The sequence below is a fragment of the Rutidosis leptorrhynchoides genome, chromosome 5 (genome assembly GCF_046630445.1).
Source record: "Rutidosis leptorrhynchoides isolate AG116_Rl617_1_P2 chromosome 5, CSIRO_AGI_Rlap_v1, whole genome shotgun sequence".
NCBI lineage: Eukaryota > Viridiplantae > Streptophyta > Magnoliopsida > Asterales > Asteraceae > Rutidosis > Rutidosis leptorrhynchoides.
In genome coordinates, this window is record NC_092337.1 from 113,079,413 (window position 1) to 113,151,501 (window position 72,089).

Genomic DNA, 72,089 nt, shown 5'->3' on the forward strand with positions numbered 1-72,089 from the left:
AATGGATGAAGCATATTGACAAATACTTTAAAATATGAGTTGAGGGAGAAAGAATAGAAGGTGTGAGTTGTAAGGAAACGAAGGAGGTGGATTTATAGTGAAATACCCGACAGAGAAATCAAGATGGAATATCGTATTAATTCGAAGAGAATCATAATCTCCTTAATCACCGAAGCATCAAATCCAACATAGATTACAAAGATTTTCTTTAAATTCAGAGATCAATTGTGATGATGTCAAAAGATATGACGAATCACTATAATCTTATTTCCTTCATTTACGATAACTTCCCTCATACGCTTATAGTAATCGAATTATTTTATCCATACTTCTTAGACATGATAAAACTTCATAATCGTTACGTCATAATAACATTCTCATTGTTAGCCATAACCACCTCTATCAAATTTCGGGGTCGAAATTTCTTTAACGGGTAGGTACTGTGACGACCCGGAAATTTTTGACTAAATTTAAACTTTATCTTTATATTATTCTGACACGATAAGCAATGTTTGTTAAGTTAAATCTCAAGGATTTTAAACTATGTTTATACATTCATTTAAACCTCGACCAAATTCCAATGATTCACGAACCATTAAATGAACATATATGAATATGTATGTATATGTATATATGTTATAAATTGAAAATGTCAACAAAGTATTTAAACATATAATTCTTTATATGAACGTATTTGTTTCAATATGATTATCGATGAAATTAAATAAAATATATTAAATGATTGAATTAACAGAAACATTGAATTATGATTACAAGTCTCTGTTGAGAGGTCCACTATGATTTGAGAAAATCTATTCCTCTTAACGATATTCGGAATAATTTGTAAAGCTATTTATAAATAAAAATAGAAAGTGTCATTTACAAAAGTTAGACAAAAGCTAGTGGAGAATTGGTTTCCATAATATTCTATTAATCTATTTTCAAACTTACAAAAACGCTTTCAGTTTAAAAATAACTTTATTATTAAAACGTATATAACTTTTATAAATATCTAGAATCACTTTTGACAACTCATTACTTAACCAGTATAATAAATATAACGATATTTATATTTTATTTCATTAAATAAATATAACGATTTAAATTAATATTATATATATTTATATGCGTATTATACATACATAGTTTTTATACCTTTACTATACTTTAACTTTACCTTTACTTTACTTTTACTTTAACTTTAATAATTCACTTTAATAATTAATTCTTTAATAATTCACTTTAATAATTCATACCTTAATAATTCATACTTTAATAATTCACTTTAATAATTCATACTTTAATAATTCACTTTAATAATTGATACTTTAATAATTCACTTTAATAATTCATACTTTAATAATTCACTTTAATAATTCAAAAATCTATTATAAATAGAATTCAATAGGTTTTATTATTTCATAGAAACTTGAAAATATATTTCTCTAAACTCTCTCAATCGAATTACATATATATATTTTCTTTGTATTATTTCAAGATATTATTAGTATACATAAAATACTACGACGGAGTTATACTCAGACGATTTCAAAATAAGTTTTCAAACGAGATAGAGCTAAGGAAATTATGGGTTATAGCTGTGGAGGTTATGGGTATTGATCGAGGGTATTGCTCGTGAGGTCAACCTAACGTTTATCATTTTCGTTGCGTCTACGTACTTTCCTGCAATATTGAATCACAATATTGATACGTTCGTGAATTCGAGACAAACCCTGCACTTGTTCAGTGCCGTCATATACATAATTGCTACGAAATACAATATTGTGAGTTTCATTACTCCCTTTTTATATATATTTTTGGGCTGAGAATACATGCGCTGTTTTATAAATGTTTTACGAAATAGGCACAAGAACTAAAACTAATTCTATATGGGTTTAAACCAGAAATATACCCTTAGCTTGGTAACATTAAACTACTTGTCTATGTACGGTAGGCGCGAATCCTAAAGATAGATCTATTGGGCCTGACAAACCCCATCCTGACTATGGGATGCTTTAGTACTTTGAGGTTATTTTAAACATACCTGATCTGGTGTACTTCAGAGGGTAAAACATGAACGTTAAGGCTTGTTACCGGGTTCCTACAACTTATAGAATACTTTTATACACTTGCGAGTGTACATATATTTATAAACGGAAATCTTGTGGTCTATTAATATATTGAAATGGTTGTTATGATAAACCTATGAACTCACCAACCTTTTGGTTGATACTTTAAAGCATGTTTATTCTCAGGTATTAAAGAAATCTTTCGCTGTGCATTAGCTCATTTTAAGGATATTACTTGGAGTCATTCATGGCATATTTTGAAAGACGTTGCATTCGAGTCATTGAGTTCATCAAGATTATTATTTTGTCAATTATAGTTGGATGTATTATCAAATGGTGTGCATGCCGTCAACTTTCATTGTAAAGAAAGTTTGTCTTTTAAAAACGAATGCAATGTTTGTAAAATGTATCATATAGAGGTCAAATACCTCGCGATGTAATCAACTATTATGAATCATTTATAATGTATATGAACGGGTCCTTTCACAACCAATCGACTAAGAGTCATCTAATTGATCTTATCATTGGTGATGCATCTGCTCCAGTTTCAACTCGAAGGGCTACTCGTCATATGTGTTTATATACTGCCTTTCTTAGTAAGATTGAACCAAGTTCGGTTGATGTAATGACCCGCACTTTTTCGATCATTCTATATTTATAAGATTAATATTTACATAAATTAAACCTTACCAACATGACAAGCAATCCAAATTGTTGAGACTTATGTCTTCGAAAAGAGTTTTACACAACGTTTGACCGTTCAATTTGACCGATGATATCACAAACTATATAACATACGATAATTATACGTTTATGTATATTGATAGTGCTCCAAATGAACATATATTTAGTAGCAATATCCTCCCAATATGTAAATTATTTAGTTGTAATTGTCCTATTTTAAGTTGTAATCGTTTATATTAAATAAGTGCGAAGATAAAAGGCGAAAACGACGATTTGAAGACGCAAATGACCAAAAAGCTCAAATGTACAAGATACAATCCAAGTGGTTCAAATTATTGATGAAGAACGTCTAAAAAAGATAAGAGTACAAGTTACAAAACGCAAAGTACAAGATATTAAATTGTACGCAAGGACGTTCGAAAATCCGGAACCAGGACATGAGTCAACTATCAACGCTCGACGCAACGGAAAAAAAATTACGAGTCTACTATGTATATAAATATAATATAATATATAAATAATTATAAAAATTATTTATATATTATATATATTTAAATAAAAACCGTCGGCAGCCTTGGATCTTGAACTTGTGGGCTGGTTTAGGAACCTCCGCGACTTGCGGAGCTGGAAGGCCAAAATGGCCGCGACTCGCGGAGCAGTGAATTTCAGTTCTGGCTATAAAAGCTCTCGAGTTCTGCATGTAAAATATATAATAAAAATAATAATAATAATACTCCATAAGATAATAAATAAATAAATATATATATATAGTATAGATTAGTGTTATATTAGATTAGTTCGGGTTATGTAAAGGTTATTTTACGGGTTTTTGAAGTCGAAATTCTGTCCGTGTAACGCTACGGTATTTTTAATCATTGTAAGTTATGTTCAACTTTTTTACATTAATGTCTCGTAGCTAAGTTATTATTATGCTTATTTAAAACGAAGTAATCATGATGTTGGGCTAATTACTAAAATTGGGTAATTGGGCTTTGTACCATAATTGGGGTTTGGACAAAAGAACGACACTTGTGGAAATTAGACTATGGGCTATTAATGGGCTTTATATTTGTTTAACTAAATGATAGTTTGTTAATGTTAATATAAAGATTTACAATTGGGCGTCCCTATAATTTACCATATACACTCGATCGGACACGATGGGTGGGGTATTTATACGTACGAATAATCGTTCATTTAACCGGACACGGGAATGGATTAATAGCCACTAGAATAATTAAAACAGGGGTGAAATTATGTACAAAGGACACTTGGTATAATTGATAACAAAATATTAAAACCTTGGGTTACACTCAGTCGACATCCTGGTGTAATTATTAAACAAAGTATTAAAATCTTGTTACAGTTTAAATCCCCAATTAGTTGGAATATTTAACTTCGGGTATAAGGATAATTTGACGAAGGCACTCGCATTTTATATTTATGACCGATGGACTGTTATGGACAAAAACCAGACGGACATATTAAATAATCCAGGACAAAGGACAATTAACCCATGGGCATAAAACTAAAATCAACACGTCAACCATCATGGTTACGGAAGTTTAATTAAGCATAATATATTTTATTTCATTTTTTCTCGTACTTTTATTTATTGTCATTTTAATTATTGTTATTTATTTTATTGTTATTTAAATATCATCATTTACTATACGCATCGCTTAAAATATAAATCGACAAACCGGTCATTAAACGGTAAACCCCCTTTTATATATTATTATATATAATTATATATATTTTGTACAAATATAGTTGTTTAAAAATATAGTGTGCAATAAGCCCGCTCCCTGTGGAACGAACCGGACTTACTAAAAACTATACTACTCTACGATTAGGTACACTGCCTATAGTGTTGTAGCAAGGTTTAGGTATATCCATTCTCTAAATAAATAATTAAAACTTGTGTAATTTGTAACTTATTTCGTAGTAAAATATAGTACTATCACGTACCCCTCCGCTACCACATCAAGTTTTTGGCGCCGCTGCCGGGGAACTTGGCGAAACGCTATATTTGTAATATATATTTGTGTAAATATATTTTTAGAAAAACAATATCAAATTTAAAAAAAAAAAAAAATAAAAAATAAAAAATATATATAAATCTAGTTTTACGATTTTTATTTATAAAATTATAAAGTAGTTCTATTTTTATTTTAATTTTTAAATATAAGTTTTTATTATATAAATATTTAGATTTTAAAACAGAAAAATATAAAAAAAATTAAAAAAAAAGAAAAAAAACGCGTAAATTTCCTGTTCCAGAGTTGAAAACTGGAACCCCGCGACTCGCGGGGTTTGCAGCTTTGAGAACCGCGACTCGCGGAGTTTCTCTGACACCGACAGAAACCCTAAAATGCATTTATTACGGATTATTATTAATTATTATTATTATTATTAACCCTAATTATTATTAATATTATAATTAAGTTTTATTTTAATTTAAGTTTTATTTAATTTATATTTTAGTTAAATTAGTTTAATTAAATTGTAAAATTAATAGTTTAATTAAATAAATAATAAAAAAATAATATTTTTATAAAAATTGTATTTTTTACAACTTTTTTGTATATTTTTATATTTTTTCCCTTTTTATTTGTTTTTAGCGTAATATTTGTATGTTTTTCGCTCGTATTTAGTTTTAAGACATAGTTTTTGCCGTAGCTTATTTTTATTTCTAGATTTTTAGGCTTTGCCGTAAAATCCCTTAAGTGCTTTTTCTTTAGACTAGAATTTAGGTGCTTTAGAATTTTGCGACGCCGTTTTTATATTTTAGTACCTTTTTAAGTTATTACCATTTGGGATATAGTTTTTCTTTTAAGCTTTAATATTTTTAGACGCAACTTTTAATTCTTAGTTTTTAATTCCTTTTTAAGTTACGACGCGCTATTTTCTTATTTTTATTTTTCGACATTTTTCGACGCGCATTCTTTTTCTTTCTTATTTCTCGACGCTTTATTTTTAGGACTTAGAAATTTTCTCTATTTCTTATCTAATATCTCAAACGGAAAGAAAAATTATTTAAGTGGTTAAATTAATGGACGTTGACAATTTTCTGCTTCGTAGTAATAGTTGGATTTGTTAGTGGCTGAGTTGTGAGCTTCCGATTTAAAGGGTTCTGGCTCCCTGCTGCATCTTTTGGCTATTCGAAACGTGGGCAAAAGCAGAAAAGTCTATTAATTGGACAACTTATATAAGTTTTTCTATTTTTATAACTAATAGGATATTTAGTAAATGCACCACATTGTAGCTAAAATTTGGCCATCGCAATAAAATGGAAAATTTTGAAAACAAGGCTATGGAAACTCTTTTTGATATCCAAAATCAATTAAATCAATACTCTCAAACGGGTGTTGATGACAATTCGTTCGGTCAATCTTGGATCACGAATGACGAAACAATAACTGGTTGTGAAATCTGTGGAGATTATCACTCAACATGGGAATGTTATTATTACGTTCCTATGAAAAATTACGCACCCACAGAACCTGAATGGAATGATTATGAAGAATACAATTCAAATTGGGATTATTCCCAAGAATATTTCCAAACTCAACAACCAGTAGACGAGGAAAATTACGTGTCTGAAAATTTATTAGACAATATGAAAATCAAACTCGAAGAACTCAATGCTCAAAATGAACAAATGAGAGAGTTTGTAAATAGGCAAGCTGAAACTCTATCAGATTACACACCTGTTGATCTGAGGAGTCGTGTGCAAGAAAATCTCATATCATCGAATTTTGATGAATTCGAGAGCTCCGAAATCACCAACTATCCTGATGATACTTTTTATTCAGTTTTACCAATTTCACAACATATCGACACATTAGCCTCTATGGATGAAGAAGAAGTAAGGGAGACAAATTGGTACTCATGGGAAAACGATAACGTTGAAAATTTTACCCCCGAGACCAAAATGGAGGGACTGATAAGGACCGTTAATGAAGAAAAATTTACTTCGATCCTGAAATTCACTATTCAACAACCTTCCAACCCAATATTCTCAATAGACGAGTCATCTACCGAAGATGAACTACGAGCTGTAATAGATAATGACACCTCGGATTTCACCCAATCGGGTAATAGAGGTGAAAACTTTGATCACGAGAATAAAAGGAAGGAAATATTAGGAATTGTCCACCCTATAGAAATAAGTATGACGGTGTATATCGATCCATTTGACCAAGAACCAGAAAAGAGACATATCCATTTACTAAAAGCTACAATTAAAAAAGAATTAAGTAGTGGCGATTGGGTGGTTCTAAACTTTAAAACCGTTGATATATTATATACCACTCGAGATGTAAATAACTGGCTCACTATTTTAATTCTTGGAACTTATTCTACTGACTTCACATGTCGTCAGCTAAGTGTGGGGAAGTTTAACCCCACTTAACGTTAAATTAGGGGTTCGGGTTAGTGCATAACTCGTTAATAAACATGCATAATAAATTAGGGCAAAAGACGTATTTTTAAAGATTAGCAAACAGTTCAGAAAAGCAACCGTTTTTGAAGAAAAATATGTGTGATAAAACATGAAGGAATGAACGATGAGGCGCGCCATCTATCATTCGACGAGCTTTGTAATTACAAACTGGGTATTTTCAATCATTTTTCTACACTAATCACCCTCATGAATTTATAATTAGAGTCTGATTTCATGCAAATGAGGGCATTGCATGATCTCAAGTGTGGGGAAGGGTTATAAATTCTCTCGGATTTGCACTTAGTTTATTTGCCAAATTTTGTGAAAATAAAAAAAAAAAAAATTTCAAATAAATGAATTCAAAATCATGTTTATACATATTTATGAATGATGAAAACTAGGTGTTAATACCGAAATTATCGTTACCTCGAAAAGGACATAAATTGAGAAACACCCTAAAACGATTGAATTCATTTAAAATAGAATAAAGGAGAATAAAAAGGCAAAGAAAGAAACTAAGTGTGGGGAGAATGTACCAAGTTATTCAATTAAAAAACTATCTATCACATGTTTCTGTAAAGTTTATTGCAAGTGCTTTTGTTTTGGACTAAATTAACTGTTTTACCCGATTTACTGTAATGAAAGATGGATCTACACGATGAATCAATTCCATCATTTAAAGGAAGTAAAGTCTTCCGAAAAAGAAACGCGCTTCTTGATTTAGGTCAAGAAGTTGTCGTTCAGACCAGCTGTAGGTTGACGAAAAATCTAGAAAAGTCAACACTAAAATCAGCATGAAATCCACGGACCTCAGCATAAAACAGGGTCGCCAGGTGGTCAAATTTATCCTAACCATGAGAAGTATTTATCTCGTACAATGGGGGGGCACCGTGCAAATTAGCTTGATAAGACTAATGAATCAGATCCCCAGAAAGGATAATCTCCTTAAAGATTAAAAATCAGCTCTTAAGCCTGATATTACTCAATCCTTGAGATTGACCTTAAAGATTGAGAATTACAAACTCATGGAATTCAATGATATCTAAACTCGAGCTTGAACGAGAAAATATTTTGATCAAATTATAAACCGATTTGTTTTCTGAAAACCCATTCTCAATGCGTTCATTACCATTGAACGTAAAATCCTAGGAATTCACCTGGAATTCATTAGGTCACCTGAACCAAATCAGGTGTCAACCGTAAGAACGGTGGTTGCATAGCATGGTCGAAGACAGGACCTTGTGCCAGACCGAAAAATTCCTAGGGTTAGCTTTACTATTGCTCCTACAAAGGATAGTAATTGCGTCCAACACGTTATAGACCATAATTAAAAGCATGTCAGGGGACATTGCCTTAACAGTTGCTTGTTCAACGCTTTCCTTTACAACCGGACGGTAGTTTACCGAAAGGTAATATACGGAGCAAGTAAACTGGACGTGTTGCTTTCCTAATACAAGGTTAGCAAGTGGGTGACACAAAACCATAAGTTTTGAGCTAAAATTTTCAAATCTGAAACCCACAAAACCCACAAAAATATTTTGCAAACACCGGTGAAGGGTTATTCCGGAAAACTTATCTAGGGTAAAAGCTAGATTGAATTTTCAAAAGATCAAATGTTTTCATAAAGATCCAATTTCCTTAAGGATCTACATTTTCATAGTCATGTGGGACTGTAAACCGCCTTTCAAATGTGCACTTTGCTTTGGGAACCGAAAGTAAATCGGCTATTTGATTGCAAGTGTCGTTGACCTAAACCCAAGGCAACTGTGGATGACACACCCACCTTTAACCATGGTTCTATCGTTACTATCATTGTTTATACCACCATATCAAAATCACTAATGTACAAAGTGTGATGAATAAAAAAAAATAATTCATGTATGTTTTTATTTCGAGTTCTGTATTGCTTGAGGACAAGCAACGTTCAAGTGTGGGGATATTTGATAGTGCTCCAAATGAACATATATTTAGTAGCAATATCCTCCCAATATGTAAATTATTTAGTTGTAATTGTCCTATTTTAAGTTGTAATCGTTTATATTAAATAAGTGCGAAGATAAAAGGCGAAAACGACGATTTGAAGACGCAAATGACCAAAAAGCTCAAATGTACAAGATACAATCCAAGTGGTTCAAATTATTGATGAAGAACGTCTAAAAAAGATAAGAGTACAAGTTACAAAACGCAAAGTACAAGATATTAAATTGTACGCAAGGACGTTCGAAAATCCGGAACCAGGACATGAGTCAACTATCAACGCTCGACGCAACGGAAAAAAAATTACGAGTCTACTATGTATATAAATATAATATAATATATAAATAATTATAAAAATTATCTATATATTATATATATTTAAATAAAAACCGTCGGCAGCCTTGGATCTTGAACTTGTGGGCTGGTTTAGGAACCTCCGCGACTTGCGGAGCTGGAAGGCCAAAATGGCCGCGACTCGCGGAGCAGTGAATTTCAGTTCTGGCTATAAAAGCTCTCGAGTTCTGCATGTAAAATATATAATAAAAATAATAATAATAATACTCCATAAGATAATAAATAAATAAATATATATATATAGTATAGATTAGTGTTATATTAGATTAGTTCGGGTTATGTAAAGGTTATTTTACGGGTTTTTGAAGTCGAAATTCTGTCCGTGTAACGCTACGCTATTTTTAATCATTGTAAGTTATGTTCAACCTTTTTACATTAATGTCTAGTAGCTAAGTTATTATTATGCTTATTTAAAACGAAGTAATCATGATGTTGGGATAATTACTAAAATTGGGTAATTGGGCTTTGTACTATAATTGGGATTTGGACAAAAGAACGACACTTGTGGAAATTAGACTATGGGCTATTAATGGGCTTTATATTTGTTTAACTAAATGATAGTTTGTTAATGTTAATATAAAGATTTACAATTGGGCGTCCCTATAATTTACCATATACACTCGATCGGACACGATGGGCGGGGTATTTATACGTACGAATAATCGTTCATTTAACCGGACATGGGAATGGATTAATAGCCACTAGAATAATTAAAACAGGGGTGAAATTATGTACAAAGGACACTTGGTATAATTGATAACAAAATATTAAAACCTTGGGTTACACTCAGTCGACATCCTGGTGTAATTATTAAACAAAGTATTAAAATCTTGTTACAGTTTAAATCCCCAATTAGTTGGAATATTTAACTTCGGGTATAAGGATAATTTGACGAAGGCACTCGCATTTTATATTTATGACCGATGGACTGTTATGGACAAAAACCAGACGGACATATTAAATAATCCAGGACAAAGGACAATTAACCCATGGGAATAAAACTAAAATCAACACGTCAACCATCATGGTTACGGAAGTTTAATTAAGCATAATATATTTTATTTCATTTTTTCTCGTACTTTTATTTATTGTCATTTTAATTATTGTTATTTATTTTATTGTTATTTAAATATCATCATTTACTATACGCTTCGCTTAAAATATAAATCGACAAACCGGTCATTAAACGGTAAACCCCCTTTTATATATTATTATATATAATTATATATATTTTGTACAAATATAGTTGTTTAAAAATATAGTGTGCAATAAGCCCGCTCCCTGTGGAACGAACCGGACTTACTAAAAACTATACTACTCTACGATTAGGTACACTGCCTATAGTGTTGTAGCAAGGTTTAGGTATATCCATTCTCTAAATAAATAATTAAAACTTGTGTAATTTGTAACGTATTTCGTAGTAAAATATAGTACTATCACGTACCCCTCCGCTACCACATCATATATATATGTATTTATATATATTTAACATGATCTAAGGATGTTTAACATCTCATTGGGTACTAATAACAATGAGTTATAAGTATATTTTGAAACTACTAACTTAAGTTTTCAAAACGATAACTATACGTAACGTTCTTCGACATAAATACTTATAACCTATAATACTTATACATGCATCGTATAGATATGTATTTTATCACTTTTAAAGGGCTTACATACATAAAACAATATAAGTATATTTACAAAAGATAGCTATATTTGAATCCTCGTTCCGTTTTCTCAAAGATTTCTACACGTATATCTAGGGTATATGTACCCGTATCATACGCAGCTTCTAGATGTATTTACTATTGGTATATACCAATAAAAATCTTCTCCTTAGCAGCCTTAAATGATTAAGAAACATGTGGAACTAACCATTTGTCAAGTAGCATGAATTATTTAGCAAGAAAACAAAGTTAGGTATCTTTTTTTTCCTTTATAACCTAAAAACGTTTTTATGCATGCACACCATTTCTTCACCCCATTTTCTCATACTTACACTCCCATTTCTCTCTCAAAATACTCTTAACTTCATACTTGATCATCTCCAAGCATTTTCCCCATCATTTAGCTTCAAAAACATCACTTAATCACCATAAGAAAACCCTTACAAAAACACTTCAAGAATCCTTCCAAGAACACAAACTTACTTCCAATCTTTCATCCAATTCCATCACCCTTTTAGTTCTAGGTTCTTACTCCTCTTTTACAGCAACCTTGTCCAAGGAACTTGAGGTAGTAACTATGTTCATAACCTTATTCGATTCATATATATATAGCTATCTTATTTTGTGGTATAAAATTTTAACAACAAGAACATAGTTTGAAAGTTTTCAAACTTGTTTGCAAACTAAATAGATCCTTCTAACTTAACTTTTAAAATACTTCAAGACCTGTAATATAACTTAATTACATGCTAATTTAACAAGGTATAACTTGGTTTTTCAAAGAACACCTTAAAAACTGTTTTTACGACGTCGGAGTGCAACCGGGGACTGTTTTGGGTTGGATAATTAAAAACCATCTTAAACTTTGAATTGGAAGTTTATCTTCTGGGAAAAATGATTTTTAATATGAATATGATAACACATAAAAATTTCATGATTTAATTCAAAGTATAAATATTTTTAGAAAAATAATCATTTAAGGTTGTTTACATAAAGGAAAATGTTTAACTTCATAAGTTTCACTAAAGTTTCACCTATGCCATGTGATTTTGAATACAAACCAAGGTATTTTCAGTTCATAGTCTTAAAGAGGAACTCGATCCAAGGAGATGGCAAGTTGAATCAACGAAAACGGATTTGTAACGAAGAAACTATGACCGAAACAAAATTGGTTATCCAAGACTTGTTTAACTTCGGGATTAATTGGGAAAAATTAAATAAAATCACATCTTTCTAAGATAACATGATATTTTATATATATGTACTTATAATTCAATTTTATATGGTTCAGGATCACCCATAAACAATACGAGAAGATTAATCATAAGATCCCATGTTTGTACGCAACACGTCATTTGACAACACCGGTACTTTATGTACGCAACACGTCATTTGACAACACCGGTACCGTGGGTCAAGATTAATCTCAACCAATACATATACGATGGGGTTTTATTTATTTCGTTGGGGGTTTTATTTATTTCATTGCGGGTATATTAAACATCTACAAATGAACCATTAAAATTGAATTACTAAAAACGAAATGCTAACTACGGACTAAGGAATTATTCAAAGTATTAAAAGTATAACAAGTATATATATGAGACGTTTGTTTAAAAAGAAAAGGTATTGATATATTATATATGGATAGGTTCGTGATATCAACCGGAAGACCAAGTCAAAAATATATATATCTTCAAGACGAACGTGAGTATATAGTCCCACTTTTAAACTCTAAATATTTCGGGATGAGAATACATGTATTTTATGTTTTACGTTATGGACACAAGTAACTGAAAAATATATTCTACGTTGAGTTGTACCACTGGCATACTTCCCTGTAGCTTGGTAACTAATATTTACAGCGGTATTGTAAACGCGAATCCTGTTGATAGATCTATCGGGCCTGACAACCCCAACCGGACTGGACGACCAGTATTCAACGGTTGCACAGTACTTCGTTTTGTGACTACACTTGGTACGGTGTAGTAAGATTTCATATTAAAGGGAATATGCGACGTGATTAAATGTTAAGTATGGTTACCAAGTGCTCAACCACTTAGAATATTTTTATTAAACTGTTTATATACGAAATCTTGTGGTCTATATATATATATTGCTGCCGGCACTAAACCTATATCTTACCAACTTTATGTTGACCTTTTAAAACATGTCTATTCTCAGGAGATTACTAAAGCTTCCGCTGCATAATGTTGAATTTGAGCAGGATCTTGCGTACGCATATTTGTGTCAAAAATAAAACTGCATACCCGAGGATCTGTGTTGTAAAATATGCTAGAAACCGTGTTGTTATCATTATATGTAAAGTTTGTAAGTCGAAGATTATCGCTAAACGATAATCATTTTTATGTTGTCCAAAGCTTGTAACAAAAATAAGAATCATGGTTTGTAATGTATAATATATGCAGTTTTTCTTTTAAAAATGTCGCATATAGAGGTCAATACCTCGCAATGAAATCATACGTTATTTAACACGTTCTTATGGTTAAGGACGGGTTATGACAGTTGATCAAGTGTTACTAGTTCCGAACTGGGTGATAGCAATGCAAGAGGAGATAAATCAATTTGAATGTGTGAAGGTATGGCGATTAGTTCCAAGACCAGTGTGTCAACGACCAATAGGGGTTAAGTGGATTTTCAAGAACAAGAAAGAATCTGATGGGATTATGGTTAGAAATAAGGCACGTCTCGTGGCCAAGGGATATCGACAATAAGAGGATATTGACTATGATGAAACATTTGCTCCGGTTACAAGGATTGAGGCTATTCGTCTGTTTCTTGCATTTGCTTCTCTTATGAAGTTCACGGTGTTTCAAATGGATGTCAAAACTGCTTTTCTGAATGGTCATCTTCAAGAGGAAGTGTATGTTGATCAACTAGAAGGCTTTGTCAATCCTATTCATCTGAACCACGTCTACTACTTGGAAAAAGCTTTGTACGGTCTAAAGCAAGCACCGCGTGCATCGTATGAGACCTTGACAAAGTATTTGCAGGAAAATGGATTCTCTCGTGGAACGATTGATACAATGATTTTCATCCGTAAAAACCACGGTCACATTCTCTTGGTTCAAATATACATTGATGATATTATTTTTGGTTCCACGTCCCCAGCATTATGCAAAGAATTTGGTGACCTTATGGCCAACAATTTCGAAATGAGCATGCTTGACCAGCTCAATTTCTTCTTGGGGTTACAAGTCAAAAAACTACCAAATGGCATTTTTATCAGTCAAACAAAATACATTAATGACATGCTAAAACATTTTAAAATGACTGATTTGAGAACAATGTTGTAGTGACCCGGAAAATTTCGACTAATTATAAACCAAACTCTCGATATGATTTAATATTTTTGACACGATAAGCAAAGTCTGTTAGGTCGAGCCTCAAAAATTTTGAATTGTTTCATTTATTCAATTGATCTTCGACCAATCCTGACGATTCACGAACCACTAATTGTAAACAGATATGTGTGTGTATATATATATATATATATATATATATATATATATATATATATATATATATAATAATTAGAAATATAATTTGAAGTATTGTATGTGGTTGTATTTAAAATGAAACTATATGTATAAAATATATATGATTACTATACATAACTATTATTATATGTATATTGGAATATATATTAAATGTAGTTACAAGTCAAAATATAGTAGTTATAATAATATATTTACTACTGTTATTATTTATAATTAATATTAATATCAATATGAGTATTATTTATATTATTATTATTATTATTATTATTACTGTTATAATGGTAGTTAATAAAATTATAATAATTTTAGGGATTATCAAAATGAGGATATTTTTTTATAAATGTTATTATAAGAAGGGTTGAAATTATAATTTAGATGTAACTTAAATAATAATAGTTATTATTATTATTTATCATTTTTATTATTAATATCATTATTTTTACTTTTATTTTTATTATTATTATTATTAGTATTATTTGATGTTAATAATTACTTTTATCATTAAAAATTAGTATTATTTCTAATATTATTATTAATATTTTTTTATTTATTAATATTAATTATAAATAAAATTGTACAAGAAACAAAATCTGTCAGCTATCTTAATCAGTTTTTATTTTCTTCCCTTTGTCCTTTCTGTCTACTTTTTAAATTCTATCCGTGATTAACGATTGATAAAGTAGAAGTTAAAGTAGAATTAGGAAACTTTTGTTTTATGTCTGCATTCTTCCTATCTATCTCCTCTACTTTATATTATTATCTATCTTTTATTACATATATATATATATATATATATATATATATATATATATATATATATATATATATATATATATATATATATACTGATAAAAATATGCATACAAGGGATAGAATGATAAGCTCGATCAACCCATATCACCTTAACTGAACTCACACACCACAATCCTTACCGAGAGCAACCACTGAGACACCTGCAACCTCCGGCCATCATCACCATGTACAACCACAACTACCATCACTCGTTTCTAATGCTACGATTTCCTTTCTGTTTCTATTGATAAACCGAGACCAATCTACCACCAAGAACCATCAATTACTACCTTCAAACCATTACCACCATAGTTCTATTTCCTGTTTTTAGTTCGAACCCTTACCACCATGAATCGACCACCACAACCTCCCACATTCTCTATCTCTCTCTTCTCTCTCTCCTACTTCGGTTTCCTACAAATACCATCGACACCCTCATCTATCACGATCACCGGTTAGTTATTCGATACCTGCTATTGTTTCTTGTTTCTAATCCGATACTTGATCCTGTGACTACTACAACTCGAATAAACCCACCATTTCAATTCATCGCCACACTCTCTCTCTAATATCCCTCTCTTATTTTTCAGTTTTCTATCAAACACCAATAACCATTTAAATACACCACCATTTATTCGCAACCACCACCGACCACTCCACCACAGTTTACCACTTTCCTGCTACACATCTGTTTTCTGTTTTAGTTGCTAATCGAGACCCAATTAAACAACCCAAACCACTACCTTGATAACCATTTAAACACCAACTACTGCTACTAAATTCCATTTCAATTCGCTGATCAAACCACAAACCATCTGCATCATTCATTACCGTTTCTGCTGCTATATGGTTTTCCTTCTGTTTCGGTGATATCACGAAAAAGATGGTACCCATGATCATACTAATTATTTATTTATTCATACAAAGTATGATTATTAAAGTTGCCAGTAAGTTATCTTTATGATTATGATAATGGATGATGATGTGTTAATGATGTGTTGATGATGATATAATGATAATAACCGTTGAGGTATTATTTCTGTTTAATCTTTATCCTGATCCTGACTTCGAGACACACAACAACTGAACTAGTATTCGGTTGTATTTTAGGCCTCGGGTTCGAGCAGAGTAATGGTTGGGTGTGTTTGTGTTAAGTGAGGGGTTTCGGGTTCGAGCCTCGTCTGGGACAACTTTTTTTTGGAAAAGCTTACAAAGGTAATTTTCTTATTATTATTATTATTATTATTATTATTATTATTATTATTATTATTAGTATTATTATTATTAAAAATAATTATTTTTGCTAAAACTATCATTTTTATGTTATCATTATTAGTAAAACTATCATTTTTATTAAAATTACTATTATTACTATCATTATTATTATTACTATCCTTAATCTAGCAATACTACAATTATTAATTTTTCAAAACCAAATATATATATATATATATATATATATATATATATATACTACATAAAGTATTCTAATATTACATAAATTATGTTTTAACTAATATTATTGATATAACATTAACTAAATATCAAATAAGAATTATAAGTATTAATAAAATTATATATAAGAATATTGATCTTAATACATAACAAATTATATAAACTTAATTAATTTATATTATAATGTGTTAATATATATATATAAATAATATAGGTTCGTGAATCCAAGGCCAACCCTGCATTGTTCAGTTTCGTCATATGTATTTTTACTACAAAATACAATATGGTGAGTTTCATTTGCTCCCCTTTTAAATGCTTTTGCAATATATATTTTTGGGACTGAGAATACATGCGCTGCTTTTATAAATGTTTTACAAAATAGACACAAGTACTCAAAACTATATTATATGGTTGGATTATTAAATCGAATATCACCCCAGCAAGTCTGGTAACCTAAGAATTAGGGAAATGGCCCCTAATTGACGCGAATCCTAAAGGTAGATCTATCGGGCCCAACTAGCCCCATCCAGGGTATGGATGCTTTAGTACTTCAAGGTATTATTTAGTATATTAGTTGTCCGCTGTTTACTGGGGGATATTCTATATGCATCTTGTTAAGGTCGGTTACCAGGTGTTCAATCCATATGAATGATTTTTATCTCTATGCCGTGCGAAATGCCTGATACGAGATTATGTTTATGAAAGATGGAATTTAAATCTTGTGGTCTATTAAAAATATGGAATTTATGGATTACGATAAACTAATGAACTCACCAACCTTTTGGTTGACACTTTAAAGCATGTTTATTCTCAGGTTTGAAAGAAATCTTCCGCTGTGCATTGGCTCATATTAAAGATATTACTTGGAGTCATTCATGACATATTTCAAAAGACGTTGCATTCGAGTCGTTGAGTTCATCAAGAATATTATTAAGTCATTTATAGTTGGATATATTATGAAATGGTATGCATGCCGTCAACTTTCGATGAAATGAAAGTTTGTCTTTTAAAAACGAATGCAATGTTTGTAAAATGTATCATATAGAGGTCAAGTACCTCGCGATATAACCAAATGTTATTGTATTCATCCTTATAGATTAGGACGGGGCATTTCAGTTGGTATGAGCGGTGGTCTTAGCGAACCAGGTCTTGCATTAGTGTGTCCAACTGATAGTTGTTAAGATGCATGAGTGAGTCGGGACTTTGACCGTGTCTGCATGTCAAAAGTTTTGCTTATCATTTCTGGTCAAAAATTACCTACTTATCATTCTTAGTCTAGACACATCTTATTGCATTGATTGCATGAATAGTGTATAGACAAAATTCATATCTTAGCGTATCTGCTAATTCATATCTTAGCGTATCTATTACTGTAAATTTTGCCTAACATATTCCATAAATCCCTCCGTAATCTACAAAATCTTTTGTTCTATACATATAGATATTCTATATAATTAGAATACCATCCGATAGCCGGAAATCATTTCATATCGAAAAACCCTTTACTCAATAGTACGAAATGGAACTCGTCACTAGTTCAAGTTCTTCGCAACCCGACAGCTATTTCGACATGGATATTCACCTAAGCTCCGAAAGCAACATCACCAGAATGAATCAACCAATCATCCATCCCCAATTCATCTAATGAGTTTGTAGTCGACAAATCAATGGAGACGAGAAGAAGACGATCCTTTTCACCAACCAAATTTCCCTCTTGGCGATGAACCTGAAGCACTCAACGGCGAACCAATCCGAAACACCATTTTCACCCTCATTTCCTGAATATCTCGCCATGATTATATACTATCTCAAATTTAAAACCTTATTCACCCGCTTGTTCCAACCGCCAATCATCCCGGAGTAATCGAAGAAGTCAACGAGCTTCGCGCCTGAGTAATCAATTTGGAGATTATGGTGCAAAATTTACCAGCTTCAGCAAGATCACAGGTATCAATAGAACCACCAGTAACAGCACCCGTACCATCAACACCACATGCCACAATATCACAATCTATACCCCAAGCATGATCTTCGTTCTACATATCGTTCTACATCGATTATCTTCGTTCTACGTATCGTTCTACATCATTTATCTTCGTTCTACATGGCGATCATGTAATCTCTAATGATTTATAGATTATGTATTCTAGTTTGAACGGTAAATCAAATGAGATTAATATCATATTAACTCATTAAACCCATGATTACATCTGAAGAAAATATATATGTAAGTATATTTTCATAAAGATTGTAATTAAAAATTCTTTCGTACAAACTGTTAATGGTGAAAATATTTTAACGGGTAGGTAATACCCGAGGAATATTTAGATTTCACATTAATAAGTTACAATGTACATTCTTCGAATCTGATTCAAATGTCATTACTACCCTACTTACATCCACAGATATACGAATCCGTTCACCACAAAATAACCATTTTCATTCAATTTCATATTTGGATTTTGACTTATCAGAATCCAACAAGTGGCATAATAAAGAAGACATTGGACAAAAATAAAATTTGTTAGAAACAAACAAATTAACTATGAGAAATTTTGTTAAGAATCCACGCTAACAAAATCCTAGCTAACTGTTCCTAGCTAACTGTTAATTTCTTATTACATTTATTTATCGCAGTTTATTTATCGCAATTTTAATTCTCGCAATTTTATTTATCGTCATTTAATTTCTGTATTTATTTTACGCACTTTAAATATCGGGACACATATACAAGGTTTTGACATATCATATCGACGCATCTATATATATTATTTGGAATAACCATAGACACTCTATATGCAGTAATGCTGGAGTTAGCTATACCAGGTCGAGGTTGATTCTAAAATAATATATATACTTTGAGTTGTGATCGAGTCTGAGACATGTATACAATGGGTCACGATACGTATTAATTAATTCGAATATTATATATTAAACTACATATGAATTACTAAATTATTAACTGTGGACTATTAACAGTGGACTACCAACATTGGACAATTAAAATGAATTAAAATATTAATTATAACATATGAAACTAAGCAATTCTTCAAGTTTGCCACTTGATTTCATCTTAAACCTCATTTGTATCTTGATGATTACAATCTACGTTCAAACCTTTCATAATTCTTGAAAACACCTCAATCGAGAGAATGAACCAACTACATCTCATCTACGGAAGGAAAGATTTATGCATATAGTTATGCACCTGAAAAACTCTCGGAAACTGAGTAAACTTTTACCACGTAGCTGTGCTAATTCCTTTAGCGTTATTATTACCAAAAAAAAAATAACTTTGCAACTCCTATTTGAGATAGCCAGTTTTGTCACAGCTCCAGCAAGTCAATTTCGACTTTTCGTTTGAAACATCCTTATTATAACCTTGATATATATGCGTACCCTTTTATTGTTACCGGGGAACCTTTTATATTCCACCATATTACCAGCAGACGTACCAGCAATCTCGTTGCTCCTTGGCTTAAATTTCTCTGACAAATCACTATATTTATCTATTGAAGTCTTATCATAAACTCATCGGCATCTTGTAACGATAATTACCATACCAAAAACCGGGAGGCATCAATCGATAATCTCGAATTTCTCAGCGATTCTATGACAACAATTATATATATATAAATATATATATATATATATTTATATATTTATATATATAAATTCTATCTCCTGGATTGACGAACTTCAATTTTGAATTTCTGAAAAATCGCCTTAGCCTATGAATCAGTTTTCTGAGTTTTGAAAAAGCTGATGAAGCAGTGAAAACTGAAGACTGCCTTAACAGTTAAAAGTTTGATAATAAAGAATGGCATGCTGAAAAAGCTCAAAAATTTTGATACTGAAAAACGAATTGAGCAAACCATGAAGGAGACTCTGAACAAATCACAAGGACTAAACTTGTACATAAAAAATCCAGATGATTCTATTTCTGATGAAATCTTTAGCGAATACCTTGCTCCTGACTCTAAACCTTGCGGACAAATCTTCTTCATCACCCTTCGATATTAGAAATTCTAAGATATCATCATATCTTTCATTATAAATATCCTCGATATTTCTGAAGATATTTTCATAACTATTCTTATCTGAAATAATTTATCTCTTCGCGATGACAGTGTTATATCAAAAAGAAAACTATTTTAATTTCTAAATTCTGAAGATTTAAATTTAAATTATGAATGATTTTGAAGGAGTGTTGAGAACTGAAGCATGAGTTAGTATAATATAATGACACTTGATCAACGTGATTATATTACAGTAAGACATGCTGAGTTTCTAAATGAAACGTGATGATTCACAGACCTTACTATCATCATGTAACATGTTACACGACTCTTTCATTCTACTTAATCTCTAAGCATATCACGGAAATATTTACTTGATATTTCTGTTTTTTTGAAATTCCAACAGTTTGCTAATAAATAGTGCTAATACATTTTCTTTCTGATTAGAAGATTTCTTTAAATTCCTTGAATTTTGAAAATCAACCGTGACTACGTCAAAAGTTAAGACGAATCTCTATTTTCTCATTTCACTCTTTTGTGATAGCTTCACTCGTACGCTTCACATAATCGAATCATTTTATCTATATTAATCAATAATGATAAAACTCTATTTATCAACTCATATTAGTCATGAAAACATTTTTATTGTTAGCCATGACGACCTCTATCAAATTTCAGGACGAAATTTCTTTAACGGGTAGGTATTGTAGTGACCCGGAAAATTTCGACTAATTTTAAACCAAACTCTCGACATGACTTAATATTTTTGACACGATAAGTAAAGTCTGTTAGGTTGAGCCTCAAAAATTTTGAATTGTTTCATTTATTCAATTGATCTTCGACCAATCCTGACGATTCACGAACCACTAATTGTAAACAGATATGTGTGTATATATATAAATAATAATTAAAAATATAATTTGAAGTATTATATGTGGTTGTATTTAAAATGAAACTATATGTATAAAATATATATGATTACTATACATAACTATTATTATATGTATATTGGAATATATATTAAATGTAGTTACAATTCAAAATATAGTCGTTATAATAATATATTTACTACTGTTATTATTTATAATTAATATTAATATCAATACGAGTATTATTTATAGTATTATTATTATTATTATTATTATTATTATTATTATTATTATTATTATTATTATTATTATTATTATTATTATTATTATTATTATTATTAATGTTATAATGGTAGTTAATAAAATTATAATAATTTTAGGGATTATCAAAATGAGGATATTTTTTTTATAAATGTTATTATAAGAAGGGTTGAAATTATAATTTAGATGTAACTTAAATAATATTAGTTATTATTATTATTTATCATTTTTATTATTAATATCATTATTTTTACTTTTATTTTTATAATTATAATTATTATTAGTATTATTTGATATTAATAATTATTTTTATCATTAAAAATTAGTATTATTTCTAATATTATTATTAATATTTTTTGTTTATTAATATTAATTATAAATAAAATTGTACAAGAAACAAAATCTGTTAGCTATCTTAATCAGTTTTTATTTTCTTCCCTTCATCCTTTCTGTCTACTTTTTAAATTCCATCCGTGATTAACGATTGATTAAGTAGAAGTTAAAGTGGAATTAGGAAACTTTTGTTTTATGTCTGCATTCTTCCTATCTATCTCCTCTACTTTATATTATTATCTATCTTTTATATATATATATATATATATATATATATATATATATATATATATATATATATATATATATATATATATATATACTGATAAAAACATGCATACAAGGGATAGAATGATAAGCTCGATCAACCCATATCACCTTAATCGAACTCACACACCACAATCCTTACCGACAGCAACCACCGAGACACCTGCAACCTCTGGCCATCATCACCATGTACAACCATAACTACCATCACTCGTTTCTAATGCTACGATTTCCTTTCTGTTTCTATTGATAAACCGAGATCAATCTACCACCAAGAACCATCAATTACTACCTTCAAACCATCACCACCATAGTTCTATTTCATGTTTTTAGTTCAAACCCTCACCACCATGAATCGACCACCACAACCTCCCACATTCACTATCTCTCTCTTCTCTCTCTCCTGCTTCAGTTTCCTACAAACACCATCGACACCCTCATCTATCACGATCACCGGTTAGTTATTCGATACCTGCTATTGTTTCTTGTTTCTAATCCGATCCTTAATCCTGTGACTAATGCAACTCGAATAAACCCACCATTTCAATTCATCGCCACACTCTCTCTCTAATATCCCTCTCTTATTTTTCAGTTTTCTATCAAACACCAATAACCATTTAAATACAACACCACTTATTCGCAACCACCACCGACCACTCCACCACAGTTTACAACTTTCCTGCTACACATCTGTTTTCTGTTTTAGTTGCTAATCGAGACCCAATTAAACAACCCAAACCACCACCTTGATAACCATTTAAACACCAACTACTGCTACTAAATTCCATTTCGTTTCACTGATCAAACCACAAACCATCTGCATATTTCATTACCGTTTCTGCTGCTATATGGTTTTCCTTCTGTTTCGGTGATATCACGAAAAAGATGGTACCCATGATCATACTAATTATTTATTTATTCATACAAAGTATGATTATTAAAGTTGCCAGTAAGTTATCTTTATTATTATGATAATGGATGATGATGTGTTGATGACGTGTTGATGATGATATAATGATAATAACCGTTGAGGTAGTATTTTCGTTTAATCTTTATCCTGATCCTGACTTCGAGACACACAACAACTGAACTAGTATTCGGTTGTATTTTAGGCCTTTTTATTTATTAAATGGGTTACCAGAGCTTTTGGGCTGTGAACCACAATTTAATTTTCTTTTGGGCCTTAACAAAAACCCAGCTGTTATCTAATTTAAACGAAGCCTAAAACCTACTTCTTATGCGACTCTACGACACCTTCGGTCATCATCATAGAACACGCATGCTCTTGCTTGTTTTGTGATCTTGTTAATACAATTACAGCAACAACTAATCACTATATTATTACTCGATTACCATCACCACATACGTTACTGTTGGGAACCACATTCACCACTTGCGGACAACCTCCTACTACCATGAACGAACTATTAATATATGTGCTCTATTTGCTTCAACAGTCATCGAAGAACCGTCATCAATGACTATACCTGTTGCTCGTCCCTCCTGTTTGTTAACCCTCACCTAAAACTACCACCTTCTTTAATCCTTTTAAACTATTACGCAATTATTTGTTGTTATATACTAACGAAGGTGAGGAGAAACGAGAACAATAATGATGATTGTTTGATGATGATAGGATGATCATGTTGATGTTATGATTATGGTGGATTAGATAAAATCTACGAATTAATTCAGAAAGGATCGAGCAGAGTAATGGTTGCGTGTGTTTGTGTTAAGTGAGGGTTCTCGGGTTCGAGCCTCGTTTGAGATAACTTTTTTTGGAAAAGCTTACAAAGGTAGTTTTCTTCTTCTTATTATTATTATTATTATTATTATTATTATTATTATTATTATTATTATTATTATTATTATTATTATTATTATTATTATTATTATTATTATTATTATTATTATTATTATTATTATTATTAAAAATAATTATTTTTGCTAAAACTATCATTTTTATGTTATCATTATTAGTAAAACTATCATTTTTATTAAAATTACTATTATTACTATCATTATTATTATTACTATCCTTAATCTAGCAATACTACAATTATTAATTTTTCAAAACCAAATATATATATATATATATATATATATATATATATATATATATATATATATATATATATATATATATATATATATATATATATATATATATATATATATATAGTGGTAGGATCAAGAGGGAAGTAACCAATCGGGGAGTAGCGGGGGGAAGCAAAAACTTTTTTTTTTCTTTTTTTGAAAAAACCTTGTTTACGAACATTATAGATGAGATGAAAATATGAACATTTAGTAGAGACACTTTGTGATAAATGTTTTTATTTTGGCGGGAAAACGCTCGAAGAAGTAATATATATCAATTATCGTGTTTTTCGAACGTATGTTGAGGTTTTAGCTATTGGGGTTTAGATATTAGGGTTTAGATATTGGGGTTTATAGAGTTTAGATATTAGGGTTTAGAAATTTAGGGTTTAGGGTTTAGATTTAGGGTTTAGATTTAGGATTTAGATTGAGTTTTTAACACGAACGGTTGAGAATTTAGGGTTTAGGGTTTAGGGTTTGGTTTTTTGGGTTTATGGAATAATAAACTCAAAACACCAAACCCTAAACCGTAAACCCTAAACCCTAAATTCTAAATTGGGCTAAATTTTACTTCACAAAACATGAAAAAAAAATGTTCATATTCTTCACGAACAATATTATCTTGAATGTTATTTTGGTCGATCGTTTTCCCGCCTAAATAATAATATTCACCACGAAGTGTCTCTTCTAAATGTTCATAATTTCTTGTGATCTTGATGCCGAAAAAAAAATTCCAAAAAAAATGGAAAAAAAAATTTGCTTCCCCCCGATTGGTTACTTCCCCATTGATCCTATATATATATATATATATATATATATATATATATATATATATATATATATATATATATATATATATATATATATATACACTACATAAGGTATACTAATATTACATAAAATTATGTTTTAACTAATATTATTGATATAACATTAATTAAATATCAAATAAGAATTATAAGTATTAATAAAATTATATATAAGAATATTGATCTTAATACATAACAAAATATATAAACTTAATTGATTTATATTATAATGTGTTAATATATATATATAAATAATATAGGTTCGTGAATCCAAGGCCAACCCTGCATTGTTCAATTTCGTCATATGTATTTTTACTACAAAATACAATATGGTGAGTTTCATTTTCTCTCTTTTTAAATGCTTTTGCAATATATATTTTTGGGACTGAGAATACATGCGCTGCTTTTATAAATGTTTTACGAAATAGACACAAGTACTCAAAACTACATTATATGGTTAGATTATTAAACCGAATATCTCCCCTTCAAGTCTGGCAACCTAAGAATTAGGGAAATGGCCCCTAATTGACGCGAATCCTAAAGGAAGATCTATCGGGACCAACGAGCCCCATCCAGGGTATGGATGCTTTAGTACTTCGAGGTTTTATTTAGTATATTAGCTTCGCGTTGTATACTGGGGGATATTCTATATGCATCTTGTTAAGGTCGGTTACCAGGTGTTCAATCCATATGAATGATTTTTATCTCTATGCCGTGCGAAATGCCTGATACGAGATTATGTTTATGAAAGATGGAATTTAAATCTTGTGGTCTATTTAAAATATGGAATTTATGGATTACGATAAACTAATGAACTCACCAACCTTTTGGTTGACACTTTAAAACATGTTTATTCTCAGGTTTGAAAGAAATCTTCCGCTGTGCATTGTGTCATATTAAAGATATTACTTGGAGTCATTCATGACATATTTCAAAAGACGTTGCATTCGAGTCATTAAGTTCATCAAGAATATTATTAAGTCATTTATAGTTAGATATATTATGAAATGGTATGCATGCCGTCAACTTTCGATGAAATGAAACTTTGTCTTTTAAAAACGAATGCAATGTTTGTAAAATGTATCATATAGAGGTCAAGTACCTCGCGATGTAACCAAATGTTATTGTATTCGTCCTTATGGATTAAGACGGGGTGTTTCAAATGTTAACCCCAATGAGGACTTTGTTAAACGCTGATGAAAATGGGGAACCTTTTGATACAACGCTTTATCGAAGCATGGTTGGCTCTTTAATGTATCTGACTGCTAGTAGACCAGACATTACACTTGATGTAACTGTCTGTGCCCGCTTTCAGTCTAACCCTAAGGAATCCCACTCCAAAGCGGTGGTTAGGATTTTTCAATACCTAAAAGGTACTCCTAATCTTGGAATCTGGTATCCACATGGATCTGATTTCACTCTCACTGCTTATACTGATGCGGATCATGGCGGTTTCCATGTTGATAGGAAAATCACATCTGGATCAATTCAGATGTTGGAGAATAGGTTAGTTGGTTGGTCATCTAAGAAACAAAACTATGTTTCTTTGTCAACAGCTAAGTCTGAGTATATTGCTGCAGCTCATTGCTGTTCACAAGTTTTGTGGATGTAATCTCAACTACTAGACTATGGCTTTAAGATCAATAAGACCCCGATACACTGTGATTCACAGAGTGCAATTGCAATTACTAGCAACCCGATCCAGCATTCTAAACACATAGATATTCGTTATAATTTCATTAAGGACCATGTTGAAAAGGGAGATGTAGAATTAAACTGCGTGCCTACCAAAGTGCAATTAGCCTACATGTTCACTAAACCTTTAGATGTGTTAGGCTAAAGTTTTTCATTCAAGAAATAGGCATGGTTGAGTATAGTGCTTAATTCCTTAGTTCTCTGGGGCCTTATACCTGGGATCTTGTGTTTAGGGGGAGTAGATAATTTCTAGGGGGAGCAACTGATCTCTTATGCTTTAGATACTATCTTTCAAGGGGGGGCTTTTATTTTCTTGATAACTTCCTGGGTTTTTATTTCAATGGTTATGATAGAGGGAGGTAACTAATTGATATCATAATTCAAGGGGGGAGTCATTAATTTTCTTGGGAAATATCAAAATGGTGATTTACTTAACTGTGTATCACATTTTAAGGGGAGAAAAAAGGAGAAAATGAAAAGAAAATTATTTTTCAAAATTTAATTCATAAATCTTATGTTTTCATTTGTTAAAATTCATATTGGCTTGTATACATCTCAGTATGCAACCCGTTTTAACATTTGGTATCACTGAAGATTTTTGATTTGTATATAATTCAAAGCTTTTCTAAGTAAAAATCTTTATTTTAGAAAATTCATAAAAATTGGAATAGTTAAAATCCAAAAAGATTTAAAATTTTCATGAATAAATGCTATTTTTAGCATCATACCGAATCTGACATCCAAACAGTGCAGATTCGGTAAGTCTCAAAATCTTTAAAATTCACTCAAACATGTTGTTAAATAAAAGAAAAATAAACTTGTGAATTTATTGATATAGAGTTGTCAAAGTTTGAAGTGTATTTGTTTAAGATTTTTAAAGTGGACTGCATTCGGTATATTAGGCCCATTCGGTAAGGCCCAATTTTGACCAAATCTCGGTATCTATAAATAGAAGAGTCAAAGTCAAAGTTTCTTACGCTTTCTTAATTGCATACCGAATCTGATTAATATACCAAGTATGTGCTAACTTACCGAATCCGTCCACTTTATCCTTCAAATCTTTGGTAATTTCTTGTTTTAGTCAAGTTTATCATTTACATGTCATAGATTTGAGTTGAATATATACATATAAACCAGAAAAGATCTCATCTTAGATGTTTTAGATCATCAATTTGTAAAAACTTTGAATGAAACCGAATCTGATATGAACTTTAAAATCGAGATTAAATATGCTTTATCTGATTGAATGCAATGAAATTAAGTTCATTTAGTGATTGAGATGTTGATCTATCAATAGACCGAGTCTGATTGCATGATTAATTGATGTTTTAGATGGACTCTGTATATACCAAGTGTGTTCTTGCTACAGTACCGAGTCTGTCCAAACATGATGACATGATAATCTGAACTTTTGTGTCTCAAATTGATTCTGGTTGAGGTTTTTAATGATATATGACTAGATATGCATGTCAAAGTGATAATAAGTGAATTTTGAAGATACCGAGTCTGACTTTTGGTGCTTTAAAATTTCTTGATTTGATTTTGAAATACTTGCATGCATACTCTAGTACATTTAAATGAAAAGAAAAGCATATTTGGTTACCGAGTCTGTAACATTTTATGGTTACCAAATCTGCTCATGGTTTGAAAATTGACTAAGTGTTGTTGGATTTTTGGTTGTTCATATTTGAGTATTCATGATACTTGTTTGAATTGTACTTTATTTAAATATCATGATTATCAAATACTTGTGAATAATTTTTTAATAAATATTTTTATAACTTAAAAAATCCAAAAAAAATCATAAAACTTAAAAAATGCAAAGGACTTCAAAAGGAAATAAGGATAGAGATATGTGCTTTATGATAACATTTTGTGGTCTTCTATTTCTTATTCAAACAGGTAAATGGCGAACAATCACTTCATCAACTCTGAAACCAACATTCCCGGTAATTTTTGGATTGCTATTCTAGAAAGGCATACATTATGGCCTGATTTGAGCTCTACTGTCAGTGTACCAGTTACGGACTTGAGACTTCTCAACAGAACCATCAAGTTTGTAGGCTACATAACCCACTGTTGCTAATCCACAGGGAGAACCTGCAAAGGCTGAGAGGGGTAAATGGATTGAGGAGAATAACAAAGGCTGATTTCAGGAGGATCTTTCAGCTTCCTCATGTGCAGAATGCTCCTGCATTTCCATCTACTTAACAGATTATGAATTCTGTGTTCCATCTTGGATATAGTGGAGACACAAATGTTACCCCGACCAAGTTTCAGAAGAAGTATATACACTTTCGGTGGTATGTGATCTTCTCTATCATCAACAGGTCTCTACTGATGACAAGGAGTGGGTCTGATAGCTTGACGATCCCAATGTTGAAGCTCATTTACTCATTCACTAGAGTAGAAAACCCATACTATGCAGAACTTTTGTGGGATACAAGCTCAAGTGGATAAGACAAGGAATGCCTATGTTCCTTGCGAAAGGTTTTTCTGTATCTTTATTCACGATGCTATAACTGCTTGCAGAAATGCAAATATATTTGTTCCGGGTACACAGGGAATGCAGATGGTTCGCTTTGGGGAGGTAAAGATGAATACCCCGGTGATCTCTGACAATCAATTCACTGCACCAATTCCGAATTGGTTGGTGAGGCTAGCTGAACCCCTAGACGCTACAATGCGTTCTTACTTTGAGGCGGTAGGTATACTTCTTCTGAACCCGGTACAACAAGAAAAAGTTGAACCAACCGCGGTTCCAGTCCTAGAGGTTGTAGAGGAACCTGTAGTTCAACCACCTTGGCCACCTAATTTAACGACCCGTTCATACCGATTACAAACGATTCATATTCATTGGTTTCATTGCGAGGTACTGACCTCTATATGATACGTTTTACAAACATTGCATTCATTTAAAAGACAAACTCATTTCCAAATAAACAAATGATATATGTTTGCCGATAATATGAATGACTAATCAATCATTGGATTAGTAGCAGTCTTTTTGAACTCTAACGACTTGAATGCAACGTCTTATGAAATATGCCATGAATGACTCCAAGTAATATCTTTAAATGAGCAAATGCACAGCGAAAGATTTCATTCATACCTGAGAATAAACATGCTTAAAAGTGTCAACCAAAAGGTTGGTGAGTTCATAGGTTTATCATATTAATCATTTCAACATTTTAATAGACCACAAGATTTTAAATATTTAACCGCACACGTAACCCGTGTACAAAACATGATACACATAACCTGTGTATAATAATCATTCATATGGTGACACCTGGTAACCGACCTTAATAGAATGCATCTAGAATATCCCCATTATTCCGGGACTCTCATCGGATATGATAAATTCGAAGTACTAAAGCATCTGTAACCCGGATGGGGCTTGTTGGGCCCAATAGATCTATCTTTAGGATTCGCGTCAATTAGGGTGTATGTTCCCTAATTCTTAGATTACCAAACTAAAAAGGGGCATATTCTATTTAATAATCCAGCGATAGAATGTAGTTTTAAGTACTTGTGTCCATTTCGTTAAACAGTTATAAAAACAGCGCATGTATTCTCAGCCCAAAAATATATATTGCAAAAGCATTTAAAAAGGTAGCAAATGAAACTCACGATACGATATTTTGTAGTAAAAATATGCGTACGACGGAACTGAACAATGCAGGGTTGACCTCGGATTCACGAACCTATATCATTTATATATATATATATATATATATATATATATATATATATATATATATATATATATATATATATATATATATATATTAACACATATAATTGTAATCGAACAAATTTACATATTATTAATGATATAATTGTTATTTTAATAAATTATATGTTTCATTAATAACTTAATTAGATATATTTATTTTTATATACATTAAATAGATAATTAATATTTATTACAAAAATATTAATATAGTTATGTTTTATGTTAATAATATATTTTTATATAGAAAATCTTTATTTGATATATTAATAATACTAATAATAATAATGATAAAAATAATAATATTAGTGTTAGTGTTAGAAATAATAATAATAATGATAATAAAAATAATAATGATAAAAATAATGATAATTAAAATAATAATAATAATAATAATAATAATAATAATAATAATAATAATAATAATAATAATAATAATAATAATAATAATAATAATAATAATAGTTTTAATAATAAAAATGATAATTTTGATAAAAATGTTAGTTTCAATAATAATACTACTTACATTAATAATGGTAATGGTAATAATAATAATAATAAAAATAAAAAATGATAAAAATAATAATAATAATAATAATAATAATAATAATAATAATAAATATAATAATAATTTTAATGAGATTTATATCCCTTAATCATCATTATCATTATGTTATTCCATCATTAACATCATAAACTAAGATGATCGTTCTATATTCATCTCATACTCATTGTTGTATTATAATCTTCATATTATAATTATAACTATAATTATAACTATATTCTTAATTATATTCATCGTGTTTTAAATAATAAAAATAATAATAATACTATAATAATAAAAGAAGACTACCTTAAAAGTTTTCCTAAAAAAATGCCCTAGACAGGGGCTCGAACCCGCGACCTCTCGGATACACACACCACCCCTTAACCACTGATCCTTCTACAGTATTTATGTTCTACTACACAACCCCATTATATTTAAACCTATTAATATCTGTTTCAAATTTCTTTTTCTTCATCAGAATCATCATAATACCCATGATATATGCATGTCTTGGCCTAATTTTACTAGCCCAAATACTCATCTCAGGCCCAAGGAAATACAAATGTAAAGTAGTCTGTTAGATAATTGATAATGATAGATGATAGTGGTCTAATGGTTAGAATGCCAACAAAGGAGGTGGTAATTGGGTTTGGTTATGATAGTTCAAGAAATAAAATGGTGATGGATATTCGATTGAAAATAGAAAGAAATAATAAAGGAAGGTGGTTACAGTGAAGTAGTGGCGGTGGTTTAGTTAATGTGGGTTTGATGATAGGTGTGGTGGTTGTAACAGCGGTATAGAAACGGAAGCATGAAGTTGCAATGGTGGTTAATAAAGGAGATCGTTGGTGTTATTGAGGTTGTTTGGTGATCCCATGGTGTTTGAAGTAATTAGGAAAACAAAAGAGGATAGCAGCGTAGTATGACAGTAATTCCTGGTTGTAGTTGGCGTTTATTATGGTGATGGTGAGCGAAGTTTATGGGTGGTTTGTGGTGATATTTGTCGATGGTTGCAGTTGGAGGTAGCTCCAGTGGTTGAGCTGTGGTGGTTCACCGGTGGTTGTGGGTGCTAAAGGAGCTCGATGGTTGTACATGGTGGTGATGATGGCAGTTAACATAAATGAACCAATGAAAGAGAGGATGAGAGTGATAGAGAGTGAGAGAGAGGTAGTGATTGATGAAGGTGTGAAGTGGTGACAAGCAAGGAGAGACAGAAAAAATTTTGAAGGCAAGAAGGAAATAGAATGAAGATGGTGTACGTTATTTATGGGTGTATACTGTAACGACCCGACTTTTTCGACTTGTTTTTGTGCCTTGTGTTTTTGCGAAATAGCGTATTTGTGCGTACTGTGCTACTTTATACTCTGGAATCTTTATAGACATGGCTTACTTTCATTTATGTGTTAAAACGTGCCTTTAAGTACGTAGGATGCTTAACTTGATCACCGGAAGCCTTTATGACCATTAGTGTCACTTGACGTTACAAACAAACTGCGTACTGCGTACACGTTTAACTTTTGTCGTAATCGGAATATTATGACTACGAAATCTTAATTATTATTTTATAATAATAATTACTTGGGTTTTTGGATGCTTAATTACGCGTAGTAATTTACCTATGTTTACTAGTTAGTCTTGTTGGACTTTCTACCTTGTTGGGCCTTAGCCCACCCTACACTAGTTAGTGGACTATTTAATTAGCCCAATTATTAATAGCTAGTGACCCATTAATATGTAAGACAAATTTCCATTTATTAGAGGAAACATGCTAGCATTTTTGTCAAGTATTATCCTTAATGTTGCATGTGATCCTAACATAAGCACCAACTTTAGACAACCATTAACCAAAAAGCAAAAGTTTATCCCCCCTTGTCCCCTTGAAAATCACGGCCATCACCACCCACCCACACCCTCATTCACCTATAAATACAAGCCTTATTCAATCCATTTTACACTTGCTCTCATTTATATTTCACACACACTTACTCTCTTATTTCCTCTCTAGTCTTTCTCACTCTAAAACTTGTAAGTTTTTGAATTTCTTCTTCTTCTTCTCTTATCATTTTCGTGTTCATCATCATCAATAAAGGATCAAGCTTTTTAGCTTTGAACTTGATTACATCTTGTAGATTCAAACTTGGATTAGAATCCTTCAAGAACATGGAAGATTCAAGCTTTCTAGCTTTGAATCTTCACCTACTTTGTAGATCTATATCTTTTAACTTTAATCTTGTTATTTTGTTATAAAGATTCAAACTTGTGTTTGTAATCTTCATGTAACTTAAAGATCCAAGCTTTATGCTTCAAGATCTTCAAGAACAACCAAGATGCAAGCTTTCTAGCTTGAATCTTCATATCTTTTGTTGGATCTAAGTTTCCTAACTTATGATCTCATTATTTTGTTATAAAGATCAAAACTTGTGTTTATGGTCTTCATATAACTTAAAGATCTAAGCTATATGCTTCAAGGTCTTCAAGAACACTAAAGGTTTAAGCTTTCTAGCTTTGTGACCTTATAACTTGTGTGAAAAGGATCCAAGCTCTCTAGCTTAGGGTTCCATCACTTTATTTGAATTAGATTATGTTCATACTTGCTTGATTGAAGTAAAGTGTAACGACCCGGATTTTTCCGATCGTTTTATACTTATGAGATTAATATTTACATAAAATAAACCTTACCAACATGATGAGCAATCCAAACTGTTGAGACTTATGTTTTTGAAAAGAGTTTCACACAACGTTTGACCGTCCAATTTGACCAATGATATCACGAACTATATAACACACGATAATTATACGATTATGTATAAGGACATATCTATACATATTTAACATGATTTAAGGATGGTTTAACATTTCATTGTGAACTAACAACAATGAGTTATAAGTATACTTTGAGACCAATAACTTAAGTTTTCAAAACGATAACTATATGTAACGTTCTTTGACATATATACTTACGATTATGTGGAGTGCACACTTGTTTGAACTTATCTTGATTATGACGGGGGTTCGGGGGCAGCGCCCCCGATAAGCGGGGTCCAAGGGGTGGCAACCCCTGGCGGGGTCCAAGGGGCAGAGCATTGCTTTATTAAAAATGTCTTAAAATTTTATTTTGGCCCGGTTTGACCCAAAAATAAAAGCCCAGTTTTGAGCCTCTTTTACAGTTATAAACTCGTCCATATTTGAATTCTCGTTCCGATTCCTCAAAATTTCTACAAGTATATCTAGGGTATATGTAACCGTATCATACCCAGCTTCTATACGTATTTACTATTGGTATATACGAACAATAAACTTCAATGATCAGCCACTAGACATGATGTTACATGTGGGAACCAGCCATTTAACCTCATGTGTGACTTTTGTGCAAGAAAACAAACTAAATCTCCTATATATCCATTCCATAATCATGCTATTTTGCACACACACACATACAATTTCATTTCCAATTTTCTTTCAAGTTAATTCACTCCCTAATCTGTCTTCATTTACCTACTCAAGAACGTATCAATATAGTCATCCGATTTCAAGGAGATTACTTCCAATCTTTCAATCCCACTCCTCCACTCTTTTGATTCCAAGATTTTTCTTACTTTTTCCAGTAGCTTTGTCCAAGTAACTTGAGGTAGTAACCTTATTCATAACCTTATTCGATTCATATTTATATAGCTATCTTATTTTGTGTTGTAAAATTTTAACAAAAAGAACATAGTTTGAGTGATTTCAAACTTGTTCGCAAACTAAATAGATCCTTCTAATTTGATTTAAAAAAAAAACACTTCAAGACCTGTAATATATCATATTATGACAAAATCGGATTAATCATATCTTGGCTAATATTTAATATATATTTACTTATGATTTGATTTTATATATTTCAGGACCACCCGTAAACAACACGAGAAGATTAATCATAAGACCTCATGATTGTACGCAACACGTCATTTGACAACACGGTACTTTATGTACGCAACACGTCATTTGACAACATGGTACCATGGGTCAAGATTAATTCTGATCAATACGAATACGATGGGGTCTTTATTTATTTTATTTAAGCAACTAATTGTGGACCACTAACATCGGACTGCTAACTACGGACTAAGAAAATATTAAAAGTATTAAAAGTATATATATATATATATATATATATATATATATATATATATATATATATATATATATATATATATATATATATATATATATATATATATATATATATATATATATATATATATGTAACGATTACTTGAAAAGAAAATATGTTGATATATTATATATATGGTTAGGTTTGTGATATCAATCGGAGACCAAGTCGTGATAAATACCTTCAAGGCAAAAGTGAGTATATAGTCCCACTTTTAAACTCTAAATATTTCGGGATGAGAATACATGCATTTTATGATTTACGTTATGGACACAAGTGATTAAAAATACATATTCTACGTTGAGTTGTACCACTGGCATACTTCCCTGTAACTTGGTAACTATTATTTACATGAGGTATTGTAAACGCGAATCCTGTTGATAGATCTATCGGGCCTGACAACCCCAACCGGACTGGATGACCAGTATTCAACGGTTACACAGTACTTCGTTTCGGTGACTACACTAGGTACGGTGTAGTAAGATTTCATAATAAAGGGAATATGCGACGTTGATTAAATGTTAAGTATGGTTATCAAGTGCTCAACAACTTAGAATATTTTTATTAAAACGTTTATATATGAAATCTTGTGGTCTATATTTATAACGCTGTCGGCATTAAACCTATATCTCACCAACTTTATGTTGACGTTTTAAGCATGTTTATTCTCAGGTGATAACTAAAAGCTTCCGCTGCAACATGTTGAATTTAAGCAAGATCTTGAGTATGCATATTTGTGTCAAAAATAAAACTGCATATCGGAGGATTTGTAATGTAAAATATGTTGGAGGTCGTATTGTTATTATCACATGTAAAGTTTGTAAGTCTAAGATTATCGCTAAACGATAATCATTATTAAGTTGTTTAGACCTTGTATTTGTAATAAAAGCTATGGTTTGTATTATAAAAACGAATGCAGTTTTTGAAAAATGTCGCATATAGAGGTCAATACCTCGCGATGAAATTAAATGTTATTGTATTCATCCTTATGGTTAAGGTCGGGTTATGACATAAAGTTTGTAGCTTTAGTTGTAAATGTAACTTGTAATTGTGTTAAGACTAAGGATATGATGTAACCTTAGTTCATCATGAAATGTCCCGTTCTTATTGATTAAAAACGTTCCATATTAATTGATTTCGTTGCGAGGTTTTGACCTCTATATGAGACGTTTTTCAAAGACTGCATTCACTTTAAAACAAACCATAACCTTTATTTCATCAATAAAGGTTTAAAAAGCTTTACGTAGATTATCAAATAATGATAATCTAAAATATCCTGTTTACACACGACCATTACATAATGGTTTACAATACAAATATGTTACAACAAAATAAGTTTCTTGAATGCAGTTTTTACACAATATCATACAAGCATGGACTCCAAATCTCGTCCTTATTTAAGTATGCGACAGCGGAAGCTCTTAATAATCACCTGAGAATAAACATGCTTAAAATGTCAACAAAAATGTTGGTGAGTTATAGGTTTAACCTATATATATCAAATCATAATAATAGACCACAAGATTTCATATTTCAATACAAATCCCATACATAGAGATAAAAATCATTCATATGGTAAACACCTGGTAACCGACATTAACAAGATGCATATATAAGAATATCCCCATCATTCCGGGACACCCTTCGGATATGATATAAATTTCGAAGTACTAAAGCATCCGGTACTTTGGATGGGGTTTGTTAGGCCCAATAGATCTATCTTTAGGATTCGCGTCAATTAGGGTGTCTGTTCCCTAATTCTTAGATTACCAGACTTAATAAAAAGGGGCATATTCGATTTCGATAATTCAACCATAGAATGTAGTTTCACGTACTTGTGTCTATTTTGTAAATCATTTATAAAACCTGCATGTATTCTCATCCCAAAAATATTAGATTTTAAAAGTGGGACTATAACTCACTTTCACAGATTTTTACTTCGTCGGAAAGTAAGACTTGGCCACTGGTTGATTCATGAACCTATAACAATATACATATATATATATATATATATATATATATATATATATATATATATATATATATATATATATATTATATATATATATATATATATATATATATATATATATATATATATATATATATATATATATATATATATATATATCAAAGTATGTTCAAAATATATTTACAACACTTTTAATATATTTTGATGTTTTAAGTTTATTAAGTCAGCTGTCCTCGTTAGTAACCTACAACTAGTTGTCCACAGTTAGATGTATAGAAATAAATTGATAAATATTATCTTGAATCAATCCACGACCCAGTGTATACGTATCTCAGTATTAATCACAACTCAAACTATATATATTTTGGAATCAACCTCAACCCTGTATAGCTAACTCCAACATTCACATATAGAGTGTCTATGGTTGTTCCGAAATATATATAGATGTGTCGAAATGATAGGTCGAAACATTGTATACGTGTCTATGGTATCTCAAGATTACATAATATACAATACAAGTTGATTAAGTTATGGTTGGAATAGATTTGTTACCAATTTTCACGTAGCTAAAATGAGAAAAATTATCCAATCTTGTTTTACCCATAACTTCTTCATTTTAAATCCATTTTGAGTGAATGAAATTGCTATGGTTTCATATTGAACTCTATTTTATGAATCTAAACAGAAAAAGTATAGGTTTATAGTCAGAAAAATAATTTACAAGTCGTTTTTGTAAAGGTAGTCATTTCAGTCGAAAGAACGATGTCTAGATGACCATTTTAGAAAACATACTTCCACTTTGAGTTTAACCATAATTTTTGGATATAGTTTCATGTTCATAATAAAAATCATTTTCTCAGAATAACAACTTTTAAATCAAAGTTTATCATAGTTTTTAATTAACTAACCCAAAACAGCCTGCGGTGTTACTACGACGGCGTAAATCCGGTTTTACGGTGTTTTTCGTGTCTCCGGGTTTTAAATCATTAAGTTAGCATATCATATAGATATAGAACATGTGTTTAGTTGATTTTAAAAGTCAATTTAGAAGGATTAACTTTTGTTTGCGAACAAGTTTAGAATTAACTAAACTAGGTTCTAGTGATTACAAGTTTAAACCTTCGAATAAGATAGCTTTATATGTATGAATCGAATGATGTTATGAACATCATTACTACCTTAAGTTCTTTGGATAAACCTACTGGAAAAGAGAAAAATGGATCTAGCTTCAACGGATCCTTGGATGGCTCGAAGTTCTTGAAGCAGAATCATGACACGAAAACAAGTTCAAGTAAGATCATCACTTGAAATAAGATTGTTATAGTTATAGAAATTGAACCAAAGTTTGAATAGGATTATTACCTTGTATTAGAATGATAACCTACTGTAAGAAACAAAGATTTCTTGAGGTTGGATGATCACCTTACAAGATTGGAAGTGAGCTAGCAAACTTGAAAGTATTCTTGATTTTATGTAACTAGAACTTGTAGAATATATGAAGAACACTTAGAACTTGAAGATAGAACTTGAGAGAGATCAATAAGATGAATAAAATTGAAGAATGAAAGTGTTTGTAGGTGTTTTTGGTCGTTGGTGTATGGATTAGATATAAAGGATATGTAATTTTGTTTTCATGTAAATAAGTCATGAATGATTACTCATATTTTTGTAATTTTATGAGATATTTCATGCTAGTTGCCAAATGATGGTTCCCACATGTGTTAGGTGACCTACATGGGCTGCTAAGAGCTGATCATTGGAGTGTATATACCAATAGTACATACATCTAAAAGCTGTGTATTGTACGAGTACGAATACGGGTGCATACGAGTAGAATTGTTGATGAAACTGAACGAGGATGTAATTGTAAGCATTTTTGTTAAGTAGAAGTATTTTGATAAGTGTATTGAAGTCTTTCAAAAGTGTATAAATACATATTAAAACACTACATGTATATACATTTTAAATGAGTCGTTAAGTCATCGTTAGTCGTTACATGTAAGTGTTGTTTTGAAACCTTTAGGTTAACGATCTTGTTAAATGTTGTTAACCCAATGTTTATAATATCAAATGAGATTTTAAATTATTATATTATCATGATATTATCATGTATGAATATCTCTTAATATGATATATATACATTAAATGTCTTTACAACGATAATCGTTACATATATGTCTCGTTTAAAAATCATTAAGGTAGTAGTCTTGTTTTTACATATGTAGTTCATTGTTAATATACTTAATGATATGTTTACTTATCATAGTATCATGTTAACTATATATATATCCATATATATGTCATCATATATTTTTTACAAGTTTTAACGTTCGCGAATCACCGGTCAACTTGGGTGGTCAATTGTCTATATGAAATATATTTCAATTAATCAAGCCTTAACAAGTTTGATTGCTTAACATGTTGGAAACATTTAATCATGTAAATATCAATCTCAATTAATATATATAAACATGGAAAAGTTCGGGTCACTACAGTACCTACCCGTTAAATAAATTTCGTCCCGAAATTTTAAGCTGTTGAAGGTGTTGACGAATCTTCTGGAAATAGATGCGGGTATTTCTTCTTCATCTGATCTTCACGCTCCCAGGTGAACTCGGGTCCTCTACGAGCATTCCATCAAACCTTAACAATTGGTATCTTGTTTTGCTTAAGTCTTTTAACCTCACGATCCATTATTTCGACGGGTTCTTCGATGAATTGAAGTTTTTCGTTGATTTGAATTTCATCTAACGGAATAGTGAGATCTTCTTTAGCAAAACATTTCTTCAAATTCGAGACGTGAAAAGTGTTATGTACAGCCGCGAGTTGTTGAGGTAACTCAAGTCGGTAGGCTACTGGTCCGACACGATCAATAATCTTGAATGGTCCAATATACCTTGGATTTAATTTCCCTCGTTTACCAAATCGAACAACGCCTTTCCAAGGTGCAACTTTAAGCATGACCATCTCTTCAATTTCAAATTCTATATCTTTTCTTTTAATGTCAGAGTAGCTCTTTTGTCGACTTTGGGCGGTTTTCAACCGTTGTTGAATTTGGATGATCTTCTCGGTAGTTTCTTGTATAATCTCCGGACCCGTAATCTGTCTATCCCCCACTTCACTCCAACAAATCGGAGACCTGCACTTTCTACCATAAAGTGCTTCAAATGGCGCCATCTCAATGCTTGAATGGTAGCTGTTGTTGTAGGAAAATTCTGCTAACGGTAGATGTCGATCCCAACTGTTTTCGAAATCAATAACACATGCTCGTAGCATGTCTTCAAGCATTTGTATCGTCCTTTCGCTCTGTCCATCAGTTTGTGGATGATAGGCAGTACTCATGTCTAGACGAGTTCCTAATGCTTGCTGTAATGTCTGCCACAATCTTGAAATAAATCTACCATCCCTATCAGAGATAATAGAGATTGGTATTCCATGTCTGGAGATGACTTCCTTCAAGTACAGTCGTGCTAACTTCTCCATCTTGTCATCTTCTCTTATTGGCAGGAAGTGTGCTGATTTGGTGAGACGATCAACTATTACCCAAATAGTATCAAAACCACTTGCAGTCCTTGGCAATTTAGTGATGAAATCCATGGTAATGTTTTCCCATTTCCAATCCGGGATTTCGGGTTGTTGAAGTAGACCTGATGGTTTCTGATGCTCAGCTTTGACCTTAGAACACGTCAAACATTCTCCTACGTATTTAGCAACATCGGCTTTCATACCCGGCCACCAAAAATGTTTCTTGAGATCCTTGTACATCTTCCCCGTTCCAGGATGTATTGAGTATCTGGTTTTATGAGCTTCTCTAAGTACCATTTCTCTCATATCTCCAAATTTTGGTACCCAAATCCTTTCAGCCCTATACCGGGTTCCGTCTTCCCGAATATTAAGATGCTTCTCCGATCCTTTGGGTATTTCATCCTTTAAATTTCCCTCTTTTAAAACTACTTGTTGCGCCTCCTTTATTTGAGTAGTAAGGTTATTATGAATCATTATATTCATAGATTTTACTCGAATGGGTTCTCTGTCCTTCCTGCTCAAGGCATCGGCTACCACATTTGCCTTCCCCGGGTGATAAGGAATCTCAAAGTCTTAATCATTCAATAATTCAATCCACCTACGCTGCCTCATATTCAGTTGTTTCTGATTAAATATGTGTTGAAGACTTTTGTGGTCGGTATATATAATACTTTTGACCCCATATAAGTAGTGCCTCCAAGTCTTTAATGCAAAAACAACCGCGCCTAATTCCAAATCATGCGTCGTATAATTTTGTTCGTGAATCTTCAATTGTCTAGACGCATAAGCAATCACCTTCATTCGTTGCATTAATACACAACCGAGACCTTGCTTTGATGCGTCACAATAAATCACAAAATCATCATTCCCTTCAGGCAATGACAATATAGGTGCCGTAGTTAGCTTTTTCTTCAATAACTGAAACGCTTTCTCTTGTTCATCATTCCATTCAAATTTATTCCCTTTATACGTTAATGCAGTCAAGGGTTTTGCTATTCTGGAAAAGTCTTGGATGAACCTTCTGTAGTAACCAGCTAGTTCTAAAAACTGGCGTATGTGTTTCGGAGTTTTCGGGGTTTCCCACTTTTCAACAGTTTCTATCTTTGCCAGATCCACCTTAATACCTTCTTTGTTCACTATGTGACCGTGGAATTGAACTTCTTCCAACCAAAATGCACACTTTGAAAACTTAGCGTACAATTCTTCCTTCCTCAGTACTTCTAACACCTTTCTCAAATGTTCACCGTGTTCTTGGTCATTCTTTGAGTAAATAAGTATGTCATCAATGAAAACAATGACAAACTTGTCAAGGTATGGTCCACACACTCGGTTCATAAGGTCCATGAACACAGCTGGTGCATTAGTTAAACCAAACAGCATGACCATAAACTCGTAATGACCGTAACGTGTTCTGAAAGCAGTCTTTGGAATATCATCTTCTTTCACCCGCATTTGATGATACCCGGAACGTAAGTCAATCTTTGAATAAACACACGAGCCTTGTAGTTGATCAAATAAGTCATCGATTCTCGGTAGTGGGTAACGGTTCTTGATGGTAAGTTTGTTCAACTCTCGGTAGTCGATACACAACCTGAATGTACCATCTTTCTTCTTGACAAACAAAACAGGAGCTCCCCACGGTGATGTGCTTGGTCGAATGAAACCACGCTCTAAAAGTTCTTGTAATTGGCTTTGCAGTTCTTTCATCTCGCTGGGTGCGAGTCTGTAAGGAGCACGAGCTATTGGTGCAGCTCCTGGTACAAGATCTATTTGAAATTCAATGGATCGATGTGGGGGTAATCCCGGTAATTCTTTCGGAAATACATCGGGAAATTCTTTTGCAATGGGAACATCATTGATGCTCTTTTCTTCAGTTTGTACTTTCTCGACGTGTGCTAGAACAGCATAGCAACCTTTTCTTATTAGTTTTTGTGCCTTCAAATTACTAATAAGATGTAGCTTCGTGTTGCCCTTTTCTCCGTACACCATTAAGGGTTTTCCTTTTTCTCGTATAATGCGAATTGCATTTTTGTAACAAACGATCTCTGCTTTCACTTCTTTCAACCAGTCCATACCGATTATCACATCAAAACTCCCTAACTCTACTGGTATCAAATCAATCTTAAATGTTTCGCTAACCAGTTTAATTTCTCGATTCCGACATATATTATCTGCTGAAATTAATTTACCATTTGCTAATTCGAGTAAAAATTTACTATCCAACGGCGTCAATGGACAACTTAATTTAGCACAAAAATCTCTACTCATATAGCTTCTATCCGCACCCGAATCAAATAAAACGTAAGCAGATTTATTGTCAATAAGAAATGTACCCGTAACAAGCTCCGGGTCTTCCTGTGCCTCTACCGCATTAATATTGAAAACTCTTCCGCGGCCTTGTCCATTCGTGTTCTCCTGGTTCGGGCAATTTCTAATAATGTGGCCCGGTTTTCCACATTTATAACAAACTACATTGGCATAACTTGCTCCGACACTACTTGCTCCGCCATTACTCGTTTCGACACCATTTGTTCCTTTCGTTCTATTAACCCCTGGTCCGTAGACCCTACACTTCGCCACGCTATGACCATTTCTTTTACACTTGTTGCAAAATTTGGTGCAGAACCCCGAGTGATACTTTTCACACCTTTGGCATAGCTGCTTCTGATTGTTGTTGTTGTTGCGGTTATTATTGTTGTTGGGATGATTGTTGTAGTTGCTGTTGTTGTTGTTGTTGTTGTTGTTGTTGGGCCGTTTGTTGTAGTTGTGATTGATGTTGCGATTGTTGGGATAATTGTTGCGATTATTGTTGTAATTGCTGTTGTTGTTGTATTGGTGATTTTTATCACCGTTTTCCTCCCACTTTCTTTTGACTTGCTTCACATTGGCCTCTTCAGCAGTCGGTTCTTTAATTCTTTCTTCAATCTGGTTCACTAGTTTGTGAGCCATTCTACATGCCTGTTGTATGGAGGCGGGCTCGTGTGAACTTATATCTTCTTGGATTCTTTCCGGTAATCCTTTCACAAACGCGTCGATCTTCTCTTCCTCATCTTCGAATGCTCCCGGACACAATAAGCACAATTCTGTGAATCGTCTTTCGTACGTGGTAATATCAAATCCTTGGGTTCGTAACCCTCTAAGTTCTGTCTTGAGCTTATTGACCTCGGTTCTGGGACGGTACTTCTCGTTTATCAAGTGCTTGAATGCTGACCACGGTAGTGCGTACGCATCGTCTTGTCCCACTTGCTCTAGATAGGTATTCCACCATGTTAACGCAGAACCTGTGAAGGTATGCGTAGCGTACTTCACTTTGTCCTCTTCAGTACACTTACTTATGGCAAACACCGGTTCGACCTTCTCGGTCCACCGTTTCAATCCGATCGGTCCTTCGGTTCCATCAAATTCCAAAGGTTTGCAGGCAGTGAATTCTTTGTAGGTGCATCCTACACGATTTCCTGTACTGCTTGATCCAAGATTATTGTTGGTATGTAGCGCAGCCTGTACTGCGGCTATGTTTGAAGCTAGAAAAGTACGGAATTCCTCTTCATTCATATTCACGGTGTGTCGAGTAGTCGGTGCCATTTCCTTCAAAATAGTTAAATGGAACAAGTTAATCATACAGAATATTAAGAGTAGTTAATAGTATTTCGTAGCATAATATGAACTCATTTATAAAAGCTTTTTCTTCATATTAGCGTTTTATAAGTTTAAATTCGGGTAGTACCTACCCGTTAAGTTCATACTTAGTAGCTAATATACAATTCAACTACTACAATTCTATATGAAAAACTTATTATAATAATATTTCGCGTTCAAACTTTTACACAATATTTTATAAACTTACAATACCGCTTATTTTACATATAGCATGAAATATAGCACACAATAAATTTGATACAAGATGGTTGTGAAGATAATTCTAGCTAGTACACAAGTCATTCAGCAAATGCAATAAAGATACGTAATTCATACGTCCAGAAACAAGTCATGCATTCTGGTTTTACTAGGATTACTTCCCATCCTTGGTCTTGTGGAACATAACCGTTATGGCCGTTGATAAGACATTGTGTTGTAACGTCGTCAAAGGGACAAGGGTTACGTAATGTCCAACAGTCCCGTAACAATCTAAAAACCTCATTTATTACCCCAATTACCGACTCCGTCACTTGTGGGAATGTTTTGTTTAATAGTTGTAGCCCGATGTTCTTGTTCTCACTTTGGTGAGAAGCGAACATTACTAATCCGTAAGCATAACATGCTTCTTTATGTTGCATATTAGCCGCTTTTTCTAAATCACGAAGTCCAATATTCGGATATATTGAGTCAAAATAATTTCTTAACCCATTGCGTAATATAGCATTTGGGTTCCCCGCAATATATGCGTCAAAGTAAACACATCGTAACTTATGGATTTCCCAATGTGATATCCCCCATCTTTCGAACGAAAGCCTTTTATAAACCAAGGCATTCTTGGAACGTTCTTCAAATGTCTTACAAACTGATCTCGCCATAAATAGTTGTGCCGAAGAATTCTGACCGACTCTAGACAAGATTTCATCAATCATGTCTCCGGGTAAGTCTCTTAAAATATTGGGTTGTCTATCCATTTTGTGTTTTTATACTGTAAAATAGACAAGAGTTAGATTCATAAAAAAAATACCTATTAATACAAGCAATTTTTACATATATCATAAAGCATAAGCACACTATATTACATATATTACACCACATGAATACAACTATCTTATTCCGACTCGCTTGTTTCTTCTTCTTCGGTTTTGGTTCGATTTGCCAAGTTTCTAGGGATATATGATGTTCCCCTAATACGAGCCGTCGTTTTCCACATTGGTTTAGAAAAACCTGGTGGTTTAGAGGTTCCCGGGTCATTGTTACAACTTAAGGACTTCGGGGGTTGACGATACATATAAAGTTCATCGGGGTTGGAATTAGATTTCTTTATTTTTATGCCCTTTCCCTTATTATTTTCTTTTGCCTTTTTAAATTCAGTTGGGGTAATTTCTATAACATCATCGGAATTCTCGTCGGAATCCGATTCATCGGAGAATTGGTAATCCTCCCAATATTTTGCTTCCTTGGCGGAAACACCATTGACCATAATTAACCTTGGTCGGTTGGTTGAGGATTTTCTTTTACTTAACCGTTTTATTATTTCCCCCACCGGTTCTATTTCTTCATCCGGTTCCGATTCTTCTTCCGGTTCCGATTCTTCTTCCGGTTCCGATTCTTCTTCCGGTTCCGACTCTTCTTGCGGTTCCTCTTCGGGAACTTGTGAATCAGTCCACGAATCATTCCAATTTACATTTGACTCTTCATTATTATTAGGTGAGTCAATAGGACTTGTTCTAGAGGTAGACATCTATCACATAATATCAAACGCGTTAAGAGATTAATATATCACATAATATTCACATGTTAAAAATATATAGTTTCCAACAAAATTTGTTAAGCAATCATTTTTCAAGTAAACACGGTTGAAGTCCAGACTCACTAATGCATCCTAACAAACTCGATAAGACACACTAATGCAAAATTCTGGTTCTCTAAGACCAACGCTCGGATACCAACTGAAATGTCCCGTTCTTATTGATTAAAAACGTTCCATATTAATTGATTTCGTTGCGAGGTTTTGACCTCTATATGAGACGTTTTTCAAAGACTGCGTTCATTTTAAAACAAACCATAACCTTTATTTCATCAATAAAGGTTTAAAAAGCTTTACGTAGATTATCAAATAATGATAATCTAAAATATCCTGTTTACACACGACCATTACATAATGGTTTACAATACAAATATGTTATAACAAAATAAGTTTCTTGAATGCAGTTTTTACACAATATCATACAAGCATGGACTCCAAATCTCGTCCTTATTTAAGTATGCGACAGCGGAAGCTCTTAATAATCACCTGAGAATAAACATGCTTAAAACGACAACAAAAATGTTGGTGAGTTATAGGTTTAACCTATATATATCAAATCATAATAATAGACCACAAGATTTCATATTTCAATACACATCCCATACATAGAGATAAAAATCATTCATATGGTGAACACCTGGTAACCGACATTAACAAGATGCATATATAAGAATATCCCCATCATTCCGGGACACCCTTCGGATATGATATAAATTTCGAAGTACTAAAGCATCCGGTACTTTGGATGGGTTTGTTAGGCCCAATAGATCTATCTTTAGGATTCGCGTCAATTAGGGTGTCTGTTCCCTAATTCTTAGATTACCAGATTTAATAAAAAGGGGCATATTCGATTTCGATAATTCAACCATAGAATGTAGTTTCACGTACTTGTGTCTATTTTGTAAATCATTTATAAAACCTGCATGTATTCTCATCACAAAAATATTAGATTTTAAAAGTGGGACTATAACTCACTTTCACAGATTTTTACTTCGTCGGGAAGTAAGACTTGGCCACTGGTTGATTCACGAACCTATAACAATATATACATATATATATCAAAGTATGTTCAAAATATATTTACAACACTTTTAATATATTTTGATGTTTTAAGTTTATTAAGTCAGCTGTCCTCGTTAGTAACCTACAACTAGTTGTCCACAGTTAGATGTACAGAAATAAATCGATAAATATTATCTTGAATCAATCCACGACCCAGTGTATACGTATCTCAGTATTGATCACAACTCAAACTATATATATTTTGGAATCAACCTCAACCCTGTATAGCTAACTCCAACATTCACATATAGAGTGTCTATGGTTGTTCCGAAATATATATAGATGTGTCGAAATGATAGGTCGAAACATTGTATACGTGTCTATGGTATCTCAAGATTACATAATATACAATACAAGTTGATTAAGTTATGGTTGGAATAGATTTGTTACCAATTTTCACGTAGCTAAAATGAGAAAAATTATCCAATCTTGTTTTACCCATAACTTCTTCATTTTAAATCCATTTTGAGTGAATCAAATTGCTATGGTTTCATATTGAACTCTATTTTATGAATCTAAACAGAAAAAGTATAGGTTTATAGTCGTAAAAATAAGTTACAAGTCGTTTTTGTAAAGGTAGTCATTTCAGTCGAAAGAACGACGTCTAGATGACCATTTTAGAAAACATACTTTCACTTTGAGTTTAACCATAATTTTTGGATATAGTTTCATGTTCATAATAAAAATCATTTTCTCAGAATAACAACTTTTAAATCAAAGTTTATCATAGTTTTTAATTAACTAACCCATAACAGCCCGCGGTGTTACTACGACGGCGTAAATCCGGTTTTACGGTGTTTTTCGTGTCTCCGGGTTTTAAATCATTAAGTTAGCATATCATATAGATATAGAACATGTGTTTTGTTGATTTTAAAAGTCAAGTTAGAAGGATTAACTTTTGTTTGCGAACAAGTTTAGAATTAACTAAACTAGGTTCTAGTGATTACAAGTTTAAACCTTCGAATAAGATAGCTTTATATGTATGAATCGAATGATGTTATGAACATCATTACTACCTTAAGTTCTTTGGATAAACCTACTGGAAAAGAGAAAAATGGATCTAGCTTCAACGGATCCTTGGATGGCTCAAAGTTCTTGAAGCAGAATCATGACACGAAAACAAGTTCAAGTAAGATCATCACTTGAAATAAGATTGTTATAGTTATAGAAATTGAACCAAAGTTTGAATATGATTATTACCTTGTATTAGAATAATAACCTACTGTAAGAAACAAAGATTTATTGAGGTTGGATGATCACCTTACAAGATTGGAAGTGAGCTAGCAAACTTGAAAGTATTCTTGATTTTATGTAACTAGAACTTGTAGAATATATGAAGAACACTTAGAACTTGAAGATAGAACTTAAGAGAGATCAATAATATGAAGAAAATTTAAGAATGAAAGTGTTTGTATTTGTTTTTGGTTGTTGGTGTATGGATTAGATATAAAGGATATGTAATTTTGTTTTCATGTAAATAAGTCATGAATGATTACTCATATTTTTGTAATTTTATGAGATATTTCATGCTAGTTGCCAAATGATGGTTTCCACATGTGTTAGGTGACTCACATGGGCTGCTAAGAGCTGATCATTGGAGTGTATATACCAATAGTACATACATCTAAAAGCTGTGTATTGTACGAGTACGAATACGGGTGCATACGAGTAGAATTGTTGATGAAACTGAACGAGGATGTAATTGTAAGCATTTTTGTTAAGTAGAAGTATTTTGATAAGTGTATTGAAGTCTTTCAAAAGTGTATAAATACATATTAAAACACTACATGTATATACATTTTAACTGAGTCGTTAAGTCATCGTTAGTCGTTACATGTAAGTGTTGTTTTGAAACCTTTAGGTTAACGATCTTGTTAAATGTTGTTAACCCAATGTTTATAATATCAAATGAGATTTTAAATTATTATATTATCATGATATTATCATGTATGAATATCTCTTAATATGATATATATACATTAAATGTCTTTACAACGATAATCGTTACATATATGTCTCGTTTAAAAATCATTAAGTTAGTAGTCTTGTTTTTACATATGTAGTTCATTGTTAATATACTTAATGATATGTTTACTTATCATAGTATCATGTTAACTATATATATATATCCATATATATGTCATCATATGGTTTTTACAAGTTTTAACGTTCGCGAATCACCGGTCAACTTGGGTGGTCAATTGTCTATATGAAACATATTTCAATTAATCAAGTCTTAACAAGTTTGATTGCTTAACATGTTGGAAACATTTAATCATGTAAATATCAATCTCAATTAATATATATAAATATGGAAAAGTTCGGGTCACTACACATCATCCATCTAAGACTCTTAAATGAGTTGTGTTCTTACTTGGTCTTAACATATTGTGAGTTGATGGTAGCATCTTGGTCAAGGTGATGCTAACCCATCAACGAGTTGTACACTTGAAGCTACAAGCATCAAGGATGAGAACCGTGATGAGCATCAAGCACTAAGAACCCCACTGGAGCACCTTGCTTACTGTTTTCGGGATCTGATCAGACCACCTTGGCTACTGGAAAGATGATTTTCAGTTAGTCCGGTTCAAGTAGATGATTTTCTGTTTAGACCTCGTCTAAATCCAAGTTACGGTTTAGGATTTATGGCCTTCCGAAAGTCACTACACCCTTGTAACGTTGTGCTGAAAATTCGGACCTACTCCGACTTAAACCATCGCCACGGTCAAACGAAGATGAGTTTGGTTTTGGAAATTGGTCAGTAACCATAGGACTCCCGTACGGAGCCATGACCACTGATTACGCGTCTTTTTGATTTACGTAGAGGCCGTAGCATCTGATCAAATTCAGCCTATTGTTTCGACCTCTATACTTGTTAAACTTACTTAACTTTTACGATGATGAATGATGAAGATGATGACACTTAAACTTATTTTATGCACTATTAGAACTTATGAGGATAACATACTGACCTAGTAACCTTTGACTTAGGTTGACGACCTTTCGGACCGACTAACTACTTGCATACTTTCATTATCGACTTTACCGCTCTTATCACTATGAGTTATAGCATCCCTTACTACTTTTTACTATTTTTGGGACTGAGAATACATGCGCTTTTTACATTTTACATACTAGGCACGAGTACTTAAACTTTATATATGTGTGGGTTATACAATGACATAAACTTCCCCTTAGCTCGGTAACGTTTAGTCATTGGTTTTTGAACCAGTGAACGCGAATCTTAGATATGGATCCATAGGGTTTGACATCCCCACTCGGGCTAGTCGCGCTAGCATTTAACGGGTGTTTAATACTTCGTAAACATATGCACTCGCCAAGTGTACATTTAGGGGGTTATAAACATTAAGTTAGTTACCAAGTGCCCACAGTTAAACATATACTTTTCATATTGTTTTGGAACACTGAAATCTCGTGGCCTACCTTACATTACTGTTAAAACTTAAACTATAGCTCACCAATATTATTGTTGATGTTTTTAAGCATGTTTTCTTAGGTGTGTAGAGGTTTGTTGCTTCCGCTGTTTAGACTTGCTGTCTTGGTGTTTAAACTTGCTGTTAAGGACCTGTTGTGCTATAATTCCGCTGAATTACTTAGAGATGTCTCAATCATGGAACTTTTCTTTTGCATTCGTAGTTTATGTTATTTTCAAATAATGACTTTGTAACGACCTTTGTTTCACGTTATCTTTTGTAAATGCTATCTTTTTATGAATGCAAAACTAGTTTTCAAACAGCATATAGTGTATGACCTTGTAATGATCCTGTTGTTGATGATCCTTACACGATGGTTTTGTACGGGATATCACATATACATAAATATTTCATAGTCTTTTAGCTGTAAAGTTGGATTAAGAAAGGGGCTAGTGGAATTAAGAAAGAGACACTAAAACATCCGTGATTAAATAGTATAGCAGCCATATCCTTGGATATTTATTACCGATATCTGATAATCTAATATTAGTGGTATTATTTCGTGCTCCTTTGCTAAACAGTTACGGATAAAAGTCTTTAGAAAAATTTCATATTTTTAGAATAAATTCATTTATCTATTCTGGTCATTAGCTTATTGAAACCTAGTCAAAAAGGTTCGTCCATTATTTGTTTTTAATTTCAAGTGATCTGTACGGAGTATTAAAACTCAACTCATCAAAGTAAAAATATTTTTAATAATCCTAAATTTTATTTAACTTAATTATGGATCAACGTTTATCTTTATCTCATCATGAATTCGTATTTAGACTTATTTAATATCAACCATAAAAATTGACCTGTCATTCGAGCTCGATCCCAACTCAAAATTTAAATAGTATTTTTAAAATTAATCAAATAGATTCTAAATATATTTTTGATAAAGCTAAAATTGATATAACTTATTTTTAGATCACCGTTTATTTTTAAAATCACATAACTTGGAATTTAACTTGTTTAAATAATCATTGAATGATAACGAGTGCTTCTATCATTTACTAAATGAATTCTAAAATATATAATGTTATTCAATATACTTTATTTATATATAGATATGTTTTAAATAATAGTTATTATATATTGTTTTATTTTACATAGTTAATTCTAATATAATATATTTTAAATTATTATATATATATATATATATATATATATATATATATATATATTTAAATATATACGTATCTATTTACAAATAATTGTTCGTGAATCGTCGTGAATGGTCGAAGGTCAATTGAATATATGAAACAGTTCAAATTTTTGATACTCAACCTAACCGACTTCGCTTATCGTGTCAAAAATATTAAATCGTATCGAGAGTTTGGTTTAAAATTAGTCGATATTTTCCGAATCGTCACACCTAATCCTCCACTTAGGATAAACTTAAAATGCCCTAGGGTAGCTCAACAAGCTCAACCCGTGAGGATCAGGGAACCTATTCCACTTAGAATTGAACCTACCCTATCCACCATACCTGAGGGCAGTGACACTGATTCATCAGCAACTGAATCATCTCCTGAACAAACGCAGAAGAGGACACGTTATATGCCTGATGAGATGATTCAGACTCCGCCAACCCAACGGGTAACTAGATCTAGGACTTCGACTCCTATCGTCAGCCAAATAGTTACTCCAACCATTGGTGATACGGATCAAGACTTAGAGCCTATTAGGTTACCCTCACCCATCTCCGTATCACATCCAATAATAACAATAAGCCCTACACTAAATGAAGCGCAAGCTTCGGTAGGCAAGAGAGCTGAACACAAGGATGGTAAAAAGGCCAATAAGCCCATCCAATCTAAACATGATTTAACAATAAATCCTACAGGAAAAGGTGCTTCGGCATCTCAAAAGGAAGTAAAGTCTTCCTCTGCAGTAAATTCTGTGTTGACTCAATCGATTGAGGAAACTCAATCATTGAAGTCCAGAACGACCAAAGGGGAGCCGAAAAACCTTTAAAAGGTACCCTGCGTATCGGCTGGAAATCATCTTGATATACTTCATCCTAGTGATGTCATATTGCCTCAACATCAAACAGGGCCTGGAGGTCCGGCTTATCTTGATGAGGGAGATTTGCCGCGTCCCATGAAAATGAGTCAACATGACAATCCTTTGGGATATTTATCAGACTTCTAGCAGACTGATCATTTGGTTCAAGAAATTGATCCATTGGTTTAAACCACTTCTCTTTCGGATTCAGAATCTCAGGATCTGGAGGAAGAGTCTTTAACTGAAAGAGATGTGTCACCTCATTGTATATTGATGACTTCAGGAGTCGGAGATATTAATATTTCTGCGAGAGCTAAACCGACGGGTAGTTCTGCTACTTTCTCAGAGTCCCATGAGACTAAAGTCATGAAGGCGGATGATTTGAAAGAATCTTCGCCAGCGACAACTCCGTTTGTTGCCCAACCTCCATCAGAAGGGGATATCACGAATCTGACTAGTAGTATGTACATACCTACATATAAGAATAATACCGCACAATTATACTTACCTGCCCTCACGGAGAATCAAACACTTTCACCGACATCACCTTCAATAGATGTTGCTGCTGGTGCTTCTGGTTACACTGTTGTTTCACCAACCGGGTCTCCTTCTCGGACTTCCAATAGATATGGATTCAGGTATCTCTCTGACAATGAGGTAGAGGAACTCTATCTTCTTGAATTTTCCAAACGGACTGATCTTGATGAAGTTCGTGATACAATGATGATTTATCTTGAACAAGAAAGGGTAGTGTTTCCTCTATCACCATGTAAGTCACCTGGACCGATACATATGCCAGACCATGATGATTTCAATCCTGAAAATCTTCATGAGGGGTAGAATAGACATGGATACGGGTCTGATGCTTTTCAACGCTCAACGTATGAAGCTGGTTCGTCTAGTCAATGGAGAAATGACGATGTAGTTGATATTTCTGATACTGAAAGTGATGAAGTTGCGGAAATTAAATGTGAACGTTTTCTAGAAGAATCAGACACTCAGAGAGAAGGTGACTCAGGAACGTTAATGATTATGGATGCTGTTAAACAAATGGAGGATAAGTCACCACCAGAGGATAATCAAAATTTTGATAATATCGAGGATATTTTGAGGGGGACAAGGGTTGCTAATGAGTTTAATGAACATCAATTTGTCAACATGACATCTCCAACAGATGAATTTGGGATACAATTTGAGAAGGAGATTTTCTCAAACGGCAAAGTAATACTACGACTCCTCCTGATCTTAATGTTCCTTTCTAAATTTCAGAAATAGTTCTTGAACGTGATGCTGATTATCAACTTGATGAGGATGAGGAGAAGCTGATTCTTCGTTCACCATTCATTGAACAACAAGCTTACAAGATTTATGGTGATTCTGATCTCGTCCTTGTAGCCTCAATGAGTGTTCTTGGTGCATGGAAATATTGTGACAACCCGGAAATTTCCAACCAAATTTAAACTTTAATCTTTATAGGTTTCCGACACGATAAGCAATATTTGTTAAGTTAAATTTCAAGAATTTTAAACTATGTTCATACATTCATTCAACCTCGACCAAGTTACAACGATTCACGAACCATTAAACGAATATGATTATATATGTATATGTGTATATATATTATAACTTGAAACGTAAACAAAATATTAGATTAAATACTTTATATGATTGTATCTGTTTCAAAATGTTTATCAATGGAATTAGAAGATAAGATCAAATGATTGAATTATCAGATATATTGAATTATGATTACAAGTCTCTGTTGAAAGGCCCACGTTGATTTGAGAAATCTTTCCATTTTAACAATATTCGGAAAATGGTAAAGTGATTTATAAATAAGAACAAATTTTCAATCATTAAGAACTAGACAAAGGATAGTGGAAGATTGAATCTCATAAAGACTCGATTGATCTATTTAGTTTCAAACGTACAAAAACGTTTTTAGTTTAAAAAGAACTTTATTATTAAAACGTATATAACTTTTATAAATATCTAGAACCACTTTTGACAACTCATTACTTAACTAGTATGATAAAGATAACGATATTTATATTTTATTTTATTAAATATATATAACGATTTAAATTAATATTATATATATTTATATGCGTATTATACGTACATAGTTTTATACTTTTACTATACTTAAACTTTACCTTTACTTTATTTTTACTTTACTTTTACTTTAATAATTCACTTTAATAATTCATACTTTAATAATTCACTTTAATAATTCACACTTTAATAATTCACTTTAATAATTCATACTTTAATAATTCACTTTAATAATTCAAAAATCTATTATAAATAGAAATCAATAGGTTTCATTATTTCATAGAAACTTGAAAATATTTTTCTCTAAACTCTCTCAATCGATTTACATATATATATTTACTCCGTATTATTTCAAGATATTATTAGTATACATAAAATATTACGACGGAGTGCTGTCCGAGTGGTTTCGAAATTGTTTTTCGAGTAGGATAGGATTAAGAAAATTATGGGTTATAGCTATGGAGGAGATTGAGTATGGTTCATGGGTATGCTCGTGAGGTCAATATAGTGTTTATCATTTCCGTTGCGTCTACGTACCTTTCCTGCATTATTGAATCTCAATATTGATACGTGAGTACTCATAATTTAACTTTTTACATACTAATAGTGTATCCCTGACTAGTGCTCGAGTATTTAGGATTATGCATGCTTGTACTTTTGATATTGCCCTTAGACAGGTTAGGTATAATCTTGAATTAGTTACACTTTGAGGTTGAGATAAGGTATAAGATATGCATGTCCTTGGAAAGCTAGCGAAAAATTAAGAACTTTTCCTTTAGATATCGAATGGTTTCGATGAATGGATTAGAAGTTATAATCAATTGAATTTTCGATATTTTTATTAAAAATGATTATTATTATCGTCATTTTTATCGTCGTTCTAGTTTTATCTTATTATTATGATTATTATTATCTTTATCAATAAAAGGGATTTATCATTAAAAATTGTTATTTTTTTATTATTACTATCGTTATTATCGTTAAAGTTATAATTAGTATAATTATTATTATCCAATTATTATTATTATTATTATTATTATTATTATTATTATTATTATTATTATTATTATTATTATTATTATTATTATTATCATTATTAATATATATATCATTATTTAAAAATGGTTATTGTTATTGTTATTATTATTATTATTACTATATTATCATTAAGATAATTATTAGTATTATCGTTAATAATGTTATAGTAACTATCATTATTAATATTAGTGTAATTAAAACAAATATTTGTAACTCCTAATTATTTTGATTACTATTATTATCATTATTATGAACACGATATAAAAGACGATTAAAAGCTATTAAACGAAACGATTAGGAAATAATGAGTAAGAGTATCATGATGAAATTAAAATATTATAAGATATTGATTTAGATAAAATTATCGTTCTTATTATTTTTATCATTACTATTATTATTAAGAGTATGGTTAGTATTAAAACTATCATTTTAACAAAAATTATCATTTTAATAGAAATGTCATTGTTACTATAAAATATCATTATTATTATTATTTTAAATAGAATTATTATTTTAAAGATAATATTAAAAATTATCGTAAATATTAAAGTTATCATAATTAGAATTATCGTTTTATCATAATGTCATCTTAGTAATTATAAATATTGATATTTTTATAATAATTATTATTATTACAAAATAATACAACTTTTACTTACTATCATTATAGATATTATTTTATCAAATTAATATGTGATACAAACATATTTTACTACGTGTAATAACTTACTTTAATAATACCTATCATATTATCTTTATGATATTAAATGAACCCTATAAATTTTATTACTTAATATATATAAAAGTATATTTTATTATATAAATTTAATATAAAATTTATTTATTAATAAATAAATTATATTATTTACTCTAATAAATCTTTTAAAAATATTTAAAAATATAAAACGACGATATTTAAACTATATATTAATCATGTATAGATTTTTTAAAAATTATTTTGAGTCAAATTTACTTTTGTTGACTTTTGCATATTAGTCTCGAGCATTAGGATTGTGGTACACTATGACTTGACCTAATTTGTTAGACAAATATTGACCAACACATAAATATATATAATTAATTTAGGTTCGTGAATCCGAGGCTAACCTTGCACTTGTTCAATGACGTTATATGTATTTTTACTACGAAACACAGTATGGTGAGTTATAGTCCCACTTTTAAAATCTAATATTTTTGGGATGAGAATACATGCAGGTTTTATAAATGATTTACAAAATAGACACAAGTACGTGAAACTACATTCTATGGTTGAATTATCGAAATTGAATATACCCCTTATTATTAAGTCTGGTAATCTAAGAATTAGGGAACAGACACCCTAATTGACGCGAATCCTAAAGATAGATCTATTGGGCCTAACAAACCCCATCCAAAGTACCGGATGCTTTAGTACTTTGAAATTTATATCATATCCGAAGGGTGTCCCGGAATGATGGGGATATTCTTATATATGCATCTTGTTAATGGCGGTTACCAGGTGTTCACCATATGAATGATTATTTTTGTCTCTATGCATGGGACGTATATTTATGAGAACTGGAAATAAAATTCTTGTGGTCTATTAAAATGATGGAAATAAATGATTATGATAAACTAATGAACTCACCAACCTTTTGGTTGACACTTTAAAGCATGTTTATTCTCAGGTGTTAAAGAAATCTTCCGCTGTGCATTTACTCATTTTAAAGATATTACTTGGAGTCTTTCATAGCATATTTCGAAGAACGTTGCATTCGAGTCATTGAGTTCATCAAAGATTATTATTAAATCAATTTATAGTTGGATAGTGAATATTATGAAATGGTATGCATGCCTGTCAATTTTCGATGTAAAGAAAGTTTTTCTTTTAAAAACGAATGCAATGTTTGTAAATGTATCATATAGAGGTCAAATACCTCGCAATATAATCAACTATTGTGAATCGTTTATAATGTATATGCACGGGTCCTTTCAGTTAGTATCAGAGCGGTGGTCTTAGCGAACCAGGTCTGCATTAGTGTGTCTAATTGATAAGTCGATAGGATGCATTAGTGAGTCTGGACTTCGACCGTGTCTGCATGTCAAAAGTTTTTCTTATCATTTTGTGTCGAAAATTAACTACTTATCATCCTCAGGAAATTACCTGCTTATCATTTTTAGTCTAAGACACGTCTTGCTGCATTGATTGCATGAATAGTGTATAGACAAAAATTCATATCTTAGCATATCTGCTAAATCATATCTTATCGTATCTGTTACTTTAAACTTTGCCTGACATATCCCGCAAAGTCCTCCATAATCTACGAAATCTTTTGATCTATATATATATATATATATATATATATATATATATATATATATATATATATATATATATTATATATTCTATGTAATTAGAATACCATCCGTTAGCCAAAATCATTTCATATCGAAAAAAAAATCCTTTATCCAATCGTACGAAATGGAATTCGTCATCAGTTCAAGTCACTCAGATTCCGAAATGGAATCCCATTTAAGCTCCGAAAGCAGTGTGATCGGAATAGATCAACCAATCAGTCATCACCTATTCTGGATGAATTGGGGATGGGTTCGTAGCCTCCTCAATCATTGGAGACAAGAAGAAGGTGATCCCTTCCATCCACCACATTGCCCTCTTGACGAAAAACCTGAAGCACTTATCGACGAACCTGTCCGAAACACCATTTTCTCGCTCATTTCCAGAGTATCTCATCACGATTATATATTACATCAAATTTTAGATTTTATTTATCCGCTCGTCCGAACCGACAATCACCCCGGTGTAATAGAAGAAGTCAACAAGCTTCGCGCTCGGGTAGTGGCTTTGGAGAATATGGTGCAGATTACAAACACCAGCAGCAGCATCAGCAGCATAACCAGTACCACCATGATCAATGCCAACAGTACCATTACCACCTCCAACCATCACCGTGTCGTAAACCTCAACTTCACCATCTGTCCCACGAGCATCAACATCATACGCACCATAGATACCAAGGAGTACCAACAATAATAACTGACGAAGTATTAATTCATAACTTCATTGGAGAAACATTCCGCGGTGATTATGTAATCTCTAAAGTCTTAGAGATTATCTAATCTAGCCCTAACCATAAATCAGTTAAGCGAACCAAAATGATAGAAGGAAGAGTAGAAACCCTGACAAAAATGGTGTGTGATTAACAAGCTAAACTTGCTTTACCAACAACATCAACAGTACCATCAGTATTACCAGCATCGTCAGTACAGTCAACATCCGAATCAACAACAGAGATAACATCACAAACTCCGTCAGTTCAAGAATCACTGTGGACATCGTTACGAATCAATAACGTGTATATTGTATCAACGAGTTATGAAGAATTAACTCATTCCCTCTGAAGAAATTATATGTATATTATATTTATATATATATATATATATATATATATATATATATATATATATATATATATATATATATATATATATATATATATATATATATATATTGAAATAAATCTTTTCGTGCTAAGCTATTGTGTGTGAATCTTAACTACTCGGTTAATTCATATTACAAATATGCAATAATGTACGTCCTTCGGCCGCAACTTAACCAGCGTTAACTACAATCTCTGTCGCAATTCAACAAATTCCAATTCATAATAAATCAAGTATATATTTGATTTTACACTTTCATCATCGATGTACCAGAAACTTTTCAGATAACATCATTCGTACTTTGCGAAATTCAAAAGAATTCCACGAACCGAACATCATACATCAACAAATAACGAAGTATTGATTCATAATTTCAATGTCATTAAAGAAATACTACGTAAAAGTTATGTACTTTTTAAAGCCTTTAGGGATTATTCAATTCTAGTTTCAACCGTAAATCAAATGAGTTTAATTTAACATTAACTCATTAAATCTATGTTATATCTGAAAATATATACATATATATATTTTCATAAAGACTGTAATAAAATTCTTTTGTACAAAATATTAATTGTGAAATTTTTTTTAACGGGTAGGTAATACCCGAGAGATATATAAATTCACAATTAATGAATCTGATTCAGCAAATCATCCATTATACTCCATACTTTCACAATAATATACATTCTTTTATAGAAATCAAAACAACCATACTCATTCAAAATTTAATTACATATTCTGATTTTGAAATCTCAAAATTCAACTTTAGATATGACCAAAATCATCACTCTTAGATACTTACATCTTTCACAAGCCATATTTTGACTTCAAAACTGTGTTAGAACATCAAATGTATGTTAACGATTACAATCTGTGTTCAAACCCTTCAAAAATTTCTGAAGACACTTCGAATGATGAGCAATCGAGATGATGATCCAACCACATGTTACCCACAGTTATGTACCCGAAAAACTCTTGAAACCAAAGTAAAAGTTTAAACAACGTATCCGCGTCAGATTCTTTGGCATTTATTAGCAAAAATAACTTTGCGACTCCTATTCAAAGTAGCCAGTTTTGTCACAGCTCCAGCAAGTCAACTTCGACTTTTCAGTCAGACTAACCTTATTATAACCTTGAGATATACACCATCGTTACCAGGGAACCTTTTACATTCCACCACATTATTAGCAGATGTACCAACAACTTCATTACCCTTTGACTTTAGCCTCTCCAAAAAGTCATTATAATTATTCATTGAAACCCCATCATTTACTCATTCGTATCTTGTAATGAGAATTGCCATACGAATCATTGGGAATTAGCAATCGGTATTTTGAAATCTCACAGCATGTCTACACCAACAGTTATATGTGTATATATAACGTCTATCTTCTGGACTTAATTTGAATGTGAAGTTTCTGAAAAACACTCCGAACTACGAATTGGTTCTCCGAAAAAAAATGATGATGAAGCAGCAAAAACTATAAACGACTTTAAACGGTAAAAGCTGGATGATAATGATGAAGTGTGCTGGCAAAGCGCAGAAAAAGAGAAGTTTTGGAACTGGAAAACGGATTGAGCAAAGTATGAAGGAGGCTGTGGACAAATTACAAAGACTGAACCTGACTTGAAAGGATCCAAATGATTCAGTACCTGCTGAAGTCATTAACGAATACCTTGCTCCTGACTCTAAACCCTTGCGGACAATATTCTTCATCATCCTCTGATATTAGAAATTCTAAAATATCATCATATCTTTCATTATAAATATCCTCCATATTTCTGAAGATATTTTCTTAATTTTTCTTATTTGAAATCATTTACCTCTTCGCGCTATCTGTATTACATCATAAAAGAAACTATTTTAGTTTCTAAATTCTGAAACATTCAAGTTTAAAATAGAAATATTTTGAAGTAGTGTTGGGAACTGAAGCATGAATTTGTATAATATAATGACACTTGATCAATGTGATTATATTACAGTAAGTCATGCTGAGTTTCTAAATGGAATGTGATGATTCACAGATCATAACATCATCATGTGCCATGTTATACGACTTTTGTATTCTATTTAACCTCTAAAATATCAAGAAAATATTTCTTGATGATTCGGCCTTTTTCAAGGTATTCTAGTAATTTGACAAGTCAAGATCGTGCCATCACAATTTCCTTCCTAGAACATTAACAATGTTCATTCCGAAATTCATATCTATGAATTCTGGACCATTACAAGCGGTGCTTAATCGCAAGAAGAAGAAACAAAAGGACAAAACTCTGAAATAGAAATTGGGGTATAAATTGCAGCAAATAAAAGAGAGCATTAACTGTGAATGATAATGATTATAGAAGACAGAAGCAGAGACTTTGAAATATAAGGGAACATATAAATCCCAACGACAAACCAGAAATTATAAACCATATATATCGATGCATATAGCAATATAAAGACACGGGAGAACTAGAAACACTATAAACCCAAGTGTATAGTAGAAGTAAATAGATTCTTCCGGCGGTAGATGAAAAAGAAGAATGACCGATATGAAAGTTAGAAGTATATCGAGAATCAGAACTGGATGGAGCATATTGATGAATACTTTAAAATATGACTTGAGGGGGAAAGAATAGAAGGTGATGAAACATGACTAGGAACTTAGAAATCAACAGATTTAACTCACACAATGGCGAAATAAGTGAATCAAATCCTCTAGTGAATAGGTTAAGTTTTTTTTTTTGATTAATTTAGTCAAACCACAACTAAATCAAGTGAGTTTAGATCAACACCTAGAGCTATTATTCACCACCTGGGTGATTTGGACTGTGAGAGAATCGGAGGAGCTCACTAGATCTGAGTGTGTGTAACAAATGAGAGGCATAACCTAAAATGAAGAACATAAGACTTTATATACCCCTGCTGTTGACTCACCCATATGATTCATTCATCACACGTACGAGTTGGCTTCATCAGCCGTACGGGTGATCACTCACTCGTGTCTTCTCATTTAGGTTGTAATTGTGACTTAGCTCAGCATCAACTGTGCGTATGAGCCTGTCAGCCGTACTAGTGAGGCTTCACTCGTACGTCTGACTAAGTCTAACATAGTCAAACATCTAAATCTCGTGTCTGTAGTTCCTGTAACCACATACAAACACGGATAGGATAATAACGAGCAATCATGGTGGCCTGTAAATTGTTGTACCTGCAATGGACGTGGGTAGATGTCTAGGGACTTGCATAAAATGCATCAACAGAAGGTGTGAGTTGTAAGGAAATGAAGGAGGTGAATTTATAAGAAAATCTCCGACAGAACAATTAAAATGGACGATCGCATTTAAAGCGGATCCTAATTCCCTTGATTACCGGAGAGTTAAATCTTATTAAGAAGATTTTCTTCAAATCCCTTGAAATTTGGGAACCAATCATATCTACATCAAATGATAAGATGAATCTACACTTACTCATTTCACTCTTCTATGTTAGCTTCATTCGTACTCTTCATATAAATGGATTGTTTATCCAAATTATTCGCTGATGATAAAACTCTAATTTTCAGCCCGTATGCATCATGAAAACATACTTATTATCATTCACGACCTTTCCACTCAAATTTCGGGTTGAAATTTCTTTAACGGGTAGGTACTGTGACAACCCAAAAATTTCCAACCAAATTTAAACTTTAATCTTTATATGTTTCCGACACGATAAGCAATATTTGTTAAGTTAAATTTCAAGAATTTTAAACTATGTTCATACATTCATTCAACCTCGACCAGTTCCAACGATTCACGAACCATTAAACGAATATGATTATATATGTATATGTGTATATATATTATAACTTGAAACGTAAACAAAATATTAGATTAAATACTTTATATGATTGTATCTGTTTCAAAATGTTTATCAATGGAATTAGAAGATAAGATCAAATGATTGAATTATCAGATATATTGAATTATGATTACAAGTCTCTGTTGAAAGGCCCACGTTGATTTGAGAAATCTTTCCATTTTAACAATATTCGGAAAATGGTAAAGTGATTTATAAATAAGAACAAATTGTCAATCATTGAGAACTAGACAAAGGATAGTGGAAGATTGAATTTCATAAAGACTCGATTGATCTATTTAGTTTCAAACGTACAAAAACGTTTTCAGTTTAAAAAGAACTTTATTATTAAAACGTATATAACTTTTATAAATATCTAGAACCACTTTTGACAACTCATTACTTAACTAGTATGATAAAGATAACGATATTTATATTTTATTTTATTAAATATATATAACGATTTAAATTAATATTATATATATTTATACGCGTATTATACGTACATAGTTTTATACTTTTACTATACTTAAACTTTACCTTTACTTTATTTTTACTTTACTTTTACTTTAATAATTCACTTTAATAATTCATACTTTAATAATTCATACTTTAATAATTCACTTTAATAATTCATACTTTAATAATTCACTTTAATAATTCAAAAATCTATTATAAATAGAATTCAATAGGTTTCATTATTTCATAGAAACTAGAAAATATTTTTCTCTAAACTCTCTCAATCGATTTACATATATATATTTACTCCGTATTATTTTAAGATATTATTAGTATACATAAAATATTACGACGGAGTGCTGTCCGAGTGGTTTCGAAATTGTTTTTCGAGTAGGATAGGATTAAGAAAATTATGGGTTATAGCTATGGAGGTGATTGAGTATGGTTCATGGGTATGCTCATGAGGTCAATATAGTGTTTATCATTTCCGTTGCGTCTACGTACCTTTCCTGCAATATTGAATCTCAATATTGATACGTGAGTACTCATAATTTAACTTTTTGCATACTAATAGTGTATCCCTGACTAGTGCTCGAGTATTTAGGATTATGCATGCTTGTACTTTTGATATTGCCCTTAGACAGATTAGGTATAATCTTGAATTAGTTACACTTTGAGGTTGAGATAAGGTATAAGATATGCATGTCCTTGGAAAGCTAGCGAAAAATTAAGAACTTTTCCTTTAGATATCGAATGGTTTCGATGAACGGATTAGAAGTTATAATCAATTGAATTTTCGATATTTTTATTAAAAATGATTATTATTATCGTCGTTTTTATCGTCGTTCTAGTTTTATCTTATTATTATGATTATTATTATCTTTATCAATAAAAGGGATTTATCATTAAAAAATGTTATTTTTTTATTATTACTATCGTTATTATCGTTAAAGTTATAATTAGTATTATTATTATTATCCAATTATTATTATCATTATTATTATTATCATTATTAATATATATATATCATTATTTAAAAATGGTTATTGTTATTGTTATTGTTATTATTATTATTACTATATTATCATTAAGATAATTATTAGTATTATCGTTAATAATGTTATAGTAACTATCATTATTAATATTAGTGTAATTAAAACAAATATTTGTAACACCTAATTATTTTGATTACTATTATTATCATTATTATGAACACGATATAAAAGACGATTAAAAGCTATTAAACGAAACGATTAGGAAATAATGAGTAAGAGTATCATGATGAAATTAAAATATTATAAGATATTGATTTAGATAAAATTATCGTTCTTATTATTTTTATCATTACTATTATTATTAAAAGTATCGTTAGTATTAATACTATCATTTTAACAAAAAATATCATTTTAATAGAAATGTCATTGTTACTATAAAATATCATTATTATTATTATTTTAAATAGAATTATTATTTTAAAGATAATATTAAAAATTATCGTAAATATTAAAGTTATCATAATTAGAATTATCGTTTATCATAATGTCATCTTAGTAATTATAAATATTGATATTTTTATAATAATAATAATTAATACAAAATAATACAACTTTTACTTACTATCATTATAGATATTATTTTATCAAATAAATATGTGATACAAACATATTTTACTACGTGTAATAACTTACTTTAATAATACCTATCATATTATCTTTATGATATTAAATGAACCCTATAAATTTTATTACTTAATATATATAAAAGTATATTTTATTATATAAATTTAATATAAAATTTTATGTATTAATAAATAAATTATATTATTTACTCTAATAAATCTTTTAAAAATATTTAAAAATATAAAACGACGATATTTAAACTATATATTAATCATGTATAGATTTTTTGGAAATTATTTTGAGTCAAATTTACTTTTGTTGACTTTTGCATATTAGTCTCGAGCATTAGGATTGTGGTACACTATGACTTGACCTAATTTGTTAGACAAATATTGACCAACACATAAATATATATAATTAATTTAGGTTCGTGAATCCGAGGCCAACCTTGCACTTGTTCAATGACGTTATATGTATTTTTACTACGAAATACAGTATGGTGAGTTATAGTCCCACTTTTAAAATCTAATATTTTTGGGATGAGAATACATGCAGGTTTTATAAATGATTTACAAAATAGACACAAGTACGTGAAACTACATTCTATGGTTAAATTATTAAAATCGAATATGCCCCTTATTATTAAGTCTGGTAATCTAAGAATTAGGGAACAGACACCCTAATTGACGCGAATCCTAAAGATAGATCTATTGGGCCTAACAAACCCCATCCAAAGTACCAGATGCTTTAGTACTTCAAAATTTATATCATATCCGAAGGGTGTCCCGGAATGATGGGGATATTCTTATATATGCATCTTGTTAATGGCGGTTACCAGGTGTTCACCATATGAATGATTATTTTTGTCTCTATGCATGGGACATATATTTATGAGAACTGGAAATGAAATTCTTGTGGTCTATTAAAATGATGGAAATAAATGATTATGATAAACTAATGAACTCACCAACCTTTTGGTTGACACTTTAAAGCATGTTTATTCTCAGGTGTTAAAGAAATCTTCCGCTGTGCATTTGCTCATTTTAAAGATATTACTTGGAGTCTTTCATAGCATATTTCAAAGAACGTTGCATTCGAGTCATTGAGTTCATCAAAGATTATTATTAAATCAATTTACAGTTGGATAGTGGATATTATGAAATGGTATGCATGCCTGTCAATTTTCGATGTAAAGAAAGTTTGTCTTTTAAAAACGAATGCAATGTTTGTAAAATATATCATATAGAGGTCAAATACCTCGCAATGTAATCAACTATTTTGAATCGTTTATAATGTATATGAACGAGTCCTTTCAAATATCATAAGAAACCAGAATACCTCAAAGCTTATCTGAATATTCGCAACCAGTTTAAATTGAAGAATGAAGAGAAACTTCAAGAACAACGAAATTCAGAGATCAAAAGCATAAACAAGATCTTGATGATCAGGAAGGATGGAGTGAAGATACCACTTTTCTATGTGACAAGAATGGATGATGAGCACTATTAGTTCTCAGAGGCCGATTTCGACAAACTAAAGATGGACGACATTATCTACATCTACAATTACTTAACTGACTTGGATGAATCTGCAACAATTTATCATGCTACTGCAATGAAGGCGATCTACAGATTTATTCTTGATTCTATGAGATAGATTTCGGTTCATGATTTTTAGATAGGGTTGGAATCCGAACACACAAAGATTGGAATCAAACCGCCAAATCAAGTGATTAAAGAACTAAGATACATGTCCTTACTTGAATTAAGTGAATGTCCGTATGGGTTTGTGTTTTTCAACTCTCACTATACAAAGGTCTTCATCAGAGTTTCAGATTTCAGAAGATACTCAGACAAAACGTTGATGTATGCTTTCAAATACTTTAGATGGAGACTAATCAACAAATGTTATTGATCAGAAGATAATGAGATTGTCAAATACATCCTCACAAGATTGAAGAGTTTTCTAAAAACAAGGATGAATATAAGAAGATATAAGAGTCTCGGAGGATTCAAATTGAAAGTTCATATCAGAGGAACAAAGTTCCTTTAGATGATTCTGATAGGATTACATTGTAATTTTTACATTTAACACTAAGGGGGAGATTGTTAGGACCCCGAAGTATGTATAGTGTTAATCTAAAACAAGCTTATTAGAAGGTTTCTTAGAAGAAGGCTATATAAGGAACCTAAGTAGTCCTTATTAGATAGCCATGCATTGTAAACTAGTTTAAGAAGCTGTGGAATGTAAATATACCGATTCTCTCTAATACCGAATCTGTTCTTACCATACCGAGTCTCACTTAATCTCATCACATCTACTAATCTCACTTTGATCTGACCTATCAGAATTCTCCTAAATCAGATTCCGAAGACGAAGAGGAAGTTTTGTTCAAAGAACCATAATGGCTGAACATGAAAGATGAGTAGATTCATACTACCAACCGGGTGAATATAAGGATCATTCACCTATTGTGTTTCCCGCTCAAGCAGGGGGAAATAACCGGAGATTTGAGATCCGACCTCAACTCTTTGCTATTTTTCCTACCTACGGAGGTACGGCTAACGAAGAACCATATGAGCATATAATAGAGTTCAATGAAATGTGTGCTACAAATCAAGTAAACGGATTCACTGATGAAGAGGCACGTCTTCGTCTTTTTCCTTATTCATTAAAATATAAAACTAAGAGATGGTTTTTGCCCTTGCCCGCACGAAGTATCACTACTTGGGCGGTGATGAAAAAGAAGTTCCTTGAGGAATTCTACCCGATAAGTAAAACTTTGGATATACTTATGCAAATTAAATCTTTTAGGAAATTGCCAGGTGAACTTATTCATGAAGCATACGAACGTCTGAAGGAATTACTTAGATCTTGCCCCCGCCATGAAATACCGAAATGGGAACTTGTCAAAGTTTTTTTATGATGGTCTTGAGTCACAAAATAGACAATTCCTATTAGCGGAAATTGGTGGTGTGTTTATAACTCGAAGTAGTGAGGATGAGTGGGCATTTTTTGAGCAATTGAGCAAGGGTTCAAAACCCCAAGCTTCGGTTGAACGGAAAACTCACAATTCTTCCCAAGTTAACCAAGTGTCCACTTCGGGAGGGTCGTCTATAAAATTAGGAAAGGAATTAGATGAGATAAAGATGTTAATTCCAATGTTTAACAACTCGAAGCAGGGTGGTAGTTTTAATTATGTGCAGGTTCATGAAGTGTGTTCACTATGAGGGGATGCTTCACGTTATGCAAATGGATGTAAGAAATGGAACCTACCAATCATGGAAGAGCAAGTGAACGAGGTTCAAGGGTGGAAATATGATTGATATTCTAACACCTACAACCCAGGGTGGAGGAATCATCCAATCTTCAGTTGGAACAACAACAACAACAACAACACATTGAATACACCAAACCAACACCAAAATCATTACCAAAACCAAAGTCAAAATCAAAGTCACCAAAATCAAAACCAAAGCAATGCTCCACCAAATCAATCATCGAGTTCGGATGCAAAGATGGATGCGTTTATTTCAGAGATGCGAAAGATAGTGGAGGTTCAAAATAAATCTATTGGTGTGTTGGCTAAAGAAATTGGTAATGTCGCGGAAGACAAAGCAACACGTGCACCGAGCACCATTCCAAGTTACACGGTTTTAAATCTAAATCACAAAGAAAATGGTAAAGGTCATGGTGTAAACATGGTAGGAACTTTGCGAATTGGAAAGACTTATAACAACCAAGTCGACGAAACCGAGAAATTAAAGACTACGCGTGGTTCAGGTAAGTCTCCTATTGTTTTTGATGAGGATGATGACATTGTTGAAAACGAGGGAAGTGAAGTTAAAGATGGTGTCATGCCCCATCCAAATACCACTATGACATGGCGCAATAACAAGTGGTCCAACAACGAGGTTATGCCCTCTATATGAACATTTGATCCAAAAGTGCATTCATTTATTTCAAAACGTTTTTCAAACTCAAAAGTTAACCAATAATTCTAAAAAGTAGTTCATTTCAAAATATATTTAAAGAATGAATGCATAATTTTAGTAAAACAAAAGCAGGCAGGCATGCGACTCGTCAACATAGCTACTCTTGACTTCTAGACCACAGCGGAAACAACAATTAAGAACCTGAGAAATACATGCTAAAATTTGTCAACATAAAGTTGGTGAATTCACAGGTTTAAATAATAGTTGTATAATATAGACCACAAGATTTAATGTTTCAAAAATATTTGTAAAAGCATTCTAAATAATGAGCACCCAATATCGAACTTAACGTGTTTGTGCAACGTTACCACGTACCCGTATATAAGACACTTGCAACCCAAGTGTTTTTAAACGATTATGCACCCGTTTATAATCGGGAGTCAAAGGTTAGCAGTTAACCCGAATGGGAATTGTCAGTCCCAATAGATCTATTCACAAAAGTTCATGCTTACCACCCAGTAATTAACGATATCGGACTAGGGATTTATGGTTGCAACTCATGTGTAAGAATGTAAGTAATTGTACTTATGTCTATGCGTAAAACAGTAAAAGCATGCATGATTTCTCACCCAAAAATGAAAATAGTAAAAAGGGGTTGTGAACTCACTAGTGATGAAGTACGGTGCGAGATTCAGAAATGCAATTTAGGTAGTTTGCGGTGATCCAAGCTTGGACCCTAATGAATATTATAAGGTCAGAGGTCAAAATATTTACTATAGGATTTAGGTTAGGTCTAACATCAGTTCCCAAGTGTTCTTACATGTCCATTTCGATTCTTGGTTTCAAAAGTTCATAGTTTAAGTGTTGACAGTTTTGACCAGTTTTACCGTCACTTTAGCCTACATGTTTCTATCAATCTAGACATCCATTTAAGGTGAGATTACAACCTTTGGAAAGGTTATTGAGTCTAGTTTCCAACCATGTAATTTTAGTATCTATATTCAAAATAAAATTTGGTCAAATTTGTGATATCTTAGAAGTACTCTAAACTGTCCAAATTTACACTATAAGCTTCCATGCATGTTTAAAAATAGGAAAATACATTTGTTTGACTTAGGATTTTTACAGAGAGTTAGGACATATAAAATTACTCTTGTTTAAAAGGAATCACCTCCGGGTCTTCATTAACCTAGTTTTTAGAAGTGAGGTTATAGACCAAAATCTGATTACAACAATTTCTTATGTCAAATCTAAATGGTTTTTTCTCCCAAAATAATACATGGATTTTATTGTTTCAAATCTTGGTTTACCCCTTTACTTGTTCCCTTTTAATAATACAAACATGTATTTTCATAATCATTTTAGTTTTTGGTCTATATTTTAATTTTTTAAAAGGTGGTCAGATTTGCTTGAAAACAGACATGTAGTGAGAAAAGAAAAATGAAAAATACCTTTTTCTTTGATATAATTCATGAAACTTTTACAGAAAGCTTAGAACATATATATGCATATGTGGTAAATTTATAAAGCTCATATCTAAAGTTTAAATGAGTTTTTAATTCGTGAACATTTGATAGCTGTTTTGGACAGATTCAACCTAGTTTGTATCTAGGTGTTTTGATCAATAAAATTCTTGTTTTAAGTTCATTTTAAAACATTGGACATGTAGGAAACTTAAGGTTACTATATAATCAAGATCAAGGTTAACCATGTAATCATCATTGAGTGATTAAGCACTCTAGATCAAGCTTTTACACCTTGATTTCTCTTGAAGATGAATAGAAAAGATGATAGAATTAGAGTAGATAGTTATACCTTGAAGAGAAAGGTTCTTCTAGGCTTAGGAAGATGATGAAGATGGTGGTTAGGATCTGGAAATTTAAGTGGAAGTATGTGAAAATGAGTAGAGAATGAACTAGGGATGGTTTATATAGGAAAGATGGTGGCTAGGTGGCACATGGAGAAGAAACGAAGAAGATGACTCATGATCTTTCATTAAATGCTCATGCAAGATTGTCTAATGTAGCTTGTTGGTTAAGTTTACATGTCATTAACATGGATTAATTGTAATTAGTTAAGTGTAAGTGTAGGATTAGTTTAGGTTAATTGAGTGTAAGTGTAAGTAAGGGCTTATGATCTTGTTTAAGGCTTTAGTTAATTCTTAATATGTATTAATGTTCATGCATAGCATAGTAATTATGTTTTGCATGATCATTTATGGTTTGCATGGCTTATGGAAGAAGTTTACTTGGTGGTGAAGGGTGATGAAGGTGGCGGTTTTGGTGGTGTATGGTGGAAGGCACTTTTGGTTGATTTTTATCTACAATTTTACATGTACTAGTGCAAGTATTTAGGGTATGGTTTTGAGGTATTATTTGTATGATCAAAGTTTAGATAATAAGCTTACATGAGGTCTTATTCAAGGTAGATTAAGGTTGGCTTAAATGGAAGTAATGGCTAAGTATAAGTTGATCAA